Source organism: Salmo salar, chromosome ssa12 (assembly GCF_905237065.1).
Source record: "Salmo salar chromosome ssa12, Ssal_v3.1, whole genome shotgun sequence".
In the NCBI taxonomy this organism is placed as follows: domain Eukaryota; kingdom Metazoa; phylum Chordata; class Actinopteri; order Salmoniformes; family Salmonidae; genus Salmo; species Salmo salar.
Genome location: NC_059453.1, coordinates 32357961 through 32412947, shown reverse-complemented (window position 1 = coordinate 32412947; position 54987 = coordinate 32357961). Strand labels below are relative to the sequence as shown.

The 54987-nt window shown below is 43.8% G+C and overlaps 1 protein-coding gene across 2 annotated transcripts; it reads left to right on the top strand.

Annotated features, from left to right (window-relative positions):
* The first annotated feature begins 4471 nt into the window (after positions 1–4471).
* LOC106564911 ((E3-independent) E2 ubiquitin-conjugating enzyme UBE2O) lies at positions 4472–52961 on the top strand. Of its 2 annotated transcripts, XM_014131417.2 has the most exons (21): positions 4472–4944; positions 32075–32134; positions 32514–32624; positions 34284–34381; positions 34483–34546; positions 35118–35261; positions 35448–35557; positions 38874–39024; positions 39177–39282; positions 39598–39952; positions 41953–42107; positions 45080–45192; positions 45459–45590; positions 45812–45910; positions 46280–47159; positions 47387–47523; positions 47833–48036; positions 49082–49139; positions 50168–50322; positions 50956–51527; positions 51745–52961. In XM_014131417.2, exons 1-21 carry the CDS (start codon positions 4498–4500, stop codon positions 51773–51775), a joined length of 4182 nt encoding a protein of 1393 aa, XP_013986892.1. In that variant the 5' UTR covers positions 4472–4497; the 3' UTR covers positions 51776–52961. The 2 variants fall into 2 exon arrangements, with proteins under 2 accessions (XP_013986892.1, XP_045547223.1); XM_045691267.1 differs by having other exon boundaries at positions 4476–4944; positions 45812–45901; positions 50956–52961.
* Positions 52962–54987: the final 2026 nt, after the last annotated feature.

The following is a 54987-nucleotide window of genomic DNA, read 5'->3' as shown; positions in this document are numbered from 1 at the left end:
TTTTTTTTTTTTTTTTACTTCTCCACCACTGTATTTTTGCATTATTTAAACCAAATTGAACATGTTTCATTTTTTATTGGAAACTAAATTGATTTTATTTATGTATTATATTAACTTAAGAAAGAAGTGTTCATTCAGTATTGTTGTAATTGTCATTATTAAAAAAAATTTTTTTTTTTTTTAAAAAATATATATATATATATAAAAGCACATACCGATTAATCGGCCGATATAAAATATATATATATTTTTTTATATCGGCCGATTAATCGGTATCTGCTTTTTTGGTCCTCCCAATAATCGGTATCCATATCGGCGTTTAAAAATCATAATCAGTCGACCTCTAGTTTAAATGAATTTTCCAATCTGTTTAAAGGCACAGTCAACTTAAGTGTACGTAAATGTCTGACCCACTGGAATTGTGATACAGTGAATTATAAGTGAAATAATCTGTCTGTAAACAATTGTGTCATGCACAAAGTAGATGTCCTAACCGACGAGTTTTAATGACTCCAACCTAAGTATATGTATATAAACTTCCGACTTCAACTGTACTTACTATGCACTAACTGTGAGTCGCTCTGGATAAGAGCATCTGCTAAATTAATAAAATGTAAATGTTTGGTCTCTTACGGGTCAACTATCTTCTGTAACACCCACCACATAGGACACACAAACCCTGTCACAACACAAAACAGTGAGCACAGACAAACACCTACCAACCACTGCACTCGTATCCCACATGTGTAACTCACAGCAAGTGTAATCTCGTTCCCAGAAACAAGGTTTCACCAAATTGCTTACATACAGCGGCAAGAAAAAGTAAATATGTTTGTTGTTGACAGGTATTCTCTCAGAATTTGATTATGCAGCTTGTTAGCTTATGCCCAAGAGCGCTTAAGCGCCAAAGGTATAAATACACACGGGCGCACCACATTAACCTCAGACTTTACGCACAACCCTTCTTCACTTGGATCACTTGAGTGGAGCAGATATCGAAGAGACAGGCAGCCATTCAATACCCAAGTAGAAATTATATTTAAATATCACCATTTTTATTTGATTTAAGAGCTTGGAACTTCGATCAGACACCATGTCGACAGTCAGTGCCCTGCCTTTCCTGAAATCTAGTCTCCAAATGCGCCCTCCCATATGTTCCACCTCCCCCAGGCGCGGGCATCGCCACACACTCCCAGCCAGCGAGTTCCGTTGCCTCCGCCCGGAGGACGCAATCAGCGTGTTTGAGATCGAGAGAGGGTAACAACTTTTAACTTACTCAAATGTGTGTATTTATACCTTTGGCGCTTAAGCGCTCTTGGGCATAAGCTAACAAGCTGCATAATCAAATTCTGAGAGAATACCTGTCAACAACAAACATATTTACCCGGATTTATTGGGGATATTCGTCACTTGTGTTTGGAATTAGCCTCTTGTAAAGATACAAACTAATGGATCGGCTTTTGGCTAAGCCTACCTATCACCTATTTTCAGTTATTTTATTTATATCTATAAATGACAATTTACATATAGGTCTAAATATTCAGTGTAATGATGAGTACAATTTTGGCCTTCTGTACTGAACAAAAATATTAACACGCATGCCACAATTTCAAAGATTTTACTCAGTTACAGTTCATATAAGGAAATCAGTCAATTTAAATAAACTCATTAGGCCCTAATCTATGGATTTCACATGACTGGGAATACAGATACGTACAGTGGGGCAAAAAAGTATTTAGTCAGCCACCAATTGTGCAAGTTCTCCCAGCCACGTTTCATCATTGAAGATGAAACGTGGCTGGGTCTTTCAGCATGACAATGATCCCAAACACACCGCCCGGGCAACGAAGGAGTGGCTTCGTAAGAAGCATTTCAAGGTCCTGGAGTGGCCTAGCCAGTCTCCAGATCTCAACCCCATAGAAAATCTTTGGAGGGAGTTGAAAGTCCGTGTTGCCCAGCAACAGCCCCAAAACATCACTGCTCTAGAGGAGATCTGCATGGAGGAATGGGCCAAAATACCAGCAACAGTTTGTGAAAACCTTGTGAAGACTTACAGAAAACGTTTGACCTGTGTCATTGCCAACAAAGGGTATATAACAAAGTATTGAGATAAACTTTTGTTATTGACCAAATACTTATTTTCCACCATAATTTGCAAATAAATTCATTAAAAATCCTACAATGTGATTTTCTGGATTTTTTTTCCTCATTTTGTCTGTCATAGTTGACATGTACCTATGATGAAAATTGCAGGCCTCTCTCATCTTTTTAAGTGGGAGAACTTGCACAATTGGTGGCTGACTAAATACTTTTTTGCCCCACTGTATCTGTTGATCACAGATACTTTTTTTTAAGGTAGGGGTGTGGATCAGAAAACCAGTCTGTATCTGGTGTGACCACCATTTGCCTCATGCAGCGTGACACATCTCCTTCTCATAGAGTTGATCAGGCTGTTGATTGTGGCCTGTGGAATGTAGTCCCAATCCTCTTCAATGGCAGTGCGAAGTTTCTGGATATTGGCAGGAACTGAAACACGCTGTTGTACTTGCCGATCCAGAGCATCCCAAACATGCTCAATGGATGACATATCTGGTGAGTATGGAGGCCATGGAAGAACTGGAACATTTTCAGCTTCCAGGAATTGTGTACAGATCCTTGCGACATGGCTCTGCATTATCATGCTGAAACATGAGGTGATGGCAGCAGATGAATGGCACGACAATGGGCCTCAGGATCTTGTCACGGTATCTCTGTGCATTCAAATTGCCATCGATAAAATGCAATTGTGTTTGTTGTCTGTAGCTTATGCCTGCACATACCATAACCCCACCGCCACCATGGTCACTCTGTTCACAACATTGACATCAGCAAATCGCTCGCCCACACAACGCTATACACATGGTCTGTGATCGTGAGGCCGATTGGACATACTGCCAGATTCTCTAAAACGACGCTGGAGGTGGCTTACGGTAGAGAAACTAACATTCAATTATCAATTATCTGGTGGACATTCCTGCAGTCAGCATGCCAATTGCACGCTCCTTCAAAACTTGAGACATCTGTGGCATTGTGTTCTGTGACAAAACTGCACATTTTAGAGTGGCCTTTTATTGTCCCCTGCACATCATTGTGTAATGATCATGGTGTTTAATCAGCTTCTTGATACGCCACACCTGTCAGGTGGATGGATTATCTTGGCATCGGAGAAATGCACACTAACAGGGATGTGAACAAATTTGTGAACAACATTTTTGAGAAATATGCTTTTTGTGCCTGTGGAAAATGTCTGGGATCTTTTATTTCCGCTCCTGAAACTTTGGACCAACACTCTACATGTTGTGTTTATATTTTTGTTCAGTGTATAATTTCAAACATATGTGGAGAATAGGCTGTGTGTAATTTTAAAATGCCTATTTTATTTAAATGTTGATATCAACACCACTCTATCAGAATGTTCTTCATGGAATAGGCCTACTGGTCATTGTATTATAAATCCTATCGTTTGGTCTCATCTATTTACCAAACGTCATGTGACTCAAATAAGGGAACCTTTTCCATTGGGCATCAATTGTCTCGAGATTGTGGTTCATGTTTTTTTCCCCATGTAATAGTTTGTTGATCATTATTTCAGTTTTAATGTATAGTTTATCCCCTGCTGGCAATACCCTGTTGACCAATGCAAAATTAGTCTAGTTGTTTTTTTGTCTACCTGATAAATTCAGGTATAGAACAGAGTTAGCCTCTGTATTTGTTGGAATCCCTTTTGCAAAAAATAGAATAGGCTTCTCGCATTATATACATTTTTATAGATGAATATGCTTTGGCATTGTGCAGAAACGCGTATCTTTGCGCTTGACAAATAAGACAAACGTCCCCATATGCCCCCTCACGTTAGCCTACATAACACAACTACAGTGTCAGGCACGGTATGCACATAATATGTTATTTCATGCCACAATCCTGTGTTAAAAACCATGGCTGTGTCTGCAATAAGGCAATTTCAGCACTCGCACACTGACGCCAAGTGGCGAAAATTGCTCCATTCATGCTTTTTGGTGAAGTGCGCGCATAGAATGCGTATTCGAGCCCGGGCTACAGACTTGTTGATGAAATTGACGTCTTCTCTTTCATTATGTTTGCATTCCTGTAATAAATTATATAAAAAATACCATTATCATGGCTGTGATATTGAATTAACTTTATTGTCAATAGGCCGTGACTTGTCCTAAGGGGGACCCTAATTATATGAAATTGGCCACATTACATCATACATTTGTATCATCATATAGCTAGCAACACCTGACTGTGACTAGAATATAAAGAAAGATGTGTTATAATAACTGTGTGATATAACTGTCTGCTGTCTCAAACTCATTTATTCAGTCAAACCCACGCTGAAATAAAAAAAAACACCTTTGTCAATTTGACAGGCCCTCGACTCTTCTCTGAGTGCGTTTACGCAGCGCGCGCCCTATCGACGTAAACACGTGCACTTCCATGGTTACAGGTTTCTCTTTTTTCTTCTCCACCATCCGTCTCCCTTTATCGCATTATTCCCTGACAACTGCAGCGATGGCGGAACCCGTGGCATCGGACGCAGCTCTTTCTCCGGCTGTAAGCCCGGGTTCGGAGCCTCCATCCATGGCGCTCTCTCCTTCTGCAGGCGGCTCCCAGCGGCTTCTTTTCTCCCACGATTTGGTGTCAGGTCGGTATCGTGACTTGGTCCGGTTCGGCCTAGTCAGAATGATACAAGGCGAGGAGGAATTTGATTCAGACTCGGACCTCGACGATGGCGGAGGTAGAGGAGGTGGAGGAGGTGGCTGTATCCCCTGTAACTCGGACACCGAGAGCAGTGTTGTGGACAGCCTGGCACCTCTGGGAAGGGGTTTTGTCCGGGTGCAGTGGTACCCAGAAGGAGGGAAGCAAGACATACGGGAAACAAAGGTAATTGTCTGCTAACGTTAGCTAACTAGCCACACAATATGTTTTCAACGTTGGAGGTAACATTAGTTAGCTAGCTTCAAGCACAAGGTGTCTTTTCCCGTTATTGACAGATAACGTTAGCTGGTTAAATTAATTAGTAACGTTACACCGCCACCGGTTTAGCATGCCATAACCGGCATTGCGAACGTTTTGTGTATTTGTTGCAATTACTGTGCCTAGCTTCAGCATATTAACCCACATTTCTTGAAATGTGCAGTACAACTGGGTGTGACTTAACAGGCTTGGCTAGCTAACTTTTTATTGCGACTAGCTGGTATAACGATTAACTAGTTTGTTAGTATCATTGGCACATTGTTAGTTATACCCAAATAAATGACTTACTCCACTAACCAGCTCAGCTAAGTGGCAGGTTTGCTAGGCTAACTTACTAGCTAATTGAACGCACATTGCTGATAAATTAGCTAGCTAGTTTGCATCTCAGATTTTCAGTAAATGAATCATTGACAACTTTTGTAGAAGAGGGAACACTTGCTAAAACTGCAGCTTAAACAATGAGAGAAAGGACTTTAACTGAATCATGTAAGGTGGTGTCTAGCTGATGCTGTATCTGACACTGACAGCTCAAGCTATCCTTGACCCATCATCACATTAGAGGAGATTGCTAAGATTATATCACTGATGGAACAATGACCCAGATGTTTCACCGGATTTATAAACCTGAAGCATCTGGTTGACGTTTCCACTCACCACCAAATGTGATGAGCAGAAGCCTAGTTGCCGGTAGTGGGAGGAGATGGGATGAGACTTAATGCAAATTTTGTCATCGATTAAGCATATTTGATCTCAATGCAGTTTTCTGTTCCCAAAAGAGACGGTTGTTTAGGAGTGCCAAGGCGAATTGAGTTATTGCACACGCGTAGGCCTTCTCTAACAGAAAACAAATAAATGCATGCTAGAATGCGTCAATAGGATCTCGCTAGCTCGTGCTGGGTTCTGCCCACCTCATTGCTTGTTCTGCCCACTTATTAATTTGCTACCATTGGAAACAACAGGCTGTTGTTTATCTTGGGTTAGTTATTAAAGTCTTTGATTCTATGCTATCCCTCCACTACACGAGGAGTCAGTTTAATCAAAGATACTGATGGTGTAATGTTAGTTTTCCATTGGCCAAAGGCAGTTTTAAAGTGGATAGCATCCTGCATGACTGACATTTTAAAGTGGATAGGTTTTGCTGACGTTTCATTTTTTAATTAACAATAATACATCTATACAAAGCCATACATGGTATTTAACCTTGCCTATGAATGCATTTCACATTAGTTACCTAACTTAGTCGGAAGCGAATTGAGGCTATCGCCTAGTATATTCATTATCAAATCAGGTAGCCATAAAACTATGCCCCCAAAAATGTACACTCAGTGTCTTATACGTGGTCTTAAGCATATTACATAAGGAAAGATAACCTATGCCATCACAAAAAATCAAGGTAAATAGGGTCCAATTGATTCACAACATTAATTCAAAAGAAAGATTGCCCAAAGCAGAGTATCCAATCCCTCAAATTCATGCATAAAAGCTTTGTCGAGCCAGTATCATTACAAACCGAATAGAGAGCTATTGCCGTATTGACATAATGGGATTCAGTACTGCGGTAACAGGGAGCTCACTCCAGGGCCTTATGGAAAAGGGTCACACTGAGGGAGTGGAGCTGGGATGGGCTGGGCCTAGAAGATACTCACGGTGAACAGTGCAGGCAGGCCGTGCTGCTTTGTCCTCTGGGATAAATGTGTAAAGTTCTAGCAATGGAATAAGGGTCTGGAAGTCAGGACAAAAGTCTAGTCATGCATCTGTGGGGATAACAATGGGTCAGGGATGTTTACCTACACACACACAAAGGGTGACTGGGCTCTGTGTGACTTTGAATGATAGTCATGTTTTAGGCCTTAAACATTGCCCTCCGTGTGTGTTTTTGTCCTTCCTTATCAGTTTGTGTGTTTGTCCAGCCTGAGCTGTGTGTGTATTCTTCCTCCCTGTGTGTGTGCGCGTCTGTTAGGCTGTCTGTTAGGGCTTGGAATTGCCAGGGACCTCACGATACGATATCGCGATACCTGGGTGCCGATATATGTATTGCGATCCTCATTTTTCTATATGTGTTGTGATTTGTTGTTCCAAACATATTGCTCAATCTATGTCTACTGTAGAGGGACAAGAGTGCCATGAGAACTAGTTTTGATCAGTCATGGAAATAAAAGTGCTGAAAACAAATTGGCTCCCTATTTAAAAAGGAGATGGAAAATGACTGGCGTTTTGGTTCAGATGCAAAAATGATATTGTCAGAACAATATGATCTATCGTCAAATAATATCCCGATATGTAACTGTATCGATTTAAAAAAATATATATTATTATTTATTTATTTATTATTATTATTTTTTCTTCCCCCGCATCACTACTGTCAGTGTGCATCCTGTGTCCACCTGCTGCTCAGATGGTGTTTCTTCAGTCACATATTCTCTTGAGCAACTTAATTCATGACCAGGCCACTTCCTGCACTATGCAAAAATTGCGTATTTCCAAGAAAGGCTGTCCTTTGACTGACAGCTTGTGGAAGGGGTGCTGCGTTATGTTAGTCACTGTTTTGCGACTGGGTAGGACACATTTTGCAGAGTTGTTGCGTATGCTAGTTTGTAACATTCAAAACCTGGAGGGAAAAACGGAATTCTGTTTTGCCAGAGGCGTGCTCTATACACACAATCGAGTCGTTGAAGGCACTACAACTCCTCTGCTTGATCACTACAAAAATAAATGTTATGACGTGTCTACTTACAGGCTATGGTAAAAGTTTAGTGTATCAAGTGTTGTCGACGGTCTCTGATTTATTGAAATTGAAAGTCACCACACACACTGCATACATCAACCTATTTTAATCAGCTATTCCCGACCACTGTTGCTCCTACGGCCCAAACTAATTTAGTGGGCACCTTTTTGAGCTCCGCCCAAGCAAGGGATTGGTTTGAGGTGTTGTAAGGTGTCACTGGTTTTCACCCCTTTTTGTAGCTACTTTCTGCCATTGACTTCAAGGCCTTCCTATTAGGGAAGCCTGGCTACCTGAATTCCTGATCCACCAGCCTCTTTGTCTCCCTCACTGCTACTGCAGTTATTGCCCAAAGGTTTTTACCAATAGGGAGTTTATTCAGGATTTGTATGGCAGATATTTACTTCAAGACAGAGAAAGCGAACAACAAATAGTCTTGACAAATGGGTAGGTAGGCCTAAGGCTCAGTCTTGTGACGTGTTGTCTCAACGAGGGATGCATGATATATCGGTGAACATATCGGAATCGGGTGATATTAGCTAAAAATGCAACATGGGTATCGGCCTGATGTTTAAAAACTGATGTCAAAGCTACTGTGCATACCTATATAACGTATGTACAGGACGTAATGACGGCACGTACAATTTTGCGCACCACAGCATTCCTAACCTAGCCCACAATGTCTGTTGTATGGATCGAGCAGTCAACAAGTCGAGCAGTCATTTGAAAGAGTAAGAAAATGTCAGCGAGACAACTCAAAGGTGAAATCCATTATATTGGCTTTAATGGAATTCATTGCCCTTGACAATCAACCGCTCTCTGTCATGGGTGATGTTGGCTTACGCTGACTGGTCGAGCACCGGTACACACTACCAAGTGCGCTATTTTTCAGATGTTGCCCTACCGGAGTTGCACAGTAATAGCGTCACTGCTATTTGCTTCACGACATACATACTATGGAATGCCGTTTGGGTCTTTGTTTGTCAAAAAAGATACAGTAGCACTGTCAAAGCTGTACAAAAAAGTCTGCAAACACCGGCCACGAACGATGTGTTTACAATACCGCGTTGGTAATAAAGCATAATTTTGTTCGACTGCAACTTTTGGGGTAACTAGCTTTAGCTTGGTACCTAGCTAGCACCAATACAAGCAGCCTGAAAACAATGACCAGTAGAAATTGCAGACATTTTCATTATTCTTAGCAATGATTTAGGAATACTTGTGAGTAAGTATTGTTGTTTGCCTATTGAAATTGAACTTCAGTTCATGAAAATAAATAGCTAGCCAGCTACTTAACCTTGTTGCCCAACTCTAACGTTATAAGCAGCCAGCGAGCTTCATCTGGCTAGTGAGGCTCCACCTGGTTGTGTTGTGAAGCTAGCCACTATAAGGATTAGTCACAATAGTGGAATTTGCGGTTTGCCTTCAAAATAAAAGTATGTCATTGACAGTGATGCAAATTAATACAAATAGTAGAATTATGACATACTTTTATTTTTAAGGCTAGCCGCAAAGTCGACTGTTGTGGCTAATCCTTATTGTGGCTAGCTTCACATAGATGGGTCTGACCACCATTAATCAAATAAGAACTGTCTTATAAATTAGTTATTTTGGATGACACCTAACTATAGCTACTGAAACAGATGTCGTTTTGCTATGTTTTTGGGGAAGAACATTGTTTGCATCCATGAGCTAGCTAGCTTTTTTTATGACCAGCACTGTAGGTGCGTGAGACAACTTTACCAGCATCATAGCATACGTATCGATGAATCGTTGCGACACATGAAATAAGACCGATAGTGTAATCAGTGTGTAATAACTACGTAAAAAATGTATGAACGCGTAAAATTATTGTGACGTGCAGTCATATTCAGGTCCTGATTGGTCAAATAGTGTTGTTTGACACACAAAGACCCAAACGGCGTTCCATAGAAATCCTGGTTGAGAATGAAATGACTGAACAAATGAACAACGAAACAGCACAGCAAGTAAGTGAAAGAAATAGGTTTTTATTATGTTTTACTGGTAATGGGGACATATGTAAATGCCAACAAAATACATTTTTGGTGTGTGTGTAACCTTTTTATTTAACTAGGCAAGTCAGTTAAGAACAAATTCTTATTTACAATGCCGGCCCGGACGACGCTGGGCCAATTGTGCGCCGCCCTATGGGACTCCCAGTCACGGCCGGATGTGATACAGGCTGGATTCGAACTAGGGACTGTAGTGATGCCTCTTGCACTGAGATGCAGTGCTTTAGACTGCTGTGTCCATGTGTTTGTTAAACATTTTAGCGGCTACTAGAATGCTTAATATTGGTTATCATTATCAGGGTTTTTTTTGGCAAGGAAAATACTGGATATCGGTATCGGCCAAAAATGTCATAGTCGGTCATCATTAGTCTCAACGTGACATATGAGGTAAAGTTGAACTAATTCCCTCTCGTATTCAGTTCCTCGCAAACATACTCCGAGAAAGCGTAACAGAAAAAGTAGTGTCCCGTGGGGTCCAAAGCTTGCATTTCCCGCTGTTACCTCTGTAGTTTTTTTTTCTTCAGATGGAATCATATTACTCTTAATCAAGTTTCCTTGTGGAAACTTATTTAGACGCATGCTGCCGCCTGAACAACGGCAGACTGACACTATTTTATCTGCACTGTAATAAGCTACGCCGCGTTTTCCCTATGAAATCTTTTTTACATCTCCAAAAGGAGAGTATCGTATGATTGGTCTCAGATTTTCCACCGGTGTGGTGCTGTTTCAATTAGAGGTCGTCCGATTAATCGGCATGGCCGATTTTCAAATTTTCATAACAATCGATAATCGGCCTTTTTGGACGCTGATTATGGCCGATTACATTGCAATTCATGAGGAGACTGCGTGGCAGGCTGACTACCTGTTACGCGAGTGCAGCATCAAAAGGACCTTGTGGCTGCAAGGAGCCAAGGTAAGTTGCAAGATAGCATTACATTTATCTTATAAAAAACTATTAATCTTCACATAATCACTAGTTAACTACACATGGTTGATGATATTACTAGGTTAACTAGCTTGTCCTGCGTTGCATATAATCAGTGTGGTGCCTGTTAAATTATCATCGAATCACAGCCTACTTCAACTTGATGATATAACAAAAGCACAATCGTTGCAATAATGTACCTAACCATGAACATCAACGTCTTTCTTAAAATCAATGCACAGAAGTATATTTTTTTTAAACCTGCATATTTAGTTAAAATAAATGCATGTTAGCAGGCAATATTAACTAGAGAAATTGTGTCACTTCTCTTGCGTTCATTGCAAGCAGAGTCAGGGTATATGAAGCAGTTTGGGCCGCCTGACTCGTTGCGAACTGTGTGAAGACCATTTCTTTCTAACAAAGACCGTAATAATTTGCCCGAATTTTACATAATTATGACATAACATTGAAGGTTGTGCAATGTAACAGTAATATTTAGACTTGGGGATGCCACCCGTTCGATAAAATACGGAACGGTTCCATATTTCACTGAAAGAATAAACATATTAATGACCAACGGCTCATATTTCTGTGTTTATTATAATTAAGTATATGATTTGATATAGCAGTCTGACTGAGCGGTGGTAGGCAGCAGCAGGCTCGTAAGCATTCATTCAAACAGCAGCTCTTAGCAGTGCTGGGATGCACAGCGCTGTTTATGACTTCAAGCCTATCAACTCCTGAGATTAGGCTGGCAATACTAAAGTCCCTTTAAGAACATCCAATAGTCAAAGGTCTATGAGAGATAAATAGTCCTATAATTCCTATAATAACTACAATTTAAGACTTCTTAACTGAGAATATTGAAGGCTCATGTTAAGAGGAACCACCAGCTTTCTTATGGTCTGAGCAAAGAACTTAAACGTTAGCTTTTTTACATGGCACATATTGCACTTTTACTTTCTTCTCCAACACTGTGTTTTTGCATTATTTAACCTGTTGGGGATAGGGGGCAGTATTTGCACGGCCGGATAAAAAACGTACCCGATTTAATCTGGTTACTACTCCTGCCCAGTAACTAGAATATGCATATAATTGTTTGATTTGGATAGAAAACACCCTAAAGTTTCTAAAACTGTTTGAATTGTGTCTGTGAGTATAACAGAACTCATATGGCAGGCCAAAACCTGAGACGCAAACGTCCCACCTAGCCCAGAGAGGTTAAACCAAATTGGACATGTTTAATTATTTATTTGAGACTAAATTGATTTTATTTATGTATTATATTAAGTTCAAATGATTGTTCATTCAGTATTTTTGTAATTGTCATTAAAATAATATAAATGTCATATATATATATATTTTTTTGGTCCTCCAATAATCGCGATTTGCCAAGGCAAGGAATTCTGAGCGCAGCCCTATCCAGAAATCTGGCAGTGGCTTCTGATTTAAGTAACATTTTCACAGAACTGCTTGTTGCAATTTCAATGAGGCTCTCTTGTTCAGATATCGGTAAGTGGACTGGAGGCAGGGCATGAAAGGGATAACGAATCCAGTTTGTGTCGTCCGTTTAGGGAAAGTACATGTGTAATTGCTCACCCAGCTCACTCAGGTGCTTCGCTTTATCACATTTGACATTGTCCATAAGCTTGAGTTCATTTGCACGGCAAAAAAAACATCATACAGTGATGGAAAGACCTGTGTGTTGTCCTTATTAATGTAGACAGAGAAGAGCTCCAACTTCATAATCATAGCCTCAATTTTGTCCCTCACATTGAATATAGTTGGAGAGTCCCTGTAATCCTGGATTCAGATCATTCAAGTGAGAAAAAACATCACCCAGATAGGCCAGTCATGTGAGAAACTCATCATCATGCAAGCAGTCAGACAACTGAAAATGGTCAGTGAAGAGAACTTTAAGCTTGTCTCTCAATTCAAAAAAACGTGTCAATACTTTGCCCCTTGATAACCAGAGCACTTCTGTATGTTGTAAAAGCGTTACATGGTCGCTGCTCATATCATTGCATAATGCAGAAGATACATGAGAGTTCAGGGGCCTTGCTTTAACAAAGTTAACCATTTTCACTGCAGTGTCCAAAATGTCTTTGAAGCTGTCAGGCATTCTCTTGGCAGCAAGAGCCTCTCGGTGGATGCTGCAGTGTACCCAAGTGGCATCGGGAGCAACTGCTTGCACGCGCATTACCACTCCACTGTCTCCCTGTCATGGCTTTTGCACCATCAGTACAGATACGAACACATCTTGACCACCGAAGTCCATTTGATGTCACAAAGCTGTCCAGTACTTTGCAAATATCCTCTCATGCCCTGGTTTGCAGAAGAGGATGTCTTTCTTAATTGACCCCCCATAAACGTAACGGACATACCAGGAGCTGTGCCAGGCCCGCCGGTCTGACTCATCCAGCTGTAACGCATATAATTCACTGGCTTGTATGCTAAGCAGTAATTGTTTCAAAACATCTCCTGCCATGTCACTGATGCGTCGTGAAACAGTGTTTGATGAAGGCATTGTCTGTATAGTTTTGTTGTTGTTGTACCTTTTCCCCCAGCATTGTCCCAGACATCTGCGGCAGCAGAAAGAAGTCCTCCACAATAGTATGGGGCTTGCCAGTCCTAGCCACTCAGTAGGTCACCATATAAGACTCTTCCAGCCCTTTCTTATTAATGGTATCTGTTGCTTTAATACATGTCTTAACTACTCGAAAGCCGTCTTTATTCTCGCTCCAAAAACCTGTGGCTTATTTTTCAAATTTTCATGTATCGTTTCTAAATGTCTGAGCAAGAGTGAAGGTTTCCCGCGAGAGAGTAACGGTTAATGTGATTGGATGTTAATTATTTGACTAGGCTACCTGTATTTGACATTGTGGTGTTATTTCGCTGATGGTTTAATTTTATTTTTGGCAGTGAAACGAGGCTACTCAGGCAAGGGGGGGGGGTGGGAAATTCACCCAAATGTATAGCCTCGTTGGAAAATATAAATGTCCTGTTTGAAAATGTGAAGAATTTAGCGTACCCCCTGACGGCATTGCGCCTACCCCCGTTTGGGAATACCTGATCTAGGGCAAGGACACTCTGTGATGTCTTTGTTTTCCCCTATAGTGATCTCTCCATCCAACCTGATTGGAAAGGAAGGTGCGTTGCTTTGCTAGTTCTATCAGAGGTGGACTACTAACCAATGTTTCGACCTTGCTTTCTTCAAGACTTATGAGTGAAAAGGTTTTAATCAGGCTCAGTTGAATAGAATGTATAGCTACCCCTTTTTTAAATGTGTTTGGATAGGAAGGGGCTTTGCACTCTCGCGAAGGTGGGCTACAGTCACATTACAAACTGTACAAAGAACCCCATGTTTCAACCTTGCTGTCTTCATCAAGACTTATGTGTGAAAATCTGTTCATATTGGGCTCGGTTAAATGGAATAACCACTAACTGGCACTGCCCCCTGAATAGCAATCATTACATCGCTAGCCTAGCAAGGACGCTATGACTGAAAATAGTGCCTCTTGACTACAAAGGACATTGTCTCTCAATGGTCCCTCAATAAGGCTAAGGGGCCAATTGAAGGTCTTTGACAGGGTTCATGCTGTGGAAGCCTGTGGCTGCCTACAGTACAGTGAAAGTGAGCACAGAACGGTATTGCTAGAACACTAGCTAACTCAGCCTTGTTTCTGCAGTACACTGTCTAGTACACTGTTTATTCCTATGATAGGCTATCCAAGGCTATCACTGCAGCAGGTAGCTGACAGTGGAACGCAGGGCGTGGTACTGTGGTGGGGCGATGGTTTCCCTCCCACCCTCTTATCCCTTATTCAAGGCTGGGCTTGGAGACTGAGCTGTCAGAGGGGGCCTGGTGACCGTGACGCCCAGGCCAGGGGCTCCTCCCTGGGGGGACGGCGTTGGCCCTGGGGGTGGAGGAGGAGTGGAGTGTGGCGTGATGCTGGTAATGACGGTGGGTGCAGAGGGGGATGACGAGAGAGGGAGATGGAAATGAGAGGGGGCACGAGGGAGAGACAGTGAGGGGGGGAAGAAGAAGAGATGGGCTAGATCTGAGCAGATGGTTGCTATGCTAATGAAGAGCTTTTTGTCCTTAAGTGTTAAGGGCCCCCCTTCTGTCCCATTGGTTCTTTTTCCTCTTTTTTTTTTTTCTTCCCTTTTTTTTATTTTACCAGGCTCTATTTTTAGTGTTTTTTCTTGTTGCAGGCATTTGCAGTTATAGGCCTAACCCCTTAGTTTGCTGAATAGGCCAATATCTTTTTTTTTTTTTTTACATACCGACTTGGGAGTATTTGGTCTCCTTTTGTTGTCCTGAAGGTAGAGTGCAGTACTTTCAGGATACAGTTTAAAGGTATTGCAACGGCTAATCTATGCTAGGCTAAAATGCTGCTTATCACTATTGTTCTTTATTTGTTTGCAAAGCGCTGACTCTGGTTTATCCAGGGTAATGACTGAGCGTTCCGTCAGATAACGGCCTGTGTTGGGCACTGGAATGTAAATGGTTTGATATACATTAGGTATCACCATACGACTAGCTGAAAAGGCATTAGAGGTATGCTTTTTAGAGGCTCGTAAGCAGCAGCACAGCAATGATAAGATGAACAAGGCTCATGCTTTGTTTTTCTGACCTCGTCTCTCCCGCTCTGTCCCCTCTGGAGAACATGATGTCATACATAAGCCGTGGTCCTATTTGTCACCTTTTTGCCCCGTCACCCACCCCGCTCTCATTTGCTGCTTTATTGGACTGGCCTGTCTGCTAGTGATGTATGGGAAGTTGGAAGGATCCATTTCAGTGATGGGTTTGGGGAGGGTGCTTCACTCGCTGCCTTGCCTGCACAGTGAATCCCATCCTTCATCCTGGCCTGCCCTATCCCTCTCAGCAAGAGCTCTGGGATCACTTCGCTGGCCAAGACCAGAGTTTTCCCATACTTGGTCCTGTTGGCCCCACCTGGGTGCGCGTTTAGGTTTTTGCCTTAGCACTACACAGCTGATTCATGTAACCAACTCATCGAGCTTTGATTATTTGAATCCGCTGTGTAGTGCAAGGGCAAAAACCAAAACGTGAAAGCGGGGGGACGGACCCTGGCCTATACAGTTGCTGCCTTGTAATCCAGCGAGTTGACTGCAGTTAACATGCCGAGTCACTCCATGTGCTGATAACAGTAGCTAGCTAGCCTTCTCCAATCATAGACACATCAACCATCTTGTCATTATTAGGTTATTAATTAATTATCTAGCCAACTTATTAGCATGGTGCTTGAATAATTGCCATTAGCGGTTAGCCATTCCCTATTGAGGAGGCTCAAGATACCCTAATTTGTGGTATCTGTATTTAGCCATCGGATGATCCTAATTGACTTACAGTTAAGACTAAACGGCTGACACCACCGTGATGTTAGGCCATTCTCCTCACATGTTAATTGACATGTCTTCATGATGTTTGTTTTGACACAATTAGCATTAGCATCGCAGTCATTAGCCACATTAGCAAACTGAGGGTCTTTGCTACTATGTAGCTTTTTCGTTACTAGCCTCTTTGCTACTTAATAACCTGGTTCTAGTCCTGTAGTGCTCAGAGAATAGGCTGAACTGCAGGTCCTGTGGTTGACTATTAATGAAGTAATCTGGGACACATTGCCACTGCCAAGTAGCCTCCATGTTCAAAGGGATGTGCATGAGCTTGAGTAATGTTGAGCAGGTGCCAAGGCCTTAGCGTGGAGACACACGCACACACTGCTGGTCAGCCAAAGGCCTTAGGGTCCAGCTCTACACACACACACACAAGTCACACAAGTCACACGTTCACAAGCAGCCAGAACAAGGGATCATCAGCAGCGGGAGAGAAAGTGACACAGGTCTGGAAGGTGAAGAGGCCTTACAGCAGGTGGAGGAGAGGTGAGATTAGAAAAGGAGAGAAGCAGCTAAGTCATCTTAGATCCATCCTTCCCTATAGCCTAGGGGTCGAGAGAATGGCTTCGGTAACTCGCTACAAAGATGTGAAATGATAAGCTGTCCTCCTCCTCCTATCCCTCTTCCCCTCCTCCCTGTCCCTGTGGAGTACTGTGCTGGAGAATGCAGAGCAGTGATGTAATGTGGAAGGGTTGTTGTCAACCACACCCCTCCTTAGATTATGTATCTGATGCTCACTCGCTCCGGTCTCGTTCTCTCGGCCTCTCGCTCTCTCGCGCTCTCTCTCAAAATTCAATTTAAAGGGCTTTATTGGCATGGGAAAAATATGTTTACATTGCCAAAGCAAATGAACAGTAAAGATTACACTCACAACAGTTCCAAATTAATGAAGACATTTGAAATGTCATGATGTCTATATACAGTGTTGTAATAATGATGTGCAAATAGTTAAAGTACAAAAGGGAAAATAAATATAGGTTGTATTTACAGTGGTGTTTGTTCTTCACTGGTTGCCCTTTTCTTGTGGCAACAGGTCTCAAATCTTGCTGCTGTGATTGCTCATTGGTATTTCTACCAGCTTGCTTCAAGGGTTCTTCTCCAGGTTCATTTCTCTGTAGGTGATGGCTTTGTTATGGAAGGTTTGGGGATTGCTTCCTTTTAGGTTGTTGTAGAATTTAACGTCTCTTTTCTGGATTTTGATAATTAGCGGGTATCGGCCTAATTCTGCTCTGCATTATTTGGTGTTTTACGTTGTAAATGTAGGATATTTTTGCAGAATTCTGCATGCAGAGTCTCAATTTGGTGTTTTGTGAATTCTTTGTTGCTGAGCTCACAACAGCAAAGGGCAATGGGTTCTATAACTGATTCAAGTATTTTTAGCCAGATCCTAATTGGCATATTGAATTGTATGTTCCTTTTGATGGCATAGAAGGCCCTTCTTGAAAATAAAGGAAAGCCGCACACTCTAAGAGCTCAGATGCAAAAATGTAATAACCAACGTTTCGACAGCGAAGCTGTCTTCATCAGGGTATCATCACAAACACTGCGAGATTAGTCATTTATATAGTGTCAAGACACACAGGTGTTTGTAATCCTGGCCAAGTATGGCCTAATATCATTGGTTAACTCAAATATTTCATAAAAATGGCATACAAAGAACATACAAAAGGACAAACAAATGGATAGCATACGATCATAGCATTTGTAGTCTAAAATGTATCTAACAAACAATTACAATGGCAAAATCACAATTATCACAAGAATGGCTTCAGATCAAAGTCTATGTTGAGACCGAAGGGAGCAAGGGTCTTTAAGTTAAAGATCCAGGCAGCCTCTCGTTTTAACAATAAATTATCAAGGTCACCCCCTCTCCTAGGGAGGGTGACATGTTCGATGCCAATATAACGCAGAGACGAAATCGAATGGTTTGCTTCCAAAAAGTGGGCCGCAACTGGGTAAGTCAAGTTTTTGCACCTAATGGTGCTACGGTGCTCTGAGATACGTACTTTTAATTCACGCTTTGTTTTACCCACATAATTTTTACCACAGGGACAAGTTATAAGATAAATAACTGCCTTAGTGGAACACGTAATAACACCTTTAATTGGGATAGATTTCCCTGTTTGGGGGTGTTTGAAGGATCTACATTTATAAGTGCCATTGCATTGAGCACAGCCATTACACTTGTAATTTCCATCCAGTAGTGGCGCAGATAGACGTTGTTCAGGAATATCTTGGGGTGGTAAATCAGAGTGTACCAATTGGTCTCTGAGATTTCTGCCCCGCGAGAATACGACCAGGGGAAGATCAGAAAACACATTACCGAGACTATCATCATATTTCAGAATGTGCCAATGTTTGTGAACGATTCCTTTAATTTGTTCAGAGCACTTTGAATAGCGGGTAGTGAGAACGCAAGAATGCGTCTTTTTGCGAGACTGACCTTGAAAAAGGTCATGTCTCGTTTTGTTTTGAATTTTCTCAATGGCTATATTAATCTGATCATTGTTGTACCCCCTCTCCTTGAACTTATCCTGAGTCTCAGCCATATTTCTGTCAATCTGATTGTTTAATACAAATTCTTTTGATTCGACAGAATTGGCTGTAGGGCAAACAATTTTTCAAGGGAAGTGGGTGACAACTATCGGCCCTCAACAAACTGTTACGATCAGTAGGTTTCTCCTGTAAAGATCAGTGTATAAAACATTATCTTCACACAAGATCAGAAGATCAAGAAAACTGATTTGACGTGTATCAGATTGCATAGTAAATCTCAAATGTTCAGAACAGGAGTTAAGAAAAGCATGGAATGCCTGGAGCAGTTCTGCATCACCCCTCCATAGAACAAAAATATCATCAATATACCGTTTCCAAATAATGATGTTAGGCAAGAAAACATTTTTGAGAGGGTTGAAAATGGATTGTATCTCCATGTAACCCACATACAAATTAGCATAGTTAGGAGCCATGGGGGATCCCATAGCAGTACCCTTCGTCTGAATAAAGAAATCATTTAGTAACATGAAATAACAAAGGGCAATGGGTTCTATAACTGATTCAAGTATTTTTAGCAAGATCCTAATTGGCATATTGAATTTTATGTTCCTTTTGATGGCATAGAAGGCCCTTCTTGCCTTGTCTCTCAGATCATTCACAGCTTTGTGGAAGTTACCTGTGGCGCTGATGTTTAGGCTAAGGTATGTATAGTTTGTGTGCTGTAGGGCAACTGTGTCTAGATGGAATTTGTATTCGTGGTCCTGGCAACTTGACCTTTTTTGGAACACCATTATTTTTGTCTCACTGAGATTTACTGTCAGGGCCCAGTCTGACAATCTGTGCAGAAGATCTAGGTGCTGCTGTAGGCCCTCCTTGGTTGGGGACAGAGGTACCAGATCATCAGCAAATGGTAGACATTTGACTTCAGATTCTAGTAGGGTGAGGCCGGATGCTGAAGACTGTTCTAGTGCCCTCGCCAATCCGTTTATATGTTGAAGTGGGTGGGGCATAAGCTGCAGAAAGAAATGAGTGTTTACTGCCAATTTTAACCGCACACTTGTTGTTTGTGAACATGGATTTTATAATGTCGTATGTTTTTCCGCCAACACCACTTTCCATCAATTTGTGTAGCTGGCCCTCATGCCAAATTGAGTCCTTTTATTTTTTTTTAAATCAACAAAGCATGAGAAGACTTAGCCTTTTTTGTTTGTTTGTCAATTGGGGTGTGCAGGGTGAATACATGGTCTGTTGTACGCTAATTTGGTAAAGTACATTGTTTTCGCTGAGGAAATGTACGTGTCTGCTGTTTGATAATTCTGAGGATTTTCCCAAGGTTGCTGTTGACGCATATCCCACGGTAGTTACTGAGGTCAAATTTCTCTACTTTGGTGTATTGGAGTGATCAGTCCTTGGTTCCAAATATTGGGGAATATATCAGAGCTGTGGATGATAAGGTATAGCCAATTGGAATTTGTGGTCTGTATATTTTAGCATTTCATTGAGGATACCATCAACCCCACAGGCTTTTTTGGGTTGGAGGGTTTGTATTTGAGGCCGGCCGATTATGATTTTAACACCGATGCCGATTTATTGGAGGACCAAAAAAACCGATACCGATTTAATCGGACGTTTTACATTTTTTTGTGTGTGTGTGTGTGTGTGTGTGTGTGTGTGTGTGTGTGTAATACTGACAATTACAACATGTAATACTGACAATTACAACATGTAATACTGACAATTACAATATTTTAACTTAACATAATACAGAAATAAAATCAATTTAGTCTCAAATAAATAATGAAACATGCTCAATTTGGTTTAAATAATGCAAAAACATAGTGTTGGAGAAGAAAGTAAAAGTGCAATATGTGCCATGTAAAAAAGCTAACGTTTTAAGTTCCTTGCTCAGAACATGAGAACATATGAAAGCTGGTGGTTCAATATTCCCAGTTAGAAGTTTTAGGTTCTAGTTATTATAGGAATTATGACGCGTCGACTATTTCTCTCTCTACCATTTGTTTTTCATATACCTTTGACTATTGGATGTTCTAATAAGCACTTTAGTATTGCCAGCCTAATCTCAGGAGTTGATAGTCATAAATAGTGCTGTGATCAAGCGTTGCTAAGAGCTGCTGGCAAACGCAGTAAAGTTTGAATGAATGCTTACGAGCCTGCTGCTGCCGACCACCGCTCAGACTGCTCTAACAAATCATAGACTTCATTATAATAAACACAGAAATACGAGCCGTTGGTCATTAATATGGTCAAATCTGGAAACTATCCTTTCGAAAACAAAACGTTATTCTTTCAGTGAAATACAGAACCATTCTGTATTTTATCGAACGGGCGGCAACCCTAAGTCTAAATATTACTGTTACATTGCACAACCTTCAATGTTATGTCATAATTATGTAAAATTCGGACAAATTAGTTCGCAACGAGCCAGGCGGCTCAAACTGTTGCATATACCCTGACTCTGCGTGCAATGAACGCAAGAGAAGTTACACAATTTCCCTAGTTAATATTGCCTGCTAACATGAATTTCTTAACTAAATATGCAGGTTTAAAAAAAATCTACTTCTCTGCATTGATTTTAAAAGGCGTTGATGTTTATGGTTAGGTATATTCGTGCAACGATTGTGCTTTTTTTGCGAATACGCTTTTGTTAAATCATCCCCCGTTTGGCGAAGAAGGATGTGTTTCGATGATAAATGAACATGCACCACATTGATTATATGCAACGCAGGACAAGCTAGTTAACTACACATGGTTGATGATATTACTAGGTTAACTAGTGATTATGTGAAGATTCATTGTTTTTTATAAGTTTAATGCTAGCTAGCAACTTACCTTGGATCCTTGCTGCACTCGCGTAACGACAGGTGGTCAGCCTGCCATGCAGTTTCCTCATGCAATGCAATGTAATCGGCTATAATCGGCGTCCAAAAATGCCAATTACCGATTTGTTATGAAAACTTTAAATCGGCCCTAATTAATTGGTCATGCCGATTAATCGGTCCACCTCTAGTTTGTATTTTGTCCTGTAGTTCATTCTCTCTCTCCCTCTGCCTCACTTGCTCACTCTCTCTGCCTCTCTGTGTGTGGTAGATGTGTGCACTGGGGAGAAAGGCTGGCTGTCTGCAGCCTCTCCCTCTGCAGTATTGACACCTTACAGTCAGGGGAGACAGGCTGGTTCTGTGTCTGGCTCACTTTCCCTCTGCTTTGCTCTTCCCTCCCCCTCTCTTTCCACCCCTCCTCTCCGTCTACCTACCTTTATCCGTCTGTCTCCCTCAGTCCTATTGCCCTGCCACTATTTTCACTCTCTCAATCAGGAATTCTCTCTCTCGCTGCTGACCCTTCCTCAGCTCCCATCAGTTGTTCCAGAAGTATATAGTGGTTTTATACCAGACTATTAGTTCTCTTAACGCCACCTGGTTCTCCTCTCCCCCAGGAGAACAGGAGTAAAGGCCTAGAACATTACCACACAGCCCATCTAATGGAGCTGTGTGTGGGTTCACTGTCTGGATCAATGGACCTCCAGCTCTGTCAGACATGGCTGGTCTGCTGGAGATGGAGGAGGGAAATGTAGGATGGTTTTGTGTGTATCTGTCGTACATGGCCCTGGTGTGTTTTGTGTGTATGAGGGAGCGTGAAAATAATATGAGATAAAATGTCATCTTTATCATCTTAGGTATGAACATGCTGTATGTGAATGGAGAGCAGGCGTGGCCCAAGGCTGCTCGCTCTCTCTCTCGCTCTGTTGTCTCTCGCTCTCTCTCATTCTGTGTCTCTCTCTCTCGCTCTGTTGTCTCTCGCTCTCTCTCATTCTGTGTGTCTCTCTCTCGCTCTGTTGTCTCTCGCTCTCTCTCATTCTGTGTCTCTCTCTCGCTCTGTGTGTCTTTCTCTCTCTGTCTATCTCTCTCATTTTTTTCCCCCTCCATCCTTCCTCCTGCACCCCACCTGGAGAGTGTGACTCGTGTAAATGAGCCCAGGAAGACAAAACCAGTACTGTTGTACTAGTGATCTGCATCTTTCCCTTTCAAGACGATTTGATATGCATCCTAGATACATGGGCTCCGATATGATACAGGAACAAAACATTTTAGTTTGAAAGGATTTGGTTTGATTAGAGGAACGTTCATTGCGATACGATTCGATGCACTAACAGTTGTTGCATAAATTACATTTAATTTTCCATTCTAAATTCAAATATGCTGCTGATGGAGCTCGTGAGCTGAATCTGACTGAGCGGACTTCTCTCGCTCTCGCGCTCTCGCGCTCTCGCTCTCTCTCTCGCGCTCTCGCTCTCTCTCTCTCTGTGTAAGTTAATCTGAAATTATCATCACCCACGAAGGAATGTCATTTTTGCAGGTTCAGTGTTTGAGCTAGTAATACACTCAGCAAAAAAAGAAACGTCCTCTCACAGTTAACTATGTTTATTTTCAGCAAACTTAATGTGTAAATATTTGTATGAACATAAGATTCAACAACTGAGACAAACTGAACAAGTTCCACAGACATGTGACTAACAGAAATTGAATAATGTGTCCCTGAACAAAGGGGGGGGGGGGTCAAAATCAAAAGAAAGTCAGTATCTGGTGTGGCCACCAGCTGCATTAAGTACTGCAGTGCGTCTCCTCCTCATGGACTGCACCAGATTTGCCAGTTCTTGCTGTGAGATGTTACCCCACTCTTCCACCAAGGCACTTGCAAGTTCCTGGACATTTCTGGGGGGAATGGCCTTAACCCTCACCCTCCGATCCAACAGGTCCCAGACGTGGTCAATGGGATTGAGATCCGGGCACTTTGCTGGCCATGGCAGAACACTGACATTCCTGTCTTGCAGGAAATCATGCACAGAACGAGCAGTATGGCTGGTGGCATTGTCATGCTGGAGGGTCATGTCAGGATGAGCCTGCAGGAAGGGTACCACATGAGGGAGGAGGATGTCTTCCCTGTAACGCACAGCGTTGAGATTGCCTGCAATGACAACAAGCTCAGTCCGATGATGCTGTGACACACAGCCCCAGACCACGACGGACCCTCCACCTCCAAATCGATCCCGCTCCAGAGTACAGGCCTCGGTGTAACGCTCATTTCTTCGACGATAAACGCGAATCTGACCATCACCCCTGGTGAGACAAATTCCGCGACTCGTCAGTGAAGAGCACTTTTTGCCAGTCTTGTCTGGTCCAGCGACGGTGGGTTTGTGCCCATAGGCGACGTTGTTGCCGGTGATGTCTGGTGAGGACCTGCCTTACAACAGGCCTAGAAGCCCTCAGTCCAGCCTCTCTCAGCCTATTGCGGACAGTCTAAGCACTGATGGAGGGATTGTGCGTTCCTGGTGTAATTCGGGCAGTTGTTGCCATCCTGTACCTGTCCCGCAGGTGTGATGTTAGGATGTACTGATCCTGTGCAGGTGTTGTTAGACGTGGTCTGCCACTGCGAGGACGATCAGCTGTCCGTCCTGTCTCCCCGTAGCGCTGTCTTAGGCGTCTCACAATACGGACATTGCAATTTATTGCCCTGGCCACATTTGCAGTCCTCATGCCTCCTTGCAGCATGCCTAAGGCACGTTCACACAGATGAGCAGGGACCCTGGGCATCTTTCTTTTGGTGTTTTTCAGAGTCAGTAGAAAGGCCTCTTTAGTGTCCTAAGTTTTCATAACTGTGACCTTAATTGCCTACCGTCTGGAAGCTGTTAGTGTCTTAACGACCGTTCCACAGGTGCATGTTCATGAATTGTTTATGGTTCATTGAACAAGCATGGGAAACGGTGTTTAAACCGATCTGTGAAGTTATTTGGATTTTTACAAATTATCTTTGAAAGACAGGGCCATGAGAAATTGATTTCTTTTTTTGCTGAGAAGTCGATAAATACCCACCAAGAACTTTGAGACTTGTGTGAGAATCGATATTTTTATATCAATATTATTATTTTATTTTAATTGCAAAATCGGTTGGTTTAGACCAGGTTTTCCCAAACTGGGGTACGCCAAATAAAAATGTGATTCACCAAAAAATAAATAAAAATTCCCTCTCGTATTCAGTTCCTCGCAAACGTACTCAGAGATAGCGTAGTAGAAAAAGAAGCGTCCCGTGGGGTGCAAAGCTTGCATTTCCCACTGTCACCTTTTGTAGTTTTTTCTTCTTCAGATGGAATCATATTACTCCATCAAGTTTCCCTGGGGAAACTTATTTACACACACTCTGCCGTCTCAACAATGGCAGACTGACTCTTTTATCTGCACTGTAATAGGCTACGCTGCATTTTCCCTATGAAATATTTTTTACATCTCCAAAAGGAGAGTGTCGTATGATTGGTCTCAGGTCTTCCACCGGTGTGGCTCTGTTTCAATCACACCGCAGAACCCCATTATCGAAGCCAGTCAAGAACATGCTCTGCATATTTCAGTCACCACCTGCCTCTGAGACAGTGAAAGATATGAGGGATATGTGCAAAGCTTGCCACATTGCATTGAGCATCATAAGAGATCATGGGTGTGAGTAATCATATCATCTAGGGCAGGTATTCCCAGAATGGGGTACGTACACGCAATGCCGTCGGGGGTACGCCAAATAAAAATGTGATTCACTTATTATTATTTATTTATTTATTTTTAAATAAACCTTTTTTCTTCACATTTTCAAACAGTCCATTTGGGTACACTGCAGCATCCACCGAGAGGCTCTTGCTGCCAAGAGAATGCCTGACAGCTTGAAAGATGTTTTGGACACTACAGTGAAAATGGTTAACCATGTTAAAGCCAGGCCCCTGAACTCTCGTGTATCTTCTGCATTATGCAATGATACAGTGAGGGGGGAAAAAGTATTTGATCCCCTGCTGATTTTGTACGTTTGCCCACCGACAAAGAAATGATCAGTCTATAATTTAATGGTAGGTTTATTTGAACAGTGAGAGACAGAATAACAACAAAAGAATCCAGAAAAACGCATGTCAAAAATGTTATAAATTGATTTGCATTTGAATGAGGGAAATAAGTATTTGGCCTTTGCAACCACGTACCTATGTGAGAGTGGATTCTCGGCCCTCACTAGCATGAAAGCTAAATACAGGCACAGACTGTGTGGAAAATGATTTAAGACTGAGACTCTCTCCAATACAACCCAACATTGCAAAGTTGTGTGCATCCTTTCAAGCACACCCTTCTCTATAACCTGTGGTGAGTTATTCATAATTTTTGATGAACAAATAAGGTTTTATATGTAATGGTTAAATAAAGAGCAAAATTATTGATTATATTATTTGTGCCCTGGTCCTATAAGAGCTCTTTGTCACTTCCCATGAGGCGGGTTGTGACACACTCTTATGTTTAATACATTTATTGTATAGTGTGTATGTGGCAGGCTTACAATGATGGCAAAAAACAACATTTGAGAGTGCGCTGACCCTGGTGCTAGAGGGGGTACGCAGCTGGAGGTTGAATGTTTGAAGGGGTACGGGACAATAAAAAGTTTGGGAACCACTGGTTTAGACCATTGTGGAAGTTCTCTTTTCCTCCTGCTGACTGTGCAGGTAGAAAAAAACATTTGTCCTTGTTATGAAATAAACTTGACCCTGTATATTTAAAAATGAGTATATATATATATATTTATATATTTATATATATATATACATTTATATATTTATATATATATTTAAATATATATTTACATATATATTTATATTGTTTTAAAGCTAAACTCCCAAACTATTGCTGATGGTGAACCTGAACAATCTAATGAAACCTAAGCCCCAATCAGCAGGAAGGCTATGTAGCCAGATTAGTGGTTTCTCAGGCTACTTTATTCTGGTAAAACACCATTTCCAAAGGCGCGTTTGATAACAATAACCTAGCAAATTACATTGGTTGTCACTCGACTAATAAAGCCTAAGAAACATTCACCACCACATTTAGTGTATATTGGAGGTTACTCACGTAACTGCGGTTCTATGAACCAAGCGGTGAATTAGTTTCTCTCGCCACCTCATGGTCTCAACCCCTAGTTTAGGAAACGCTGATCTATCACAAGACAAAAACTCTCCATCCTTGAGATGAGACAAAGGAACAGATCTGCTTTGTTAGCCTTTAGCCTGACAGCTTAGCTCGCCCTTTCAGAGAGATATCCGCTTTGTTAGTGTGTTCTAGTAGACTGTGTGTGTGTTGGCGCTATAGTGTGTATGAGAAAGACCTCCCCCCTCTTTAGCAGCACCTTTACAGAACAGCCTGCTGGTTTCCAGGCTGCCGCTTGACGCCGTGATGCCGACTAACCATTGTTATTAGACGGTTACTGGTGCCTGAACAAAAGACGCCAATACCGGGGTTTCTTTCCAATACAGACAGGTGTTTCCACTGAATTCCTGAACATCTATATTGTGTCGACAGGCAATCCTCCAACATACGATACACACAGACTAAGGATGTTTTCAGCGTTTTCTCTCTGGATTTTTCTAGCTTTAGGATCATTGTTGAGACAAGGGGGGAGGAAACCTGTGTATGTTCTCTTTGTGTTAGTAGTTTTACATAGGCTACATAATATGTGAGAGTTTTATGTATGCACATGAGCGACTGGGATGTGTACCATTTTTGTATGCATAATCAGATTACATACTCTCTCTGTGTGTGTGTGTGTGTGTTCGTGTGTTCCACACCCACAGGAGGAGCAGTGATTTGTGCAGGATGCAGCGAGGCACAGATCATCTCATTGAGCAGTGAACAGGCAGGCAACAGATGAGACCGTCAGTGGTGACATCTCTAGGAAATAGCTTCCTTTGGTGGGCCGGGGGAGTAGAAAAACAGACTAGAAAAGGGAGAGAGGATATTCATGCCTTTTCTTTCTCTGAGTTCTCGATCACCAGCACTTGTAGATGAGATCAGTGAACGTCTACCCTTCCTCTGCTCTCTCCCGCATCCTGTTTTCCTCTCCCTCTGACTATTTCTGGGAATGGAACCGGGACTGCGTTACAAACATACCATCAATAATGAAAGCCAAATTGGATTGTTTTTGATAGCTATAAAATAGTCACGGTTGAATATGCTTTCTGGAAGGTGTGGCCTGCCCTGCTGTATTCTATTGTAATGTCATATCTTAGTACTTCACATGGTTGCTTCCATCATATTTGGTTGAGTATGTTCTGATTTTAGCCTCATGGTTCCTATGCAGTGAGACGGATGGTTCATCCGCAGGCTGCCTGACCCCTCTTCATGGCAGAATTCGAATCGCTAAACACACACAAGGGACTGTGTGCGCATGCTTCAGTGTAGGCCGATCTGTGTTTGTGTAAGTGTGCATGCATGAGTGTGTCCAGCCTCAACACTGGAAGTGGTGTGACGGTTAAGACAGCGTTATGTGTAAATGGAGCATCGATCCCATTTTCCCCACCATCTCCTCGCCCCACAATTTACAGGAGTAAGGTTATCCCAGACAGCAGAGCCTGAAAACATGTGGATAGCTGCAGCTGGCCTAGCCCAATCAGATTGTGGTGTGTGTACATGAGATACCGGATTACTAGAGTAATAGCTTTTATATCTCCGTAATGTCCAATTTTGTCACACACACACACACACACACACACACACACACACACACACACACACACACACACACACACTCTTCATAACCACACTTCCTCCCTCCTAGTTTTCACTCCTCTCTTCTTCCTCCTAATCATCTCTCGTCCTGCCTCTCTCCTCTCTCCTCCATGATTCTATTGTAGGTGATGGCATCCGGCTGGCAGCTGCCACCCATTCCAACTCCAGCCAGAGGAGCAGCTTGCCATCACTAGCGCTAGCCACATTACACTGATTAGTATTATGGAGCATGTTGGCGCCTATCCCTGGCTTACTGAATAACTCTTGCCTTTGAAGAGTGATCTGTCTGTCGTCTCGCATTTTGAGAACAGTACGTGTCGTCACCTGGGAAATGGAATAGACAGCAACGAGATGATTTGACTCTCGAGTGAGTCTGGTGTTGCGTAGTCTTTGTGTGATTCCCATTCCCCAGTCATGTTCGTCTACTGCATCAACATGGTGGATGATTAAAGATACAACTAAATTAGAGCTAAGACTGAGAAATACAGACTGGAAAGGCTAGTTTGGGTTACTGTATCTTATTGGGAGTCTGTTTTTAAAGGTATCGTCTGTTTCGAATAGAAATGTATGGAGTAGAACAGATATGATGGTCTTTCATGGAGTACGTCCGTTCTTCATTGCATTTCTCCCTGCAACATTCTGAACATTTCACCTCACCAAGTGTGTTAACAGGAGAACGGTGCTTGGAGGCACAGGGTTTCCCAGTCATCCCCTGATAAGGCATCTGTGCCCCCCCCCCAGTTATTGGGTTTTGTCTAGAAGGGATACAGCTTTTGTCAATTGACTTTTCGTAGCAGGTTTAGGGGAACTTGCGCAGCAGGTTAGGATAATAAGGTTAGGGTTAGTGAAAATGCTTTTTTTTTTTAAAGCAACTTTTGATGTTAAATTTGACAAAAGATGTATCTCAGCTAGACATGACCCAATTACAACCATACCCAGTCAGTCCCAACCCTATTTATCCTCCTTTCTCCATTCACTCATTGATTACTTCCACCCAGTAAATTCTGCTTTCATTTAGTAATTTCCCTGTATACCAATTCCTTCATTCATCTATCTGTCTATCCCTCAATCTGCCTATCCACCCACCAACCTATTATTAGGCTATTGCTGTACATAGGGCTGCCAGGGTATATAGATAATTAGTAGTGCCTCTTAAACTGCCATTTATCTGCTGCAGTGGTGATATTTTATTCACTGTGACATTTTGTAGACTAACAAAGGCATCATTCCAACAGTATTTTCTCAGTTCTGTGTGTTTCTGTGGCGAGAGTGAGACTGAATTGTACCCTCTGACATCCAATTGTTGATCTTCTACTCAAATGCTCTTATTCCCGCTTCCCCAGAGATCCCTGAATAAACTCGGTGCATCGTCTACAGACCGCATCATTGCTGTATGACCTTGTCATTCGGATGAGAGCGACCAGGCAGGGGGAAGTTGCGTTTAAAGTCGAGACTTATGTACCTTATACTATATACAGTGCCTTTGGAAAGTATTCAAACTCCTTGACTTTTTCACCGTTTTGTTACGTTAAAGCCTTATTCTAAAATGGATTAAATAAAAAGAAATCATCAACAATCCCCATAATGACAAAGTGAAAAACGGTTTTAGAAATTTTAGCCATGTTATTAAAAAGAAAAAACATACCTTATGTACATAAGTATTCAGACCCTTTGCAATGAGACTCGAAACTGAGCTCAGGTATATCTTGTTTCCATTGATCATCCTTGATGTTCCTACAACTTGATTTGGAAAGGCAATCGACTGTCTATGGTGACCAAGAGCCCGATGGTCACTCTGACAGAGCTCTAGAGTTCCTCTGTGGATATGGGAGAAACTTCCAGAAGGACAACCATCTCTGCAGCACTCCACAAATCAGGCCTTTTATGGTAGTGGCCAGACAGAAGCCACTACTCAGTAAAAGGCACATGATAGCCCACTTGGAGTTTGCCAAAAGGCAAAAAGAGACTGACTGTGAGAAACGGGATTCTCTGGTCTGATGAAACCCAGATTGAACTCTTTGGCCTGAATGCCAAGTATCACGTCTGGAGGAAACCTGGCACCATCCCTACAGTGAAGCATGGTGGTGGCAGCATCATGCTGTGGGTATGTTTTTCAGCAGCTGGGACTGGGAGACAAGTCAGGATCGAAGGAAAGATGAACAGAGCAAAGTACAGAGAGATCCTTGATGAAAACCTGCTCCATGGCGCTCAGGACCTCAGACTGGGGTGAAGCTTCACCTTCCAACAGGAAAACAACCCTAAGCACACAGGCAAGACAACGCAGGAGTATCTTCGGGACAAGTCTCAATGTCCTAGAGTGGCCCAGCCAGAGCTCGGACTTGAACCTGATCGAACGTCTCTGGAGAGTACTTAAAATAGCTGTGCAGCAATGCTCCCCATCGAACCTGACGGAGCTTGAGAGGATATGTAGAGAAGAATGGGAGAATCTCCCCAAATACAGTTGTGTCAAGCTTGAAGGGTCATACCCAAGAAGACTCAAAGCTGTAATCCCTGCCAGGGGTGCTTTAACAAAGTACTGAGTAAAGGGTCTGAATACTATTTTATATATTTAAAAAATATATATATATTTTTTTTTTTAAATATATACTGCTCAAAAAAATAAAGGGAACACTTAAACAACACAATGTAACTCCAAGTCAATCACACTTCTGTGAAATCAAACTGTCTACTTAGGAAGCAACACTGATTGACAATAAATTTCACATGCTGTTGTGCAAATGGAATAGACAACAGGTGGGAATTATAGGCAATAAGCAAGACACCCCCAATAAAGGAGTGGTTCTGCAGCTGGTGACCACAGACCACTTCTCAGTTCCTATGCTTCCTGGCTGATGTTTTGGTCACTTTTGAATGCTGGCGGTGGCCCGCCCGTTCCCCAGACCTGAATCCAATTGAGCACATCTGGGACATAATGTCTCGCTCCATCCACCAACGCCACGTTGCACCACAGACTGTCCAGGAGTTGGCGGATGCTTTAGTCCAGGTCTGGGAGGAGATCCCTCAGGAGACCATCCGCCACCTCATCAGGAGCATGCCCAGGCATTGTAGGGAGATCATACAGGCACGTGGAGGCCACACACACTACTGAGCCTCATTTTGACTTGTTTTAAGGACATTACATCAAAGTTGGATCAGCCTGTAGTGTGGTTTTCCACTTTAATTTTGAGTGTGACTCCAAATCCAGACCTCCATGGGTTGATAAATTGGATTTCCATTGATTATTTTTGTGTGATTTTGTTGTCAGCACATTCAACTATGTAAAGAAAAAAGTATTTAATAAGATTATTTCATTCATTCAGATCTAGGATGTGTTGTTTAAGTGTTCACTTTATTTTTTTGAGCAGTGTATTTATTTTTTTTTAAATCTGTTTTTGCTTTGTCATTATGGGGTTTTGTGTGTAGATTGATGAGGGTAAAAAAACACTTATCAATTTTAGAATGTCTGTAACGTAACAAAATGTGGAAAAAGTCAAGAGGTCTGAATACTTTCCGAAGGCACTCTCATCAAAGGTGTTATGTACATAATTTTTTGGTATTGGTGGGATTATGTGCAGCACCCTACAGGCACTACTGCTTATTGTGATTTGGAAGAGGCTGACTTTAGCACAGCCTACCTCACTGCTGCGTTATCACTACTGGTATCAGGCAGCAGTCATAAGACTGGGGTCAGATGAGACGATTTGGTCGGTAACCGGATGGCATTCCAGCTGCCACCAAGATGCTAAAATGACAGCTGAAATTAGACTACTTCAGTTGTCGCTCTTGTCTATGTACTTTATGATGTTCTCATCTCAACCCCCCTCTCTCTTTTCTCCACCCTCTGTTGCAGCTGAAACTTGTAGATCGATCCATCGTTATCCGAGACATTGTGCGGCGGATGAATTCTAACGTAAGCCGAGCTCCCTCTCCTGTCGTATCACTACACTGTGTTAGCTGATGACACCCTACATGACTGGCGTACCAACACAGGATGACTGTACAGGCTGCAGTGTTTTTATGTAGATTGTACTAACGTGCCTTTTATCAGAAAGCGCGTACATGCCCTCTTTAAGATGGGGATTGACGCAAGCACACTGATATATTGAGTAAACATTTTAGCGTATGTGTAGCTTATGCTAATGTTCAACACCTGTCCCCAGGTGGTATTTGAGTTGACTAGTGATAGAAAACTGAAATTAAAACGCACCGAATGTGTGTCGGTGCGTTGTTTTTGGATAGTGTCATGGGGATGTTGATATGGTAAACCTTGTCTTGTTTGTGGTTTCCAGGACAACCAGTGTGGCATCGTGACCAACATCGACATAGAGTGTGCTGTAAAACTAGTGGGGACCAACTGTGTCCTGTATCCCGTCAACAGTAAAGACCTACATCACATCTGGGTAAGAAAAAACAGAGATGGACACAGTATTCACTTGACCACACTGTCCACAGAGGAGTTGCAAGATGGAAACATTTCCACATGTGATTTATCAAAATAATTTATTATTTTGTTAGGATTTATATTTTAATTAAGCATTTGCTTATATATAAATACAATTAGGCTATTCAATTGTCTTGTCCTTCTCGAGTATCTGAGATTCTTCAAATAGCCACCCTTTGCCTTGATGACAGCTTTGCACACTCTTGGCATTCTCTCAACCAGCTTCACCTGGAAAGCTTTTCCAACAGTCTTTAAAGAGTTCCCCCATATGCTGAGCAGTTGTTGGCTGCTTTTCCTTCACTCTGCATTTCGACTCATCCCAAACCATCTCAATTTGGTTTAGGTCAGGGGATTGTGGAGGCCAAGTCATCTGATGCAGCACTCCATCACTCTCCTTCTTGGTCAAATAGCCCTTATATGGCTTGGAGGTGTGTTGGGTCATTTGTCCTGTTGAAAAACAAGTGATGGTCCCACTAAGTGCAAACTAGAGGGGATGGTGTGGTAGCCATGTTGGTTAAGTGTGCCTTGAATTCTAAATAAATCCCTGACAGTGTCACCAGCAAAGCACCATCACACCTCCTCCTCCATGCTTCACGGTGGGAACCATACATGCCGAGATCATCTGTTCACCTACTCTGCGTCTCACAAAGACACGGCGGTTGGAACCAAAAATCTCAAATTTGGTCTCATTAGACCAAAGGACAGATTTCTACTGGTCTAATGTCCATTTCTCCTGTTTCTTGGCCCAAGGAAGTCTCTTTCTTCTTATTGGTGTCCTTTAGTAGTGGTTTCTTTGCAGCAATTCGACCATGAAGGCCTGATTCACGCAGTCTCCTCTGAACAGTTGATGTTGAGATGTGTCTGTTACTTGAACTCTGAAGCATTTATTTGGGCTGCAATTTCTGAGGCTGGTAACTCTAATGAACTTATCCTCTGCAGCAGAGGTAACTCTGGGTCTTCCTTTCCTGTGGCGGTCCTCATGAGAGCCAGTTTCATCATAGCGCTTGATGGTTTTTGTGACTGCACTTTTTTTCCCAGATTGACTGACCTTCATGTCTTTAAGTAATGATAGACGGTCGTTTCCCTTTGCTTATTTGAGCTGTTCTTGCCTTAATATTTTATTTTAGATTTAATATTTATTTAACTAGGCGATATGTACTTGGTCTTTTACCAAATAGGGCTATCTTCTGTGAACACCCCTACCTTGTCACAACACAACTGATTGGCTCAAACGTATTAAGAAGGAGAGAAATTCCACAAATTAACTTTTAACAAGGCACACCTGTTAATTGAAATGCATTCCAGGTGACTACCTCATGAAGCTGGTTGAGAGAATGCCAAGAGTGTGCAAAGCTGTCAAGGCAAAGGGTGGCTACATTGAAGAATCTCAAATATAAAATATATTTTCATATGTGTAACACTTTTTTTTGGTTAGTATATGATTCCATATGTGTTACTTAATAGTTTTGAGGTCTTCACTATTATTCTACAATATAGAAAATAGTAAAAACAAAAACCCTCAAATGAGTAGGTGTGTCCAAACTTTTGACTGCTACTGGAAATGTACCACGTCAATGTCTCTTTTACAATCATTTGTTTCATGCGTGTTCCCTGCTAGTCTTTCATGTATGGGGACTACATAGCCTACGACTTCTGGCTGGGGAAGGTGTACAACCTGACCAACCACATCATCCTCAAGCTGTCCAATGGAGCCAGGTACAGAATCTGTCCCAGTATGAGTGTAATTTCAAAACTGTTTAATTTACATCTATATGTCTGCTTCAAGCTTAGCTCAACTTCTCCCTCTACTCCTGCAGGTGTTCCATGAATGTGGAGGACGGCGCCAAGCTGTACGACGTCTGTCCACACGTCAGTGACTCGGTAGGTGAAATGTTTTTGTGTGAAAACGTAGCCGTCTGCCCTCGTCCACTGCACTTCACTGACCGGATAAGGCCGGCTGGGTGGAAGCAATATGAAATGAACTTACTCACAGCCTTGAGCTTCCTATTCCTCCTTATTGACCAGAGGTAGATGTGTTATACTTTGTAACAGGGCTGGGGGTCAATTCCATTTGAGCTGGGTCAATTTAGGAAACCGATTTTAGATAATTGAGTTTAAATGGAATCGACCCTAATCTTGTTTAAGGCAGCAGGTTGCGTGCGTCCAATATTAATCAGAAACTGTTGTGCTTTGACTGGGAGTACCTAGGTATTACTCCTGTTCACTTTGGCTGTTATTTCAGAAACAATACAACCGTTTCTACGTAGTCAACTATTAAAAAAACTTTAAAAAACACTGAAGGTTGTTAAGTACTAGCTATGTTCTCCTGTCATTTGTTGACATGACCAATGAGCAGCAGGATATCTTCCAGATCTTTTTAGATTCTCCATGGACTGGGTTAGGGAAACTGCCTCTGTGTGTTAGTAATATGCATCTCCTCCCTGGTTGGTAGGGTCTGTTCTTCGAAGAGGCCTACGGTTTCTACCCAGGCCAGGTGCTGATCGGGCCGGCCAAAGTCTTCTCCAATGTCCAGTGGCTCTCCGGGGTCAAGCCCGTACTCCGCAAGAAGATCAAGTTCAGGGTGGTGGTCGAAGAGGTATGATGATGGCAATTTACGTATTTCTAGTCGTGCATTATTCACAGGTTAACAACTTGGGAAATCTGAGTTTTTCCTGGTTTTTACTGACCACATCACCTTACCACCTAATAATAGGTTTTTCTACTTCAGTACGTGTGATGTCACTGCTCTAAATGGTTCTTTGTGTCATGTGACCCCCCCCAGGTCCAGGTGGCAGAGCTGAAGGTGACGTGGATCACCAAGAGTTACTCCCCCAAGGGCACGGACAGCGTCTACCCCCCTCCATCCACCATCTCACAGGAGAACCTCTGCAGGTACTCTACTGTCTGTCTGTTACAAGGCTGTACGCTGACCTTCTTATTTTTTTTACAAAGAGCCCGTGAGCGCCTAAGTTGAAAAATGTAGGCGCACACAAAGAAATTTAGGAGCATAAAGAAAAATATTTGAATCCTTAATTTTTCTAGGCGCACTGGTACTCCTAAATTAAAATTCCAGCTCGCACAGCAAAATATTTTTGGGGCGCGTATGTGAGTAACATGGTCGCACTAGAGCCCAGCATTCATTGACTCACCCAGCCATCCACACTGGGGAACATAGAGGCTGCAGTTCTCCATCATAGATATGCAGTGTATGGACAGTCTATTTCTAGTGATCTGGTCCACACATTATATACACACCTCACAATCACATCTCTCACTCACACCTGCATGTCTTAATTGGATGCTTACATGGAGATGGTGAAGTTGTCACTTTATAAGAAGGACCGCAGTCATTTTTGCAAGCTGCACTGTAAAGCCTATGGTCGTAGCTGGAGAAAGAGCAGGTCTCCTCAAAGTTTCAAACGGTCAGAACCATTAGCATTTGAGACGGGTGAAATCCAAAGCTGTTCTATATTAACCCTCTTAAAGTCAATGTCCTACGCCCCTGAGGAAAATTGAATTAGCATAATGAAAGTATCCCCATTTAAAAATCTGTCAATTTAATCTGGAGTTGGATGCCACTCAATCCACTGCAGCTACAGTTGAAGTGGGAAGTTTACATACACCTTCGCCAAATACATTTAAACTCAGTTTTTCACGATTTCTGACATTTAATCCTAGTACAAATTCCCTGTCTTAGGTCAATTAGGATCAGCACTTTATTTTAAGAATGTGAAATGTCAGAATAATAGTAGAGAATGATTTATTTCAGCTTTTTTTTCTTTCATCACATTCCCAGTGGGTCAGGAGTTTACATGCACTCAATTCGTATTTGGTAGCATTGCCTTTAAATTGTTTAACTTGGGTCAAACGTTTCGGGTAGCCTTCCACGAGCTTCCCACAATAAATTGGGTGAATTTTGGCCCATTCCTCCTGACAGAGATGGTGTAACTGAGTCAGGTTTGTAGGTCTCCTTGCTCGCACATGCTTTTTCAGTTCTGCCCACAAATTTTCTATAGGAATGAGGTCAGGGCTTTGTGATGGCCACGCCAATACCTTGACTTTGTTGTCCTTAAGCCATTTTTCCACAACTTTGGAAGTATGCTTGGGGTCATTGTCCATTTGGAAGACCCATTTGCGACCAAGCATTATCTTCCTGACTGATGTCTTGAGATGTTGCTTCAATATATCCACATCATTTTCTTTCCTCATGATGCCACCTATTTTGTGAAGTGCACCAGTCCCTCCTGCAGCAAAGCACCCCCACAACATGATGCTGCCACCCCTGTGCTTCACGGTTGGGATGGTGTTCTTTGGCTTGCAAGCCTCCCCATTTTTCCTCCAAACATAACGATGGTTATTATGGCCAAACAGTTCTATTTTTGTTTCATCAGACCAGAGGATATTTCTCCAAAAAGTACGATCTTTGTCCCCATGTGCAGTTGCAAACTGTAGTCTGTTTTTTTATGGCAGTTTTGGAGCAGTGGCTTCTTCCTTGCTGAGCGGCCTTTCAGGTTCTCGATATAGGACTCGTTTTACTGTGGATATAGATACTTTTTGTACCTGTTTCTTCCAGCATCTTCACAAGGTCCTTTGCTGTTGTTCTGGGATTGATTTGCACTTTTCGCACCAAAGTACATTCATCTCTAGGAGACAGAATGCGTCTCCTTCCTAAGCGGTAGGACGGCTGTGTGGTCCCATGGTGTTTATACTTGCGTACTATTGTTTGTACAGATGAATGTGGTACATTCAGGCGTTTTGAAAATTGCTCCCAAGGATGAACCAGACTTGTGGAGGTCTACACATCTTTTTCTGAGTTCTTGGCTGATTTCTTTTGATTTTCCCATGATGTCAAGCAAAGAGGCACTGAGTTTGAAGGTAGGCCTTGAAGTACATCCACAGGTACACCTCCAATTGACTCAAATTATGTCAAAAATGCCTATCAGAAGCTTCTAAAGCCATGACATCATTTTCTGGAATTTTCCAAGCTGTTTAAAGGCACAGTCTACTTAGTGTATATAAACTTCTGACCCACTGGAATTGTGAACAGTGAATTATAAGTGAAATAATCTCTGTAAACAATTGTTGGAAAAATTACTTGTGTCATGCACAAAGTAGATGTCCTAACCGACTTGCCAAAACTATAGTTTGTTAACAAGAAATTTGTGGAGTGGTTGAAAAACAAGTTTTAATGTCTTCAACTGTACCTATGTTGCACTTCCGCATCTGCGGTGAACGTTGAGAGTTAGAGCGATGTTTGTCAAACCCTGAGACTTCCGAAAATCGGTGTTCTCACAAAATCATCTGTAGTGTCCGAACGGTTTGCTCGACGACTCCCACAAGCGTCTTGGGACACATCTGAAGTCAGTTCAGCCCATCTGTCGAGTTCTATCTGTAGTGTCCCAACAGTTTGGGCTCCATACTAATATGACCCCTCTGTGGAAAGCTGAGACTCTGCTTTCGGTTGTTTTGTTGGTTGTTTTGCTCTAAGACGCCCAGAGGCCTCACATGACTAGTCTTAAGGTCCCCAGGTTTGAAAAAAATGTATGAAATTATATATGGAGAATGTTTAGTGACAAAAATAATGTGTTTATGGTCTAATAGCAGTAAGGCCAAATACAATTTGTAATTTTTTTTGGCTTAGATGGGGCGTAGACTGTTGTGCCAAAAATAAGGGGTTAAATACATGTACAAAAAATAACAAATGTTACCTCATCTTTCTTATATCTCCAATGTAGGACAGACACTTCAGAACAAACTTGTTTTGGGGACTATCTGTTGTTCCATGTTGTGAATCTGTTATTCAACACGTTTGAATAGTCAAAAATATTTTTTCATCATATTTTTTTTGATACTTCAAGGGTTGATTGGTCATTTCTGCAGATAAATATTGACATATTACTAGCAAAAGTTCAAATATCTGCCGAAATGATCAGTGGGTGATGGGGAATCTGCTAGTGGCTCAAGTGCCTACACACACACACACAAAGGGCCATTCGGCTACAAGAAGTCAGCTTTGAAGGATCCAGCTCAGTATACAATTTTAATTTAGAATAGAAAATGAATGTGTTCATGCAACAGATGTTAGTGCATCGTATCAGAGCCCATGTATCTAGATGGAGAGATATTCATCCCTAACACACACCCATTATTTTACGTCTATAATCCTTCTAATAACATGCTCCCCCTACATGTGTTTGTTCTGATCCAGAGTGAAGCGTCTGGGCTACTATGACCACACCCAGAGGCAGCTGGGGGAGAGGGCCCTGTACGTGTTCCCAGCCAATGGAGACACCACACACATCACCTGTGAGTGGCCCGACGGGGCCCCCGGACTCCCAGAGGACCCCGTAGCCAGGAAGGTGTGTGTGAAACAATTGATCACAATGTTGCCTCTGTTTGCACAGATACTCCATGTATCCAATTTTCTTCCCTCAATGCATGCACTAACAACTGTATATTTTTGCCGTGTTTCGTATTATATCAGTGTCCTATGACAATGTCCTTCCTGCAGTTGAAAAGAATGTTCAAGAAGGAGTTGTTAGGGAAGAAGACCAGTGAAAATGCAGACACGCAAGGTGCCAACCAGCACTCTACCGACAACACGGACAGCCTTGACGGTACATGCTGCTTTTATTTATACTACTTCATCAGACATTTTTCCTTGTCATTTTTTGGCAGATATCCTCACTTAAAACTGATGACGAGCTCAATTGTTTTATATTTTAGAATCATTTCTGTCTCAATACAGTCTACTCCTGAGTGCCCATCTGATAACAGCACACCTTGTGCAGGGTAGTTCGCCCCACAATTAAAATCTATTCTTCATGCTTAGGTCAATCCCAAGTCACTGCATATACTGTACCACTAGTCAATTTTACATGTAAAACCAACTCAACGACAATCAACCATTTCGTCCCCCTCCCCACACCCAGGTGACCTCAAGCCTGACAACACCCACCCAGACTCCACCGACCACACCGCCCTCCCTCGCCCTCATCACCCCAACAACGGCCCCAACCACACCCTCCAGCCCTCGCCCCTGTGCCCTCCCCCCTCTGACCCATGGCCCGAGCCCGCGGAGCAGGACGCAGACGACGAGGCGGGGGCGGAGGACACGGACGACACGTTGTCGCTGACGTCGTCGGCGAGCAGCACTGCGTCGTCGCAGAGCGGGGGTCTGGGGGGCTTGAACAGGAAGAAGAGCATCCCGCTGTCCATCCGCAACCTGAAGAGGAAGCACAAGAAAAAAAGGACCAAGTTCTCCCGCGAGTTCAAGCCCGGCGACAGGTGAGCCAGTTGTCAATCAAAACAATTTGTATTCATAGTATGCCATGTGACCTACAAATGTAGCGGACTACAAATGTATAGAAATGACTACAAATGTAGCAGGCAAGGTCACAGCCTAGGCCACACTTTAGTCCTCTCCCCTCTTTCTTTCTGCCTTCTCTCCCTCACGCCCTCCCTTTCAGAACTTCAGCTATTCCTCCCTCTCTTGCACCCTCCCTCCATTTTTCTCTCTCCATTCAGGAGATGTCCCTTCCCTGGCCATCTCCTTCTCTCCTTGGCACGTGTTAAGGATGATCAATAGCTTACTGGCCAGAATTCAGCTACCCACTGGCAAAAATGCTGCATCCTTGAACCCAGTGTCACTTTTATTTATTTTTTGTCACATGCATATGAGTACGGCGCCCCAGGAGAAAATAAGGGTGAAGTGCCTTTCTCAAGGACACATTGTGCCTCTCCCAGCTTCTCATGCCTCCCAGCCTTGTACAGATAGACAATCACATCATTATCCTCCGTCTAAGGCCAGAGACAGATTCTGCATCCGAAATGGCACCCTATTCCCTATAGTAGTGCACTACTTTTGTCAAAAAGGGAATAGGGTGCCAATTCTATTTGGGACGTATACACACAGAGCGGGTCACCTTACACCCACTCCTCAGCCAAACGGACCAGTGTTCATCGATCCAACATCTTGTCTCCTAGAAAATGTCCTCTCCTCCTTACGAACCTTCTGATGGCTTGTTACTAACTACGGGGATCGATTTCAGGCTGATTTCCCAGAGCAGATGTACACTAATGACCCTGGGTGTTATAACGCTGTGTGGCTGCTGCTAGTGACAGTGTGACCTGGCCTTGTCTTCAAATCTTGAACCTAGCACCAATCCAGTACTAGTACCACTCTATGGCCGATATGGTACTACTAGGCCTAGTACTAATCTAGTGCCAATCCAGTACTAGTATCAATCTGAATTTAGTACCAATAACAATCCACAGGTTATACTTGCATAAATCTAGTAGTATTGGTGCGTTGTGAAAATGAATACGCTCACTACCGCACTCGTTCTCCTTGTCGTTCTGACTGAAAACCCAATAGTTAAGTTCCTTTATTAAAAGCACGGCGGTACCAACAATTAGCTATGCACCATTAGTTTGGCGTTTCCAAATAGGTTGGCGTTTGGGTTGATGTCGTAACCTTTTCTCAAGACATTGCAGAATTCAAGTACTTCAATTTCTACCAGGCGCCATTCAAAAGCGGCAGGTTTTCCAAGGCTGCATATCCGATATTTCCTATATAGTGCACTACTTTTGACCAGAGCCTTGGTTAAAAGTAGTGCATTACATAGGCAATAGGATGCCATTTCAGACGCTGCCCAAGGCTGTCATTTCCCCCCTTTTAAGCTGCCCTGTAGATCAGATCTGATGCTTAAATATAGCTGGCAGCTGATAAATCATGTAGCATGTGCTTAGGTGTGCCCAGATAACATCCAGGTCCTCTGATTGAAAGAGACAGACAGGGAAAGGGTGATGGAGAGGGTAAAAGAGCCAGGGAGATCAAGGGGAGGGGGGGGAAATGAGATTGCGTTGCAGGGGGAGAGAGCGAGAGGAAGACTGATGGGGGGGGATACAACGGCAAGGGGGAGGTAGTGACTGAAGTTAAGAGGCAGAGCATGGGGAGAGTGGCTGAATTCCAGTGGGGGATTGAATTGAGGTAGAGGAGAGAGTGATTTAAAGAAAAGACATGACATGAGATGGATATTATGGCTGGAGGGAGACAGTGACGGAGGATGCAAGGCGGAGGAGATTAGATTCGGCACCGCGCGATATCTTTGATTCACACTGCTGCACACTGCAGTTTAACTTTCCATTGTGTAACCTATAGGCATTTTCCACTCTTAACCAAAACAACTTAGTGAAATTGTTAGGCCTTGTCAGTGAAGACGAATTCCAGTATTAGTTAGTCACTAGTTGTAATATCTGCCATCTCCCTGTTTTTTAACCGCCAGGGTGGCGGTAGAGGTTGTGTCCACCAAGACCTCGGCCGACGTCCTCTGGAAAGATGGCCGTATGGAGACCCTCATCCGCTCCAATGACCTCATCCCCATCCAGCACCTGGACAACCACGAGTTCTGCCCCGGAGACTTTGTTGTCGACAAACGACGTAAGTAGCTAGCGCACTTCCCGCTCGTATTCAGACCCCTTGACTTTTTCCACATTTTGTTACGTTATAGCATTATTCTAAAATGTATTAAAACACACAATACCCCATAATGACAAAGCAAAAACAGGTTTTTAGACATTTTTGCAAATGTATTTAAAATAATAAACAGAAATCAAATCAAAGTTTGTCACGTGCGCCGAATACAACAGGTGAAGTAGACCTTACAGTGAAATCCTTACTTACAGGCTCTAACCAATAGTGCAATTTAAGTAAAAAAAAAAATTGTATTAGGTGAACAATAGATAAGTAAAGAAATAAAAACAATAGTGAAAAATACAGTGAAAAATAACAGTAGCGAGGCTATATACAGGCGCCGGTTAGTCAGGCTAATTGAGGTAGTATGTAGATATGGTTAAAGTGACTATGCATATATGATGAACAGAGTAGCAGTAACGTAAAAGAGGGGTTGGTTGGTTGGGGGGGGGCACACAATGCAAATAGTCCGGGTAGCCATTTGATTACCTGTTCAGGAGTCTTATGGCTTGGGGGTAAAAACTGTTGAGAAGCCTTTTGGTCCTAGACTTGGCGCTCCGGTACCGCTTGCCATGCGGTAGTAGAGAAAACAGTCTGTGGCTGGGGTCTTTGACAATTTTTAGGGCCTTCCTCTGACACCGCCTGGTGTAGAGGTCCTGGATGGCAGGCAGTTTAGCCCCAGTGTTGTACTGGGCCGTACACACTACCCTCTGTAGTGCCTTGCGGTCGGAGGCCGAGCAGTTGTCGTACCAGGCAGTGATGCAACCAGTCAGGATGCTCTCGATGTTGGAGCTGTAGAACCTTTTGAGGATCTGAGGACCCATGCCAAATCTTTTTTTGTTTCCTGAGGGGGAATAGGCTTTGTCGTGCCCTCTTCACGACTGTCTTGGTGTGTTTGGACCATTCTAGTTTTGATGTGGACTCCAAGGAACTTGAAGCTCTCAACCTGCTCCACTACCTACCCTCACCACCTGGGGGCGGCCCGTCAGGAAGTCCAGGATCCAGTTGCAGAGGGAGGTGTTTAGTCCCGGGGCCCGTAGCTTAGTGATGAGCTTTGAGGGTACTATGCTGTTGAACGCTGAGCTGTAGTCAATGAATGATGATACCTCATCAGTGATACCTTATTTACATAAGTATTCAGACCCTTTGCCCTGAGACTCAGGTGCCTCCTTTTTCTATCGATCATCCTTGAGATGTTTCTACAACTTGGAGCCCACCTGTGGGAAATTCAATTGATTGGATATGATTTGGAAAGGCACACACCTGTCTATATAAGGTCCCACAGTTGACGGTGCATGTCAGAGCAGAAACCAAGCCGTGAGGTCGATCGAATTGTCCGTATAGCTCAGAGGCAGGATTGTCGAGGCACAGATCTGTGGAAGGGTACCAAAAAATGTCTGCAGCATTGAAGGTCTCCAAGAACACATTGGACTCCATCATCCTTAAATTGAAGAAGTTTGGATCCACCAAGACTCTTCCTAGAGCTGGCCTCACGGCCAAACTGAGTAATCGGGGGAGAGGTGCTTTGGTCAGGGAGTTGGCCAAGAACACGATGGTCACTCTGACAGAGCTCCAGAGTTCCTCTGTGGATATGGGAGAACCTTCCAGAAGGACAACCATCTCTGCAGCACTCCACAAATCAGGCCTTTTATGGTAGAGTGGTCAGACAGAAGCCACTCCTCAGTAAAAGGCAAGAAAGCCCACTTGGAGTTTGCCAAAAGGCACCTAAAGGACTTTAGGAAACAACATTCTCTGGTCTGATGAATCCAAGATTGAACTCTTTGGCCTGAATGCCAAGCATCACATCTGTAGGAAACCTGGCACCATCCCTACGGTGAAGCATGGTGGTGGCAGCATCATGTTGTGGGAATGTTTTTCAGCGGCAGGAACTGGGAGACTAGTCAGGATCGAGGGAAAGATGAACGAAGTACAGAGAGCCTTGATGAAAACCTGCTCCAGAGCGCTCAGGACCTCAGACTGGGGCGAAGGTTCACCTTCCAACAAGACAACGACCCTAAGCCCACAGCCAAGACAACGCAGGAGTGGCTTCGGGACAAGTCTCTGAATGTCCTTGAGTGGCCCAGCCAGAGCCCGGACTTGAACCCGATCGAACATCTCTGGAGAGACCTGAACATAGCTGTGAGGTGGCACTCCCCATCCAACCTGACAGAGCTTGAGACGATCTGCGGAGAAGAATGGGAGAAATTCCTCAAATACAGGTTTGCCAAGCTTGTAGCGTCATACCCAAGAAGACTCGAAGCCTTAATCGCTGCCAAAGGTGCTTCAACAAAGTACTGAGTAAAAAGGGTCTGAATACTTAACTAAATGTTATCATTTCATAATTATTGAAAACATTTTTGCTAACATTTCTCAACATGTTTTTCCTTTGTCATTATGGAGTATTGTGTGTAGACCGATGAGGGGGAAAAAATATTTTAGAATAAGGCTGTAACGTAATAAAATATTGAAGTATGTATACTGTATATAGCACCAGTATCCTTTCTACATACTTTGTATGTGGTTTTAGTCGTTTACGTTTACGCAGGGGGAAAAACAACTTTTTCCGAACATGAATATAGGGGAAACACTGACTATAATTGCTGGACTAAAAACTAAAATATCAGAGCCAGAACAGTACGGCTCAGGTCAGCCCTGTAATGTAAATCAGCTATTAGATCAGCTCATATTTAGGCCATTGTTTGACTGTACCACCATGTTTACTCTATCGTCTATATTTAACATGGTTTAAATATAGAGTTTATTTTGGTTCTGTAACTGTGGAGGAAATAAACGAGGGAGCCATTTCTCAGGTTGACTTTCATACATGGTGTCCTTGGTGATACATTTTGTGCCTCAGGTCAGAAAGTAACTTCAGCTGTGTGTGTGTGTGTGTGTGTGTGTGTGTGTGTGTGTGTGTGTGTGTGTGTGGTGTCACACAGCCCAAGCCCCTACGGACCCAGGCGTGTACGGGGTCATCCAGTCGGGCGACCACAAGGGCAGGACGTGTGCCGTGAAGTGGATCAAACTCAACGCCTCCAGCGACAACGTGGAGGTCAGTCTGCTGGGCATTGTGGGTCACCCGGGGGAACAACAACCTTTTTTAAATATTCCATAGCTCTATAGAAATTGAATTTGGGCCAGTCTGAAATGACTCTATTCCACGTTAACCTATTCCACATGTAGTGCCCTACCTGGGCCAAAGCAATAGCCCCATGGTCCTATTGCTCTGGTCAAAAATAGTGCACTATATAGGGTGGCTTGTAGTGTCATTTGAGCTGAATGATATCAGTCTAATGGGTGACGGTTTTGTTTGTTTAGGTCATAGGAGAAGAGGAGGATGTTAGTGTGTACGACATCGCCGACCACCCAGACTTCCACTTCCGTACCACTGATATCGTCATCAGGATAGGGAACTCTGAGAACGAGCGGAATACAGAGTGTGAGAATGATGTAAGTTCGAAAATGTCATTTGTTTTGTCACTTGACATGTTAGTAGTTTTCCCCGTGGCTCTTGGATTGTTCTTTTCCAGTCCACGTTGTACAGGTGCTTTGACCTGGTTACACATCCACCATAGTTGCTAAAAGCGTGCTCTGAAAGGAAATATCATCCAGTACAGTACTATAGTGTACAAAGAGTATTTTCACATACCGGTCTTTTATCTTCTGCCCAGACGTCAGTAGGTCAGGTCTTCAGAGTGGACGTGAGCAGCAAGGTGGAGGTGGTGTGGGCTGACAACTCCATGACCATCGTCCTGCCACAGGTACTCATGGTAATTGTAGTCTTTCTGTCCCACATGCGGAACTTTTCTGTCCGCATGCGAGGTTGTAGTGGTCACTAATCGGTGGCTCTGTTGGTTTCTGTTAAGTTTTTGTTGGCTGTGTTCACTATGCCAATGACGTGTGCTACTACTGTACCTTCTTGCTCAGGTTTCTGTTCATGCTAATTGTGTGTAATCTGAATTTGTGTTGCAGATGGCATGCTGCTGTATGACTTGCTTGCTGCCCTTTTTAAAAATGTATTATTCTATAATGACATTTGATATTGACACAAAAAGCACTTAATGAAAGTTAGTAATTATTAATGAGCGCTTATAAACGCGGCGATGATTTAGTTTGTTCTCTAACCCCCTTCCATCTAGCACCTGTACAACGTGGAATCTGAGATCGAGGAGACTGACTATGACTCTGTGGAGGAGAGCAGCAGTGGCCTGTCCACGGAGGAGTGGGAGGACGAGAGCGACAGCTGGGAGACTGATAACGGCCTGACTACCAACGAGGACGACCAGCACCCCGCCAACGAGGACACCGCCACCCCGGCCCCCACCGGCCCCAGCCCCTTCATCATCCCTCCTGAGGAGGGCGGCAAAGCAGGGGCCACCACCGCCACCAAGCCCCCTAACGCCACAGAGGACCTGGAGGGAGCTGGGGCTATAGCCAGCCCAGGCGCTGGTGCTGGAGGAACCACCCCTGGAGCAGGAGGGGGTGATGCTGCAGAGAAGCTCCCCGGGAAAGAGGGCACGCCGCGGGGCTTCCGCGAGCTGAAGGAGGCCCTGAAGATCCTGGAGAGCCTGAAGAACATGACCGTGGAGCAGCTATGGACGGGCGGCTCGCCTACCTCGCCCACGTCTGGTGCCGCGCCCTCCGCCAACGGGACTAACACCAACGCCACAACTGCCATCACACCCGAGAAGCCCACCAAGGAGAAGCGCTTCCTGGATGACATCAAGAAGCTTCAGGAGAACCTGAGAAAGACCCTGGACAATGTGGCCATCGTGGAGGAGGAGCGGATGGAGGCAGTGGTGGAGGCCGGAGGAGGCGGGGCAGGAGGAGGTGGGAGTACGGAAGGAGGAGAAAGAGGGGGTGAAGAAAGGCTCCAGGAGGAGGTGGCGAAGACCCCAGGACCGGCACCAGAGTGGCCCAGCGATACGCCTGTCCTGTGCCAACAGAGTGGTGGCAAGCCTGGTGTCACCTTCACCAGTGCCAAGGGAGAGGTGTTCTCTGTGCTGGAGTGGTCACCAGGTGAGGACACAACACTGTGCTTTTAGCTTGTCATTGTTTGAGTTTGTTACTGAGACATCCACTAAACTAGTAGTACTGGGAGAAGAAAACACCCCATGACTTAAATATCCCCAAAAATGCCCTGTTCGAACATTTCAATGCACTGGTCCATTACTTCAGATGACCTTTTCCAAATACCCACTAAATGCCTTGTTGGAATACCAAAACATTTATCTGACTCCTGCCAGACACCCACACCTTTAAGAAGATGGAGTTCCAGCCGGCCGAGGCCAAGAAGTTTTTCAGCACCGTGAGGAAGGAGATGGCTCTGCTGGCCACCTCGCTGCCCGACGGCATCATGGTCAAAACCTTCGAGGACCGCATGGTACGCTCACCGACACCTGAGAAGAGAGCCGTTTGGAAGTGATCCGAATGTAGTCGATTACAGCCAAGTATTAAATTGCATCAGACCGCTCTTCAGTGGCTAAAGTGACGCCGGTTTTGAGCTGCCAGTTTCTCTGCACTCATTAAACACTTGAGTTAAAAACCTCTTCATGCTGTTATTTTTGAAGATAAGTGATAATTCTGATGATGATGATGATGATGATAGTGAACATGTGCTACTCTCGTTGACATTTAAGTGGCTCTCCGTTCCTCTCCTCTTTTTCTTCACCCTGTCCCTCTCTCTTCATAGGACCTGTTCTCAGCCCTGATCAAGGGGCCCACGCGCACCCCTTACGAGGACGGCCTGTTTCTCTTCGACATCCAGCTGCCAAACATTTACCCGTCGGTGCCGCCCCTCTTCCGCTACCTGTCACAGTGCAGCGGGCGCCTCAACCCCAACCTCTACGACAACGGCAAGGTCTGCGTCAGCCTGCTGGGCACCTGGATCGGCAAGGTGAAAGTAGACCTTTATCCCTCCCTAAAAAAGTGTGATACTTGGTATTTTGGGTATTTTATTAGGATTCCTGGGGTCCACACAAAACATGAAACATGACATAATACAGAACATTAATAGACAAGGACAATACCAATACATACACACAAATTACAGTATCTAGGTCAAATACTTAGACCACCCATTACCTTCCCTTTGACTGTTCTTAGACCACCCATTACCTTCCCTTTGACTGTTCTTAGACCACCCCTTACCTTCCCTTTGACTGTTCTTAGACCACCCCTTACCTTCCCTTTGACTGTTCTTAGACCACCCCTTACCTTCCCTTTGACTGTTCTTAGACCACCCATTACCTTCCCTTTGACTGTTCTTAGACCACCCATTACCTTCCCTTTGACTGTTCTTAGACCACCCATTACCTTCCCTTTGACTGTTCTTAGACCACCCCTTACCTTCCCTTTGACTGTTCTTAGACCACCCATTACCTTCCCTTTGACTGTTCTTAGACCACCCCTTACCTTCCCTTTGACTGTTCTTAGACCACCCATTACCTTCCCGTTGACTGTTCTTAGACCACCCATTACCTTCCCTTTGACTGTTCTTAGACCACCCATTACCTTCCCTTTGACTGTTCTTAGACCACCCCTTACCTTCCCGTTGACTGTTCTTAGACCACCCATTACCTTCCCTTTGACTGTTCTTAGACCACCCATTACCTTCCCGTTGACTGTTCTTAGACCACCCATTACCTTCCCGTTGACTGTTCTTAGACCACCCATTACCTTCCCTTTGACTGTTCTTAGACCACCCATTACCTTCCCTTTGACTGTTCTTAGACCACCCATTACCTTCCCGTTGACTGTTCTTAGACCACCCATTACCTTCCCTTTGACTGTTCTTAGACCACCCCTTACCTTCCCGTTGACTGTTCTTAGACCACCCATTACTGTCCCTTTTTGACTTTAAAAAAAATATTATTTTGAACATTATAATCTGTTTGTATAAAATGTGCCTCACACAGCCTTCCCTGTTTATCAATCCTCAGGGTACAGAGAGGTGGACCAGCAAGTCTAGCCTGCTGCAAGTGCTCATCTCCATCCAAGGCGAGTCTAAACTGACCTCACTAGACCTACTCTTACAGTCACGCACACAGATTTGATTTGGTCCTTCACCAGGTCAGGTTCGGGTCCTGTAGGGACACCCCCCCCCCCTCCCGTTGTCTTCCCTGCAGCAGAAGTGTATGTTTTATTCATGCCGTTCATTAACATGTCGGCTCCGGCTGCAGTGAGTGTCACACACCATCACCCTCTGACAAGACTGTCGTGGTTAAACTGCCTCACCTTACCATCAGCAATGTTCACCTCAGGATGTTGGAGACAATTATAGGATTTGTTGCTATCGCAAACTAGGCTTATAGGCTTATACAGGTTAATCCTCATAAGGCTGAATACATGTGAATTGTCATGAAGGTGTTTGGGGTTAACAAAAGTGTTTGAATCTTTCCGTACACTAGAATACAGGGTTCATGTGGGAATGTCTTTTATTTCGAAGGTATTTGGGTCCTTTGTAACTTAATGATCCAATTTAGCTCAATATCAAATCATTTCTGGGTAACAATTAAGTACCTTACTGTGATTGTGTTCAATTCAAATTGTCAAAAAGAAACCAATAGCTTCTTAGCAAAGAGCAATTTCTCAAGCAAGATTTTGTGTAGGACTGTCTGGAAGTGGTCTGAGTCGGGAGGGGAAAACTAGCTGTTATTCTCTTATTGGTCTATTAACTAATTTTCCGGTACGCCTGGCACCTACTACCACACCCTGTTCAAAGGCACTTCAATCGTTTGTCTTGCCCAGTCACCCTCTGAATGGCACACATACACAATCCATGTGTCAAGGCATAGAATTCCTTCTTTAACCTGTCTCCTCCCCGTCATCTGCACTGATTTGAAGTGGATTTAACAAGTGACATCATTAAGCGATCATAGCTTTCACCTGGTCAGTCTGTCATGGAAATTTGTATAGTCTGTGTATATAAAATGCACGACAATCATTTTTTGGACTGCACTGGGCCTTCAATGCTTCATTGTGGGTCTGGTAGAATCTAAAGAGTGTGCTGTGTGTGTCTCTCCCAGGCCTGATCCTGGTCAACGAGCCCTACTACAATGAGGCAGGTTTCGACAGTGACCGGGGCCTGCAGGAAGGCTATGAGAACAGCCGCTGCTACAACGAGATGGCCCTCATCAAGATGGTGCAGTCCATGACCCAGCTGCTGCAGACTCCCATAGAGGTCGGGGATACAAATTGATTTGTGTAGATTTTATGATTTGATTGTATTTGTGTGAAACTAACACACAAAAAATCCCCCCCAAAAAACGGACACTTATTATATACATATTGACTGACAGGTTAACTCTTTTTGGCTTGCCAGCTGGCAAAATGTTCTTGTTTGAAAACTGCATCTGGACACAGCTTTTTTTGTTTCACCTGGCTGCCAGTTCATAATCTTTTGAACATAATTTGAGGAGTTGCCTGACACTCAATAGGAATGGGAGATGGAGTCATACAGCAGTGCTGAGGCAGAGGGCTGGTGGTGAGGCGACTGGCTACTATTCTGAACTCGGTTTGGTGAGCTTTTGACGTCCAGAGCTGCTGAGGCATCATCCTAGTGGGTGTTACCCCGAATGGAAGAGGACAAGTCCAGGGGCTAAAAGACCCTCTCATCACCATCTGCCATCCTCTGACCAGCTCCCTCCGCTCAAGCCATGAACTGACCCTCTCCATCTTCGGAGGAAAGACTTGGCCTCTATTGGTTGACCTGTCATGATATATTGCTTGTTTGTTTTTGCTCTTGAAACTCTTTGAGATTCAGATCACGGTGAGATTGAGCCATAATGACTCTATTTTGTCTGTTTCCAAACAGGTGTTCCAGCAGGAGATCCGGCAGCACTTCACCTCCAGCGGCTGGCGCCTGGTGCACCGCCTGGATGCCTGGCTGGAGCTCCACGAGCTAGCCGAGAGGGGCCCTCCTCCAAGACCATCCCGGGACAGGCCTCCCTCAGTGGAGCCTCTAGACGAGACGCTCCCCTTGGATCTTATTGCCCACAGCACCCCCAACAAGCACCAGGGCACCGGGGATGAAGAGCTGGAGGACTCTGGCCTAAGCCTTTCCACCACCGCCACTTCCCAGCAGGAGCTCAGCCGGAACTTGGACGGCGCCGTCTCGGCCACTGAGGTGGCCGGGGCGAGCGTGGTGGTCTCTGGGTCGGTTAGAGGGGCCTCCTCGGACTCTGGGGGCGGTAGCCAGCCGGCGGTGCGACCAAAGAAGCGCAGGAAGAGCTACCGGAGCTTCCTGCCCGAGCGGAGCGGGTACCCAGACATTGGCTTCCCCCTCTTTCCTCTCTCCAAGGGCTTTGTGAAGAGTGTGCGCTGCGTGCTGCTGCAGTACCGGGCCGCCCTGGCCGCCAACTCCATCCCCGACCACGTAGAGGACAAGTAAGTGACTAGTGACTCCCCCAACGCCCACCTCAATCCTCAGCCCACCCTCCAAGAGCTGCACTGTGCCCCCAATGATCTCCCAAATAGCCCCTGTACCCTCTGATTCCCCTTGCCCAGCTGCTGCCCAGTGCCCCTGCCCCTCGGCCATCTATCTAGTGCACTCTTGCCCCCCCAGACCACTAAAAGCTAACTTGGTGTATGCACTTTCCTTCAGTGTCCAGAGTCCAGACAGAGGCCAGATGTGAAGGGAGAGGAGTGGGAGTGTCTTATGGAGATCTAAGCCACGGCCCATAAGCGTCCTCCCCCATATTGGACCTTCTGAGCTCTCATGGACAAGGAGCGAGAGCCTCGACTGGAAGGCAGCGCCACACGTCTCCCCTCGTGGGCGCTGACGGAGGAGGAAGGAGAGGAGGAGAGATGCGGAGAAGCTGGTTTGATAAAAAAAAGGTGCCATTGACTTGCAACGTCTATAGCTGCTTTAAGGGGAAGTGGAATTACCTGAAGAGAGACATTCTTCGCGAATTGGCGCCACAAATGAAAATGTTACTCCGCTGTGTCAATTGGATCTAAAAAACTAAATGGTGACAGTAGCCATGGCGTCCTGGTATCTGCAGTGTCCAAAAGTGCAACCCGGACAGATTCTCTAAGCTGGGTTTTTCTCTGAACTACGTTTCCCAGGCTCCTTTGACCCTGGCGGGCACCCTTAGCACTGCTCCTGTGCCCCGTTACCACCCTGCACTCTCCAATCAACAGACAATCTCGGCAGGGCTGGGCACCTTTTGACATGCTGACGTATTGAGTTTCTTTTAAAAGTAGATGTTACTGGGTGTTTGCTTTTTGCCCTGCTCCTCTTGTTCTTTCTCGCTTTAGAGACACACGCACACGCACACACACACACTATCTGAATGTTATTAACTGCCCACCTACAACCGCTTCACTCTGCTATGTCCTTGCTGGTTTCCTCGCCAATCGCTCGCACCGAAACATGCCGTTGCAGAAACACTTGAGTGACAAGTTTACATACTCATCACCACTTCTGGATGTTATATACACTACTAGGCCCTACGGTACATCTCTGGCTCTAGAATAGAGGAGTGCAGTTACACGTAACTATATGAAGGACTGTCTGTTTCCTCTAGGTACGGTCAAATGAGCTCTTTAATATCTTTGACTGTAGAACGTTTCCATTCTAAGACTTGATAACTTTCTGACACTGTACAGACGGTTTTAGTTATATCACCCATTTCGCTCTTAAGACTCAACTTGACTTTTTTTTTCTTCTACAAGGGATCAAGGCTAGGTTGAAAATACACAGTGTAAGACAGCGTTCGAAAAACGTTCATTGGACCAGCACAGTTGCTGATTCTACAGCATCGAAAACGTGACCAGTGGCTGTAGATAATTTGAAGAGAAAAAAAAAAACGTTTAAATGAATAGAATGACAAACGTGTTTGAGTAGTTAGCTGAAATTTACTATGATTGTGTTTATTTTCCACTATAATACCGACATTTCTGTACTGCTAACATTAACTTACATTCATTTTCGCTCTGGCGCTGGTCCAATTTAATGTTTATTTTCTAACGCTTCTCCATAGAATTATTACGTTGTCTTAACCTTCTCCATCTTCAAGGTAGTGACCTTTTTCCTTTCTTGCAGCTTTCATTGACCTTTGAGTCACTTAAAGGCTGGTCCTCCAGAGCTATCCCACAATCCTCTCTTCTGCTCACTCATTAGGCTACAACTAGAGGTGGAGCCACAACAGTGCACATGACACGAGTAAAGACGCGATCCATTCCATCACTAAATGAGTCATATCTCAACATGTTGCCTTACTTGAATTGTTCTTCTTAATATATTATCAGACCCTATGTACAGATCTGCTTGTTACCCCGGCCTGATACCCACTACATTCACCCCCATTCCAGTGTTCAGAGGTTGGACGTCTAACATCAGATCCGGGGTCAGTTTTCCCTGGACTTGTGCTTAATTTAACCATTTGTAGGTAGGAAAAATGAATAATAAATATAACAAAATAGCTGGTCCCAGATCTGCTTTGACAATGGCAACAGCCCACAAGTTGAATGGTGAAGTTACACAGCTTCAGCCACTATATTCCAGTGTTACTCTCAACTGCTGTTTGTTTGGTGATGGAGATTGATTGAAGTTTGTAGACAGAGATTGAGTGTGGATGCAGAAGGTTTTGATAAGCTTATACTTGATTTGGTTTTGTTCTTGCCCTTTTGCCTTGAGCACAATGGAGTGTCACTGTTTGTCCCCAAGATCGGAGTGCTGTCCCGTTCTCTTTAATTTTCCCAGTTTAAAGGGTGAATGATGCACTTTTGACAACATGGCCTCTGGCATAGTCATGCTTGTACTTTGTGATATTACTTTTATATTTCTTTAAATTAATGCTGGTTTGTTTATACTTGCTTGAATTGGGTGAAAAATGGTCAGTGTTCTAAACTCAGCAAAAAAAGAAATGTCTTCTCACTGTCAACTGCGTTTTATTTTCAGCAAACTTAACGTGTAAATATTTGTATAAACTGAACAAGTTCCACAGACATGTGACTAACAGAAATGGAATAATGTGTCCCCGAACAAAGGGGGAGGGGGGGGGGGGTCAAAAGTAACAGTCAGTATCTGGTGTGGCCACCAGTTGCATTAAGTACTGCAGTGCATCGCCTCCTCATGGACTACACCAGATTTGCCCGTTCTTGCTGTGAGATGTTACCCCGCTCTTCCACCAAGGCACCTGCAAGTTCCCGGACATTTCTGGGGGGAATGGCCCTAGCCCTCACCCTCCGATCCAACAGGTCCCAGACATGTTCAATGGGATTACGATCCGGGCTCTTCGCTGGTCATAGCAGAACACTGACATTCATGTCTTGCAGATCACGCACAGAATGGGCAGTATGGCTGGTGGCGTTGTCATGCTGGAGGGTCATGTCAGGAGGAGCCTGCAGGAAGGGTACCACATGAGGGAGGAGGATGTCTTCCCTGTAATGCACAGCGTTGAGATTGCTTGCAATGACAACAAACTCAGTCCGATGATGTTGTGATACACAGCCCCAGACCACGACGGACCCTCCACCTCCAAATCGATCCCGCCCCAGAGTACAGGCCTCGGTGTAACGCTCATTCCTTCGACGATAAACGCGAATCCGACCATCGCCCCTGGTGAGATAAAACCGCGACTCGTCAGTGAAGAGCACTTTTTGCCAGTCCTGTCTGGTCCAGCGACGGTGGGTTTGTGCCCATCGGTGACATTGTTGCCGGTGATGTCTGGTGAGGACCTGCCTTACAACAGGCCTAGAAGCCCTCAGTCCAGCCTCTCTCAGCCTATTTCGGACAGTCTGAGCACTGATGGAGGGATTGTGCGTTCCTGGTGTAACTCGGGCAGTTGTTGCCATCCTGTACCTGTCCCACAGGTGTGATGTTAGGATGTACTGATCCTGT

Bases quoted from the DNA above. Each gene is read 5' to 3' on its own strand.
- LOC106564911 (XM_014131417.2), top strand. From the start codon at position 4,498: ATGGTTACAGGTTTCTCTTTTTTCTTCTCCACCATCCGTCTCCCTTTA. The intron at 42,108-45,079 runs GTAAGTAGCTAG...GGTGTCACACAG, and splicing joins CTTTGTTGTCGACAAACGAC to CCCAAGCCCCTACGGACCCA. The intron at 48,037-49,081 runs GTGAAAGTAGAC...ATCAATCCTCAG, and splicing joins TGGGCACCTGGATCGGCAAG to GGTACAGAGAGGTGGACCAG.